Source organism: Macaca fascicularis, chromosome 12 (genome assembly GCF_037993035.2).
Source record: "Macaca fascicularis isolate 582-1 chromosome 12, T2T-MFA8v1.1".
Classification (NCBI taxonomy): Eukaryota; Metazoa; Chordata; class Mammalia; order Primates; family Cercopithecidae; genus Macaca; species Macaca fascicularis.
The window spans coordinates 77,438,007-77,510,095 of record NC_088386.1 but is presented as its reverse complement, the minus strand read 5'-3'; the positions used below and the strand labels follow the sequence as shown (position 1 = coordinate 77,510,095).

The following is a 72,089-nucleotide window of genomic DNA, read 5'->3' as shown; positions in this document are numbered from 1 at the left end:
AATTTATAATCCTTTGGGTATATACCCAGTAATGGGATGGCTGGGTCATATGGTACATCTAGTTCTAGATCCTTGAGGAATCGCCATACTGTTTTCCATAATGGTTGAACTAGTTTACAATCCCACCAACAGTGTAAAAGTGTTCCTATTTCTCCACATCCTCTCCAGCACCTGTTGTTTCCTGACTTTTTAATGATTGCCATTCTAACTGGTGTGAGATGGTATCTCATTGTGGTTTTGATTTGCATTTCTCTGATGGCCAGTGATGATGAGCATTTTTTCATGTGTCTGTTGGCTGTATCAATGTCTTCTTTTGAGAAGTGTCTGTTCATGTCCTTTGCCCACTTTTTGATGGGGTTGTTTGTTTTTTTCTTGTAAATTTGTTTGAGTTCTTTGTAGGTTCTGGATATTAGCCCTTTGTCAGATGAGTAGATTGCAAAAATTTTTTCCCATTCTGTAGGTTGCCTGTTCACTCTGATGGTAGTGTCTTTTGCTGTGCAGAAGCTCTTTAGTTTAATGAGATCCCATTTGTCAATTTTGGCTTTTGCTGCCGTTGCTTTTGGTGTTTTAGACATGAAATCTTTGCCCATGCCTATGTCCTGAATGGTACTACCTAGGTTTTCCTCTAGGATTTTTATGGTATTAGGTCTAACATTTAAGTCTCTAATCCATCTTGAATTAATTTTCGTATAAGGAGTAAGGAAAGGATCCAGTTTCAGCTTTCTACTTATGGCTAGCCAATTTTCCCAGCACCATTTATTAAATAGGGAATCCTTTCCCCATTTCTTGTTTCTCTCAGGTTTGTCAAAGATCAAATGGCTGTAGATGTGTGGTATTATTTCTGAGGACTCTGTTCTGTTCCATTGGTCTATATCTCTGTTTTGGTACCAGTACCATGCTGTTTTGGTTACTGTAGCCTTGTAGTATAGTTTGAAGTCAGGTAGCATGATGCCTCCAGCTTTGTTCTTTTGAGTTAGGATTGTCTTGGAGATGCGGGCTCTTTTTTGGTTCCATATGAACTTTAAAGCAGTTTTTTCCAATTCTGTGAAGAAACTCATTGGTAGCTTGATGGGGATGGCATTGAATCTATAAATAACCTTGGGCAGTATGGCCATTTTCACGATATTGATTCTTCCTATCCATGAGCATGGTATGTTCTTCCATTTGTTTGTGTCCTCTTTTATTTCACTGAGCAGTGGTTTGTAGTTCTCCTTGAAGAGGTCCTTTACATCCCTTGTCAGTTGGATTCCTAGGTATTTTATTCTCTTTGAAGCAATTGTGAATGGAAGTTCATTCCTGATTTGGCTCTCTGTTTGTCTGTTACTGGTGTATAAGAATGCTTGTGATTTTTGCACATTAATTTTGTATCCTGAGACTTTGCTGAAGTTGCTTATCAGCTTAAGGAGATTTTGGGCTGAGACAATGGGGTTTTCTAAATATACAATCATGTCATCTGCAAACAGGGACAATTTAACTTCTTCTTTTCCTAACTGAATACCCTTGATTTCTTTCTCTTGCCTGATTGCCCTAGCCAGAACTTCCAACACTATGTTGAATAGGAGTGGTGAGAGAGGGCATCCCTGTCTTGTGCCAGTTTTCAAAGGGAATTTTTCCAGTTTTTGCCCATTCAGTATGATATTGGCTGTGGGTTTGTCATAAATAGCTCTTATTATTTTGAGGTACGTTCCATCAATACCGAATTTATTGAGCGTTTTTAGCATGAAGGGCTGTTGAATTTTGTCAAACGCCTTTTCTGCATCAATTGAGATAATCATGTGGTTCTTGTCTTTGGTTCTGTTTATATGCTGGATTATGTTTATTGATTTGCGAATGTTGAACCAGCCTTGCATCCCAGGGATGAAGCCCACTTGATCATGGTGGATAAGCTTTTTGATGTGTCGCTGAATCCGGTTTGCCAGTATTTTATTGAGGATTTTTGCATCGATGTTCATCAGGGATATTGGTCTAAAATTCTCTTTTTTTGTTGTGTCTCTGCCAGGCTTTGGTATCAGGATGATGTTGGCCTCATAAAATGAGTTAGGGAGGATTCCCTCTTTTTCTATTGCTTGGAATAGTTTCAGAAGGAATGGTACCAACTCCTCCTTGTACCTCTGGTAGAATTCAGCTGTGAATCCATCTGGTCCTGGACTTTTTTTGGTTGGTAGGCTATTAATTGTTGCCTCAATTTCAGAGCCTGCTATTGGTCTATTCAGGGATTCAACTTCTTCCTGGTTTAGTCTTGGAAGAGTGTAAGTGTCCAGGAAATTATCCATTTCTTCTAGATTTTCCAGTTTATTTGCATAGAGGTGTTTATAGTATTCTCTGATGGTAGTTTGTATTTCTGTGGGGTCGGTGGTGATATCCCCTTGATCATTTTTAATTGCGTCGATTTGATTCTTCTCTCTTTTCTTCTTTATTAGTCTGGCTAGTGGTCTGTCAATTTTGTTGATCTTTTCAAAAAACCAACTCCTGGATTCATTGATTTTTTGGAGGGTTTTTTGTGTCTCTATCTCCTTCAGTTCTGCTCTGATCTTAGTTATTTCTTGCCTTCTGCTAGCTTTCGAATGTGTTTGCTCTTGCTTCTCTAGTTCTTTTAATTGCGATGTTAGAGTGTCAATTTTACACCTTTCCTGCTTTCTCTTGTGGGCATTTAGTGCTATAAATTTCCCTCTACACACTGCTTTAAATGTGTCCCAGAGATTCTGGTATGTTGTATCTTTGTTCTCATTGGTTTCAAAGAACATCTTTATTTCTGCCTTCATTTCGTTATGTACCCAGTAGTCATTCAGGAGCAGGTTGTTCAGTTTCCATGTAGTTGAGCGGTTTTGAGTGAGTTTCTTAGTCCTGAGTTCTAGTTTGATTGCACTGTGGTCTGAGAGACAGTTTGTTATAATTTCTGTTCTTGTACATTTGCTGAGGAGTGCTTTACTTCCAATTACGTGGTCAATTTTGGAGTAAGTATGATGTGGTGCTGAGAAGAATGTATATTCTGTTGATTTGGGGTGGAGAGTTCTATAGATGTCTATTAGGTCTGCTTGCTGCAGAGATGAGTTCAATTCCTGGATATCCTTGTTAACTTTCTGTCTCGTTGATCTGTCTAATGTTGACAGTGGAGTGTTGAAGTCTCCCATTATTATTGTATGGGAGTCTAAGTCTCTTTGTAAGTCTCTAAGGACTTGCTTGATGAATCTGGGTGCTCCTGTATTGGGTGCATATATATTTAGGATAGTTAGCTCTTCCTGTTGAATTGATCCCTTTACCATTATGTAATGGCCTTCTTTGTCTCTTTTGATCTTTGATGGTTTAAAGTCTGTTTTATCAGAGACTAGTATTGCAACCCCTGCTTTTTTTTGTTCTCCATTTGCTTGGTAAATCTTCCTCCATCCCTTTATTTTGAGCCTATGTATGTCTCTGCGTGTGAGATGGGTCTCCTGAATACAGCAGACTGATGGGTCTTGACTCTTTATCCAGTTTGCCAGTCTGTGTCTTTTAATTGGAGCATTTAGTCCATTTACATTTAAGGTTAATATTGTTATGTGTGAACTTGATCCTGCCATTATGATATTAACTGGTTATTTTGCTCATTAGTTGATGCAGTTTCTTCCTAGCCTCAATGGTCTTTACATTTTGGCATGTTTTTGCCATGGCTGGTACCGGTTGTTCCTTTCCATGTTGAGTGCTTCCTTCAGGGTCTCTTGTAAGGCAGGCCTAGTGGTGACAAAATCTCTAAGCATTTGCTTATCTGTAAAGGATTTTATTACTCCTTCACTTATGAAACTTAGTTTGGCTGGATATGAAATTCTGGGTTTAAAATTCTTTTCTTTAAGAATGTTGAATATTGGCCCCCACTCTCTTCTGGCTTGTAGAGTTTCTGCTGAGAGATCTGCTGTTAGTCTGATGGGCTTCCCTTTGTGGGTAACCCGACCTTTCTCTCTGGCTGCCCTTAAGATTTTTTCCTTCATTTCAACTTTGGTGAATCTGGCAATTATGTGTCTTGGAGTTGCTCTTCTCGAGGAGTATCTTTGTGGCGTTCTCTGTATTTCCTGGATTTGAATGTTGGCCTGCCCTACTAGGTTGGGGAAGTTCTCCTGGATGATATCCTGAAGAGTGTTTTCCAACTTGGTTCCATTTTCCCCCTCACTTTCAGGCACCCCAATCAGACGTAGATTTGGTCTTTTTACATAATCCCATACTTCTTGCAGGCTTTGTTCATTTCTTTTTCTTCTTTTTTCTTTTGGTTTCTCTTCTCGCTTCATTTCATTCATTTGATCCTCAATCGCTGATACTCTTTCTTCCAGTTGATCGAGTCGGTTACTGAAGCTTGTGCATTTGTCACGTATTTCTCGTGTCATGGTTTTCATCTCTTTCATTTCGTTTAGGACCTTCTCTGCATTAATTACTCTAGCCATCAATTCTTCCACTTTTTTTTCAAGATTTTTAGTTTCTTTGCGCTGGGTACGTAATTCCTCCTTTAGCTCTGAGAAATTTGATGGACTGAAACCTTCTTCTCTCATCTCGTCAAAGTCATTCTCCGTCCAGCTTTGATCCGTTGCTGGCGATGAGCTGCGCTCCTTTGCCGGGGGAGATGCGCTCTTATTTTTTGAATTTCCAGTTTTTCTGCCCTGCTTTTTCCCCATCTTTGTGGTTTTATCTGCCTCTGGTCTTTGATGATGGTGATGTACTGATGGGGTTTTGGTGTAGTAGGTGTCCTTCCTGTTTGATAGTTTTCCTTCTAACAGTCAGGACCCTCAGCTGTAGGTCTGTTGGAGATTGCTTGAGGTCCACTCCAGACCCTGTTTGCCTGGGTATCAGCAGCAGAGGCTGCAGAAGATAGAATATTTCTGAACAGCGAGTGTACCTGTCTGATTCTTGCTTTGGAAGCTTCCTCTCAGGGGTGTACTCCTCCCTGTGAGGTGTGGGGTGTCAGACTGCCCCTAGTGGGGGATGTCTCCCAGTTAGGCTACTCAGGGGTCAGGGACCCGCTTGAGCAGGGAGTCTGTCCCTTCTCAGATCTCAACCTCCGTGTTGGGAGATCCACTGCTCTCTTCAAAGCTGTCAGACAGAGTCGTTTGCGTCTGTGCAGAGGTGTCTGTGTGTCTTAGTTTACTGTGCCCTGTCCACAGAGGTGGAGTCTACAGAGACAGGCAGGTTTCCTTGAGCTGCTGTGCGCTCCACCCAGTTCGAGCTTCCCAGCAGCTTTGTTTACCTACTTAAGCCTCAGCAATGGCGGGCGCCCCTCCCCCAGCCTCGCTGCTGCCTTGCCGGTAGATCACAGACTGCTGCGCTAGCAACCAGGGAGGCTCCGTGGGTGTGGGACCCTCCCGGCCAGGTGTGGGATATGATCTCCTGGTGTGCCTGTTTCCTAAAGCGCAGTATTGGGGTGGGAGTTACCCGATTTTCCAGGTGTTGTGTGTCTCAGTTCCCCTGGCTAGGAAAAGGGACTCCCTTCCCCCTTGCGCTTCCCAGGTGAGGCAATGCCTCGCCCTGCTTCAGCTCTCGCTGGTCGGGCTGCAGCAGCTGACCAGCTCCGATCGTCCGGCACTCCCCAGTGAGATGAACCCAGTACCTCAGTTGAAAATGCAGAAATCACCGGTCTTCTGTGTCGCTCGCGCTGGGAGTTGGAGACTGGAGCTGCTCCTATTCGGCCATCTTGCTCCGCTATCCCTTTAGTTTCATTAACAATTTTATTTTAAGACTTCTGAATGCACTTAAAATTTTTTAAAATCAATACTTGTTCACAGTTTTGCACGAAATAAATGCCAAAATAATTGATATTACAATGTACCGCCTCATTGGAATCATAAATCAGAAGAAACTACCCTGTACTTCCCAGTTTGAGAGAAAATATAATTAATTACATCAGCACATTAAAAGGGAAAATCCCAAAGTTGAAAACAGACAACAGGTTGATTCTTCAAGAGCATATAGCTTTGTTTCAACTTACTGTTTTCTGTTAATTAAAGTATATTACAATTCTAAAAAAGGAAATGTTAATTTGTAGAAAGCTGACAGAAATTCAAATAATTTTTGTTCAATAACATTTCAAATTAATTTTGCTCTGTAGAGATATAAGTAAGTTCTTTCTGATAGAAAAGAGTAAAACCCAAAATTTTAAATTTTAAGGTAATGATCTTATTTCAGTATTTTTTCCGAGTACTATAATATTTCTGCTTGACCTGTGCATTTTGCGATTAGCTTTATTATCCCTCTAGTTTCCTTGGTTATTAATTCAGTCTTCTACATTTGTTGATTTTATATTTGAGTCATGTTTTTAATTTTTTGAAATTTATACTTTGATAAGCACCAAATACAAATGGACATGATAAGCAAGTTCAGTTTAAGGGAAATAAAAAAATTCCATTTCTGCATATTCAATTCACATTGAATGAATTAAATACCCATCTCATTTGTGTTGTAGGATCAGTCAAACAGCATAGGATCAACAGATTTTCACCAGATGAGAGTCCCTCTTTGTGTACTATTCCTTGGGCTTTTCCCCAAAGAGTGTCTAAACACTGGGCACAGTTTCACTACCTGATCCCCGAGAAAAGTACTGTAGCCCACCCCTGACCTCTCATCCATGATTTTGTTTTTTGCAATTTGAGTTACCTGTGGTAAATGGTGATTCACAACTATTAAATGGAAAATTCCAGAAATAATTAATGGTGATTCACAACTATTAAATGGAAAATTCCAGAAATAATTAACAAGTTTTAAATTGTGTGCCATTCTGAGGAGCATGGGGAAATCTCAACATGTCTCTCTCTGTCCTGCCCGCCATGTGAACCACCCCTTTGCACAGAGTATCCACGCTGTACATGCTGCCTGCCCGTTAGTCATTGACATTATCTGCTCCTGACATCCAACCATCAACATTGTCATGGCTCCATGATGCAAGATCACCCAAAAGCAGATGATCCAAATATAGCCTACCTCTACGTCAGAGTGCCTACATCATTCATCTCATTTCATCTCATCATGTAGCCATTTGTCATCTCACGTCATCACAAGAATGGTGAGTACAGTAAGATATTTGGGAGAGAGATCCTATTCACATAATTTTTACTGCAGTGTATTGGTACAATTGTTCTATTTTATTATTGGTTATCATTGTTAACCTCTTCCTTACCTAATTTGTAAACTAAACTTTAACATAGGTATCTAAGTACAGGAAAAAGCATAGCACATAGGGGGTTCAGTACTATCTGGGATTTCAGGCATCTTCAAAACCTCTTGGATCATATGCCCCATGCATAAAGGGGAGGATGCTGTGCACAGATCTTTTTCAATGTATGTTTATCACTAATGATCATTTTAGGAAAGCAGATGGACATTAAAAACCAAACAATCATGGAAAAACTACACATTTAAGAAATCCCCTAAATTCTTTTGGCCCTTGTCTTTTGTCTAAAGTCCCTAACTTCCTTCTAATCCAGTGACAGGAAGTTCTATTAGATTGTTTACTTTTAAATGAACTTTGAGGTTCACAAAAGTTCGTCCCTTCATCTCCCTGAGAACTATCTTATACAAAGGGTGTGTGGTCTTCTCTCTACAGGAAGTTCTTTTTCTCTAAGAGTAATCTGAGTTGAACAGCGAGTGTCTCATCTGAGAATACCCAGCCTGTACCATACTTGGTTCTCCAGGGACCCTGCCATATAAAGGTTGTTGTTGCTGCCTGGTGGTGCTGGTGGCGGTGGTTTTTCTCAACTAACAGTCAAAAGACAAAGGTCAGAGTGGAGTACTGTGGAGCGCCTAGTTTAGAACAGCAGCCTATTTTCCTTTGGTATTAGAAAATCAGTCCTGCATCACAACCCTGAGGCAAGCAATTTTAAGGCTTGGCCTTTGTATTCTAAATAGAGTGAGCAAAATACTAGGAAAACAAACATAAATTAATATGAAAAAAGTCATCCTGCTATAGTAAATCAGAAATGAAGACCTGATGTTCACTCTGTTATTCGGTACAAAAATTGACTAATTAAATGATAAGGAACTAAAAAGTTAGATTCCACCATCAATCAACATTAGGTCTTTAGTTAATAATTGGAGCAAATTGGGTTTGTTTCTTTGTAAGTAAATAACTTTGAATCCAGCAAAACGGACTGGTTGTTCAAACAGTAGAAAGCCACTTGTATAGAACATCCATAGAATTGTTAACTCACAGTGACAAATTCCATGTATGTCCCTATGAAGCTTGGGAAACACAAACAAGGAAAGCTCATTCACATTTTTAGGTTTTCATAAACAAAGATGACAAAGAAAAAGATGGGCTGCTGATGTTTTTCCATTTCATCTTGTGAACACTTCACTCTGGAAATTATCAGCAGGGCTAAGGTCTTTGGGTTTGCCATAATAAGATTGTTTCATGAGGAATGTAGTTCAACTGGTACTTAGTTACTCTTGACACTGCAAATGCATACTGAACAGGGAGAGACATACTTCACACAAGGTCCGAAACAATTCCAAATATGTACCTGCTGCAACACCATCTTCCAGTCCCCAAATGTCAAATGCAAAAGGAAATGTTCCAGATGTATTTAGGCTCCACTTCACCTCCTCAAACTCAACATCATTGAAGTGAATAATAGAAAACACAGAATAATCCTTCATCACTATTCAAACAGGATTCTGCCAATATTTACTGTTTCTACCAACCACATTTGGTAAGATATGTGCTTCCTACTTTATTTGCCATAATCTTTGAACTGTTCCTAATCTAAGCAGTTAAAACGGTTACCTCCTTGTTCTGAGATTTATGGCCAAAGATACTTATGTAATCTTCCAACTATACCATATTTAGCAAAACAATATAATCTATATATAAACAATATAGTTTTCATGATCATCAAAAAGAGTACTACTGTGGTAAAGAAACATAATATTGTTCTTTTCTGGCAAAAGCAGCATACATCTGTTCTGAGGCATTAGATGTAGTCCTGGCCGATGCATTTTAAGAAATACAAAATAAAGCCAGAAAATAGATACAAGGGAATCATAAACTGTAAAGGGGTTGGAAGAGACCTCATTCTGAAAGAAAAACAAAGTCTAGTGTTTTTCAATCTGAGTCAGAGTGACAGTTTATTTGAAGCCCTTAAAACCTACTAAAGTGATGGATTGGAAACAACATCTTGTTCTTCAAATCCCAGTCATATTAGAAATAAGAAATGCCCTTTGAAGACAGAAACATGAAGATTTAAGACACATAGAGGAGAATGATTTACCTCAGCATGGCAATGCATAATCTGATGCTACAAAACAGTAGTGTGAGATGGCCTGCTTCCAAACTCTAAACATTTGAAGATCCAAAGCCCTCTTTGTTTTATATTGTTTCCTCTACCTTTAGCTCAAGTTAATAAATTCTTTAAAAATCCTTGTAGATTTCTGTGTATTAATTGATAATCAACTCCATTAGACAAAAACCAAATTTGCAAAGCTCTTCAAGATAAGCCCTTATCTATTTGTGGTTTTCTTGAGACTGTTATGGGAATATATCCTTAGGAGTCTGGCGCTCTTGAGCACCCAGTTATTTAACAGAGAAGAGGTGGCCAGACAGGCCTTAAGATCCATAAAAGTACCTTTTTCTGTTTGAAATGTTTTGTGAGCCACTCTCTTAAATCTTTCTTAAGTATTGACAAAGAATCTTATGGATCCACACTTGATTTTATCTTTTCCAGAGCCATTTTTAATTTGGTAATTGTTTTTAGAGGATCTGGGTATAAAACACAATTTTATTTCAAACCTGGCAAATTCTGACTCTTTTACATTTAAAAGCTATTTTTAGCTCATCTCTCTTGTCTCACATTTTATCATAGGTGATTAAAAAAAATCAGGTGGCATTTTGAATATTCTGCCTGGAAATCTTAACTAGATAATTGAGTTTACAGGTTTATTTCCTCTTTGACACATTACCACAGATGATTATGTTGGCAAACTCTGTGCCATCACCCAACAAGGATTCCCATTCTTTTACCTCCCAATACCATTGTCCTCACTTTCCTTTAAACCTTCACTGAGAACCTCCTCAAGGTCTTTCAGGTTTCCACTAACACTCTACTTGAAAGCCTTTGGTTTTCACTAGGCATCTCTTCAAAGCCCTTCCAGTTGCTTCCCACAGTCCAGGCCCAAAGCCAATGCCAAATATAGGGTTTTGTTATGGCAGCATCCTACTTCTAGATACTAAAATTTGTAACAGATATCTCTGGGGACATAAAGTATCCTGAAAGTTTAGTGTCTTGAAGCAACAGCAATCATTCATTTTGTTCATGAATCCACAATTCAGGCAGGGCTTAACAATGAAAACTTGTTTCAACTCAACATGATATCACCTGGGGTGGCTTGATTAGGGCTGGAGAATCCACGTTCATCATAACTTTCTCAAGTGATTGGCGATTTGGTGCTGTCTGTTGGCTGGGAGTTCCCCCAGGGCCAAAGGCCAGAAGCTTCTGTCTGCCTCCATTTAGGCCTCTTCCCAAGCTTCTTGGTCTTCCTGACAGTATGGTTGCTGGGTTACAAGAGCAAGAATTCAGAGAATCAGATAAAAGTGCATGGCATTTTTCATGTTCTAACCTTGAAAGTCACAGGTCATTACCTTCACCACACTCTATTTTTCATATTGTTCAAAAGCAGTCACAGAGACCAACCAGTTGCAAGAGGAGGAAAACATATAGACTACAGTTCTTAATGAGGAAATTGCAAAGTTTAGAAGAGTATTTGGGATAGGAGATATTTTTGGACCTATCTTTAAAAAATATAATCTGCCACATTGAGTAAACAAAGACTTGCATAGAGACATTAATAATTCAGAGGATATATTTTTTATCACTGATGTCAAAATTATGGAAAAGAATTAAACACTCCATAATATAGCTCTTCTTCTTCTCTGACAGTAAACAAAATATATCTAAATGGATTATAGGTCTGACTGAGTTTGGAAATCCTTATGTTCATAAAGTGAACATATTCTTGTAAACCATTATCATACTAAAATTTAAATAATTATATATCTCAATCAAAATAATCTGTTGTTTTTAATAATGGGGCAAAAGTCAATATTTTCCATCTAGTTCAACTCCATTTAACAAATATTTATAGAACACTTACTACATGCCAAACTCTGGGCTGGGTATATGATAGTAAGTAAGACATGTTTCTCTCTTATTATAATTGGGAAAACTAAATGATGAATTGCAATATAGTATAATAAATGAAAAAAATTAAAAGACATGTACATGAAATAAAATAGAATTTTATTTCTATTGAAAATATTGAAAACATTCTATTGAAATTATTTCACATGAAAATAAATAGAATTGGACCACTAACTGACACCATGTACAAAAAGTAACTCAAAAGGAATAAAATACATATATTTAAGAGCTAAAATTACAAAATTCTTAGACAATAACTAAGAGTAAATCTTTATGACCTGGGCTAATCAATGGTTTCTCAGATATGACACCAAAATGCAGATGCAACAAAAGACAGAAATAGATCAATTAAATTTTATCCAAACTAAAAACTTTCAAGCTTCAAAGCACACCATCAAGAAGGTGAAAAGACAACCCACAAAATAAGAGAAAAATGTTGCAAATCCTATATCTAAGGAACTTGCACCTAGGAAACTTAAAGATTTCACATAACTCAATAATAGGAAGACAAATAACTCACTTTATAAACAATGGTTAAAGGATGTAAGCAGACATTTCTCCAAAGAAGATATATAAATGCCCAATAAGTACACAAAAAGATGCTCAACATCATTCAGGGAAATGCACATGAAAATCACAGCGAGCTACCACTTCACACCTACTAGGATGTCTAGAATAAAAAAAGACTGATCATTACAAGTTTAGTAAGGATGTGGGAAAAATTGCAACCCCCATACACTACTGGTGGATGTAGAGTTGTTCAGTCACCTTAGAAGACAATCCTCAGCCGGGTGCGGTGGCTCATACCTGTAATCCCAGCATTTTGGGAGGCCAAGGCGGGTGGATCATGAGGTCAGGAGATCAAGACCATCCTGGCCAAGATGGTGAAATCACATCTCTACTGAAAATACAAAAATTAGCTGGGCTTGGTGGCATGTGCCTATAGTCCTAGCTACTTGGGAGGCTGAGGCAGAAGAATCACTTGAACCCGGGAGATGGAGATTGCAGTGAGCCAATATTGTGCCACTGTACTCCAGCCTGGGTGACAGAGCAAGACTCCATTTCAAAAAAAAAAAAGACAATCCTCAAAATGTTAAACATAGAGTCATCATATGACTCAGCGAATCCACTCCTAGCTGTCTACACAAAAGGAATGAAAACACATGTCCTTAGAAAAATTGCACATAAATGTTCAAAGCATCATTATTTATAATAAACGAAGAATGGAAAGGACCCAAATGTTTATCAGCTGATAAATAGGTAAACAAACCGAGGGCATATCCATATAATGTGGGCATATCCATATAAGGGAATCTTATTTGGCAACAAAAAAGAACAAAGTACTGAGGTATGCTACAACATGATAAACCTTGCAAACATTATTCTAAGTGAGGAAGCCAGCCAGAAAAAGTCACACATGGTATGATTTCGTTTCTATGAAATGTCCAGAATAGGCAAGTCTATAGAGACACAAAGCAGATTAGTAGCTACCTAGAGCTATGGTGGGTGTAGGTTGAGGAGAAATCAGGAGTGATTGCTAGTGGGTACTGAGAGTTTTAGGGGGTAATGAAAATGGTTTAAAATTAATTGTGATGATGGTTGCAGAACTCTGTAAACATACTAAAGACCATTGATTTGTATGTATTATTAAATGAGTGAATTTTGTGAATATTTCAATAAAGCTAATATGCATCTTCACACACACGTATGTTCACACACACATTTAAATGTATGTTCTAGGTACATTGGAAACACATAAAAAGTGGTGATTTCTGTTTGGTGGGTCACAAAGGGCTTCATGGAGAAATAGATGTTTGACGCATGGGTGGCATTGGAGAAAAAGGAAAGGACTTCCAAGCAGAGAGGGCAAAACTTGCAAATACACGGAAGCATGGAGCAGCATGGTTACTCAACCGTGCTTCAAGTATGACTGAAGCACAGTTGCATATTGAGGGCTTTGAGAAATGAGGATTGGAGAAAGGACAGGATGCATTTGGTTGGGCACGGTGGCTCACACCTGTAATCCCAGCGCTTTGGGAGGCCGAGACGGGCAGATTGCTTGAGCCCAGGAGCTTGAGATCAGCCTGGGCAACATAGTAAGACCCTATCTCAACAAAATTACAAAAATTAGCTGGGTGTGTTGACATGTGCCTGTAGTCTCAGCTACCTGGGAGGCTGAGATGGATGGATCATCTGAGTCTGGGAGCTTGAGGCTTCAGTGAGCTGTGATTGCACCACTGCACTCCAGCCTGGAAACAGTGAGGCCCCATCTCAAAAAGAAAAAGAAAGGGATGCATTTGGACTTCAACTCAAAACAATGAGACATCCATGGATAACTCTTAGCAATAGGAGTGAGGAGGTGACAGGATCATATTTGCATTTAGAACAATCACTCTAACAAAATTGAAAAACATGGACTACAGGCAAACTCTGGTAGGCAGAAAGGCCCAGGTGGGAAATAGTGCCATAATTCAAGAAGTAAGAGGGTGGAAAGTAAGACATTAACAGTCGGGACAATTGGATATGAAGGAGTTATTATATAATCTCAGAGCTTGGTGAAAAGAAGCCAATTACCTGGCGTACAATAGATGAAATATATTTGCTAAGTGTAATTGGACCTTAGTGGAACTTTTACTTAGCTATTTCAACAAGGGGAAAATGTAAAAAGTAATCTAAAATGGCTAATGCTTCAGATGGCATGATCTTTGTATATAATATCCCCTTGACGGGAAAGACATTATGTACAGTATAATCTATAAATGTACTTTTATAAAGCCAAATATACAGTTTAGTAACAAAATAACCACGAAACCAGGGGCTTTTTACAGATGTTGTGAAGCTCTCTTTATAGTTGTGTTTATAGATCAGCACCATCAATTAAAAGCCTCTTAACTTTTAGGGAGATAGCTATGAAGTTTCTCACCAGCAACCATAAAAATAGATGGGCTGAGAAGAAGCACTTGCTGCATACAGAATGTTTTTCTAGCATTGTACCAGAATATTTTGGAGATGCCTAAATGTTCCTTGTTTGAATAAGAAACAAAAAGTTGGCAGCGGCCGTCACTTCCCCTAAGTGCCTCTGCTTTTTCTTGCTTGTAATGAAACGACAAGGTCACAAAATACTGATGTCCACACTTCCTGATTCTCGGTCTCTTAAGATACACAAGTCATAGTGAAGTAAGTGTTCCTCTCTCAGCAACCAGCTGACCCAGAGCTGTACGTTCTTCCCTCTAGCAGGAAGATGCTGCCTGTTCCACAGTAGTGTTTTAAAAATTGTTGTCCAATTTTTCTGCAATATCTAGCCATTGAATATTTATTCAACTTTAGATTGTATGTCTTTCAGAATTAAATCAAGTTGAAAATCACTTGGCTATCAAACATCCATTAGAATTCTAATATTCTGAAGAGCAGAATTTTTCAAAAGTAAATATTACAATGAACTCTGGATAGAGTATATTTTATTTGTGATGTTTCTATGTTGATAACAAATCAAACCATTTAATTCTGAGTGCTAGCAAGTATAAATGGCTTAATTTGTTAGAAAGTTTGTTCTCAACTTTTAAAAAACCCATATTCACCAGCTCAGGAAATTTTAAAAGGCTCTTTTCTATAGTTTGTATTTCAAAAGAATATTTTCCAAACAAAAAAATCACAAAACTGAATAAAAATGACATGCCTGTACATATGTGTGTACATTCACACATGCAAATATACACACACAACACATACTCTGATAACTACCGTTGCCCTGCTGAGAATCACTATGCTGGAAGGCTTTTAAAAGCTCTGTTCAGTTGTTCATCAATTAAAAAAATTAAAAATAGAGAAGAGAAACAGGATAATCGTAAGAGAATATTAGTATCAAGGAATTCTTATAAAAAAAAATACTAAAGGGCTACAAATAACCATACTAAAAATGCCAGTTTTCTGAGGCCCCAAATCTAAGTAAATGATACAGGATGATGCATTTTATCATTGGCAACTATCTAATTAGTGATCCCAATTAATGGTGCCAATTATGTGGATTCTTCAAAATAGTTGGAGAGACTTCTGAAAAATGTACCCCACATTGAACTTTCCCTGAATTAAATAAAGATTAGGCAGGACAAATTACATAATTTTTACATTTAATGGTTTAACATAAAGTTGAAATAAAATCAACTGTATTTTCTCTCATGTTTGACTCAGATAACCAATGCAGTGTATCATCTTGATATTTTAATATACTGCTATATATTTTTCTTCTACTGTTATCACCTCTTGCTAATAGCTAATATTTATGGAGCTCTTACCACATACTAGGCAGCTAACTAAATATCCTTGTGCTATTACACTTGTTAATCTCCCCAGTAAACCAAAGAGATAGGTACAATTGTTACTTCTCATTTTACAGGAAGGTGAGACTTAGGTATGAAAGTGGCAATGCTAGGTCTGGGATTGAGGTCTATCTGCCTCTAAATTGGACTCCTCGATGTTTACATTTTTCTACTCCCTTCAGTTATGTATATTTTCAGCACTATTTGCTTTGAAAAAGAAGTGAATACAGATGTCTTTGGTGTTTAGCAGGCTCCGTACACAGACTCAAACCTACAGGTCTGATCCCATCAAGAACTAACTTATTTTACACAACCTGAAATCTCAAGGGAATTTTTTGAAGGGCAAGAAGAAAAGAGCAGAACGGTAATGCTGAAATTGAGAACACATTATTTAAAAAATACATATTGCTCTGAGAGTACCAGTGGTTAGAATTTTTTCATCGTAGAAGAATTTTTCTCATGAAAAGGTCTAAATTTAGTCTATTAGTAATTCTCCCAACTGCCTCTTCCTCTTTTCCCTTTCCTTTTGTTATTAACTGGAAAGTATAAAGTATTTTAGAGAAACTTGTTTTGCAGCCAGCTTTGCCATGATGCAGCTAATCCATTAACCAAGAAATAATATAAATGGACTGTTAGACACAAATTCAAAACCTGTGGGAGGTTAACCCTGTTTGGGAAAAATGGTCCTAAAATCCTGAGTAATGATTACAACTGTACACTATAATCCATGTACATGTCTGATGATGAGTTAAGTTTCCTTCAATGTTTCTATGCCCCTCTAAAAATAATTTCTGCCATAATATGTATCCAGAATCCAGAGAATCATGGGCCATTTCATTCATTTCTCTTTCCCATTATAGAGCAGAATGGACCAACCAAAGACTTCTAGAGAATTAATAATCTACTCTAAAAAATGGTTTAGGAATATACCTGATGAAATCATGATGTTATTTGCATTCTGCTTTCAGCTTTTTCATGCAACAATTAAAAAATGAATAAGTTGTATCAAAATAAAAATTCACTTTTGTGAATTTTGAAAGACTTGACTCAAATGCTAGTAAAATTAGTAAATTAGTAAATGGTATAATCAGGTCATTAAAAATTGTTGTTAGCTCCTTATACTCAATAGTTGTTTATTAATGTTGGTCGAATGAAACTAATTGTGGTAAGATTTCAGAATAGAAAAATTAGAATATGAATGCTCAATATTTTTCATTAAAATGCATGTCTGGTTCTGAAAGTAGGAGGGGACAGTTTGGTCCCACACTGTGTTCCTACTATGATTCAGCCAAGGTAAATTTGAATGAGTTGATTTAAATGGGGGCATTTTAGCAGAGAGCAAGAGAACTTTCTAGTGTTAGAGGAGAAAAGAGGATAGGAAGGATAGCAAAATGTCTGCCTTAAGTTCTTTTACCCATGGCCAAGTCCCATAGAGATGTGTCTGAAAGCAGAAATGATCAAAGATTCTTTCACAAGGGATTCATGTGAGAAAGCTGGGTTATAAGCAATGCTGCTATGCTGCCAAGGTAGTAAGAGATAATTCAGCAAGAGAAGCACTCCCTCCACTTCCATACAGTATGTTATCATCATAACCTTTGCCAATTGAGGTCCCCAGCAGAAGGGCAGGGGAGCACTGGATCCCTCAACAGAGAGAGCAAGAGAAGAGGAAAGCACTTAGAATTGGCCTATTAGGACTGTCATAAAGATGTATGAATAACTCTCAGGGAGCCCCAATATTAATGGATGAGATTTAGGAGAGGAACATATCTTTCAATACATGATGGAAAAAGAGAAAAATATATCTGTCATCATTAATGCATTTCCATTTGTCATCACAGACTAAAGAAGACTGGGTAAACACATCATTTTGTTGAAATGTCTATATTGTACAGATATGAATAGGTTAGGGGAACATCACACACTGGGGCCTGTCGTGGGGTGGGAGGAGGGGGGAGGGAAAGCATTAGGAGATATACCTAATGTAAATGGTGAGTTAATGGGTGCAGCACAGCAACATGGCATATGTATACATATGTAACAAACCTGCACGGTGTGCACATGTACCCTATAACTTAAAGTATAATAATAATAATAATAATAATAAAATAATAACAATGCAAGTCCTTTTTGACTAAACATAAATCAAGACATTCACAACTGAGATTTAACTGATGACCCTGGTGATTCTATCAAGAGCAGTCTCTGCCCAGGCACAGAGTTCTAATAGATATTTGTGAATCTACTCCTCAGATATCTGCTTTATAATACTTCAGGGGCTTTTTTTTCTTTTTTATCTTGGACTGCTGAAATAATAAAATTATTTGAGATGTACTGAAACAAAACCATGAATCATCAGTACATGGATTTACTAAACAACTCAGGAACACGAATAACAAATTAGTGTGCTCTGCAGAGGTGAACTATCATGAATCTCTCTGAAAGGAATGATAAGCTCCTTCAAACTCCAATGGCTATAATAAATGGCTATAAATAAATTCCATATCCCAGATCCGATCTCTTTCTGCAACATCTCTAGACTAAGTCTTTATTGGGTCTCATTCTGGTTCTTGACTGGTTGACTCTAGAAGCACTCAGAGGGTCTTTGCATTTTCTCAACATCCAGTCTACACAATATAAGGACTTACTACTCATTGCCATCAATAGCAATTGGCAATTTTTTTTTTTTTTTTTTTTTTTTTTTACTGTGATCATTGCTGTCACACAGCCTTCCTTGGCCATTGTACAATTCCACAATGCCTTGGGTGGGCCCTCCTGTGGTCTCCTTTCTATGTGTTTTGCTTACATTTGTTTTTCATTTTGAACTTTGGCTATAATGAAAAGTTTCTTGAAGGAGCCTCTAAGATGACGTCCCCTTGGAGATTAAAATCCTTTTCCTACTTAACAAATTCCTTCCTTTGAAGCATCTAGCAGACAGGTAGTGAAGACCGACTATCCTAAGTCCTTGCTACTAAAGTGCAGTTCATGGCAGCACCATCAACCTCACCTGGGAGCTTTTTGAAATGCAGAAATTCAATCCCAGAAGGTAGGACCCAGACCTCAATCAGAATTTTCATTTTTACAAATTCTCAGGTAATTTGATTTGTATGAATAAAGTTTGAGAAGCACTGTCCTAAATGGTATTCCATGACCAGCTTTTTGGTTTCAAAGAACAAAATTTCTTGAAAATTTAAAATCAGTAATTAATGTTCGCCCTTTATATCACAGAAGCATCAGCAGTCTGTTACCAGTCCCTAGTTCAATTACTTGAAAGAACACAACAAAGTTGAAAAGGTCAGTCCTAGATCTGTAAGTTCATATTCTGTCCTTCCCATTTAATGCTTCGACTTGCTAAAATCTTTTACCTGTCAACTATCTTTATCCATCTTTACTATCACCATAACAGTTAACTTACTGAGCTGTGCCAAACGCTGTGCTAAGTTCCTTTACATTCTTCTCTAACAACTGTGAAATAGGCACTAATACTACCATCATGGAGTGAGCAAATAAGCTCGTTATTCACAAAAATTTAAGTCTTTCTCCTTTGGGTGTGCAAAAAGACCCTTGTGAGAAAAATGGACTCTGATATTTGTCTGATATGCATTATCTTTTAATGTATTTGTAACTCCCTGCTGAGCACTGACATTCTGTATGCAAGTTATTACTTATGATTTGTGACAGTATTATTTATTATACTGACACTGTATGTAAACTGTTATTTACTCAATATGAGTAATAGAACATCAGTTGTGGAAATAAGAACAAAAACTAAAAGGCCTCATGCAATAGCAATAAGTAGAAGAAACTGAAACTGTATAGGATAGGAACTGTTCATTAGATACGACATTTTAACTTTATACATTTAGAATGCAATTAGAATAAGTGCTAATTAAATGTTTTCAATATTCACAAGTAACTCTAAGTCATGCTTAAAAGCGTAGAACCTCAGCTTCAGTTAAAAGGTGATAGGATGTTTCCTCTTCCTACTTCCTAGAAGTGCTATAATTTCCTTCTTTCCAAGAGAGGAAAAATTCTAGAAGAACATACACTTCATTTTGCTTAATTCCTTCCCTAAGACCACACTCCCATTTGTACAGGTGAAGAACATGGGCAACAGAGCATTTCTCCAGAAACTGCCCAGACTTACTTTCTCTTTACATTCTTTTATATACACTTTACTGCATTCTCATTTTCCTCCGAAAAGGTTGAAGATGGCCAGCTGAGCAAATATTCTACTTTTAAATGTATGAAATTCAACTGAATATATTTAGAGGAAAGAAGTATACTTCAAATCTGAGAATTTTTCAAATGTACTTCAAATCTGAAATGTACTTCAAAATCTGCCTGTTTTTCTCATGGTGTATCATTCACAGCAACTCCAAACATCAAAATCACCATTTGAAGATTCTTCCTCTTCTATGCTTTGTGCAAGTTCTTAGCACAATACGCACAAACTATGAACTTGGCATTTTAAAAAAAATTGCTTTCATCATCATGTACATGGTATTTCAAACTCAATCTATGTATTCTTGGTAATTTTTGCTAATGTTCTTGATTACTTTAAGACTTTACTCAAATCGCATCTCGTTGGTAGGCTTCTCTGACCACCCCAGGCTATAGTCTCTCAAATTATTTTAGTTATTTGTTGACACTTCTAAATGTATCCATAAATTAAAAGATGCCTGGACTTTTTCTTTTTTTCAGGCCCTTTCATTTTTCATTTCCACATAACAGCTAGCACGGTGGCTTGAACATGATAGCTTTCAAATGTTTAGTACACAATAAAATGGAGAGAAGGAACATAAAACTCTGATAGTTGTGAGACTCCTCTTATTTCATTCATACTATGTAGGTAATTTGCTCATTGTCTCAGCCTATTATTGCAACTGTTATATTTCTAATTTTGATTATCAAAATCTGGGTATCTTGTATTGTCAAAAATTAACTAAAAGGGACTTCAAAACGAAATAGTTAAAATTGATTACTATACTTCTATTAATATGGGGCATTTGGTTGATAGGTGTTATTACTGCTGTTATTGAACAAAGAGTTAAATAGTATTTTAATATCTACTCTTTGTAGTTTAATAGCATAGTTTTAAAAAGTTTTATGTGTCCTCGGATGGTAATTACTATGACCACAGAACTAGATGAGCCAAAGAGGCCTCAATCATGCCCTCTCTCCAGGGTGGTCTAGTGTTAAACAGCATTTTTTAAAGCATTGTCTTCTTAGAGCATCACAGACACTTCCCTAGGAAAAGAGAGTATCACCCTATTGGGTTACATGCTGCAATTCTTTTGGACCTCATTTGTTACCTATCAAATCTAATTCAAAATCTTCATGGTGCAGTTTAAGAAACCACTAAAAACATTTTAGGCAAAATAAATACTTTATTGTTTTAATATACATATTTTTTAGAAATCAGCCTTTGTGTGATATTTCAAACATTTATAAGCCTTTCAGAAATTCTTTCAAAGAACACTGTTAACAACTCAACCACTTTTGATTAAAATATCACACACAAAGAAACACAATAGGAGTTGAAAAAAGTATAAATGCTAGAAGAATAATTCTAATAACATTTGGTGGTTACTTTACACATTTATTTAACACATATAAAACCAAATAGGAAACCGTTTTCCTTTTTTTCATAAAAACAAAGTTTTCACTGGTTAAAACTGAACTAAAATCATTTTATGTATGAGGAGAACAAATCTAAATTACTTCCATTTTGAAAAAACACCAGCTTATTCATTTCTATTCATTCAAGTCATAGGCCCCATTATTTGGATGATACTCTATTTAGTTTAAAAGACAGAAAAAGAAACATCTTCATCTAATAAAGAAGTCTGGACAATGCAGAAAGTAAAAGTACATAGTGTTTAACATAAGGCACATTTCCAAAAGAAAACTACTACATAAGCAATGATAAAATTACATTTGTCTTGGGTAAAGCAACAAGGCTTACAGTGTAAGAACATTAAGTAGTTGTAGGTAACCTCATATAATTCTATCCTACTGCTATTAGTAACCTCTCAAGAATTAAGAGCAACTATATTTTTTACAACAGAACAGTTTTTCTTCTTGGAAGTGACATTAATTAACAGCAGTGGAGGGAAAAATCATTGGTTGCTTCAAGCTCTCAAAAAATGAATCAGTTATTATTGCACAGTAAATACCTCATAGAGGTCAGTGTTTTAAGAAGCTAGTCTGAAGAAATATGTTATTTATAAGTTGGATAAGTCTGGAAGTTTTCAAGTTTTATAATTAATTCTAATAGGGAATCAAATGAAAAATATTGACATACAAATAAATATTAGGCTTTTCAAACTGCTAGAGTTTTTGATAGTTTAGAAAAGAAATAGCAAAGTGCCTAAGATTCTATGTACGTTTTTAAAAAAAATATACGGCTGAAGAAATACACATTGTACACTGTATACAGTAGCCCAGCTCAGCAGCAAGTATCTTCTAAAGCACAAGTAACACCTCCACCAGTGCATATCATTGATAATTCCAGTATTACACAGCTAATAGGATCCATGCCAACCTTAAAAAAGAAAGAGAAGTCAGTTTTAAACCTCTTTCAAATACTATTATTAAAAGCTTCTTTAAAGGGGGATGAGAATTTTATGCAAATATATATACCTAGAAACATGATTATCCTGTAATCACTATACATCTTCCTGAGAGTTAATTCTTTTATCCGTGGCTTTAAAAAGATAATTCCTATTAATTGCTTTGTGACATAATTTATTAAAATATTTTCCAATTTCCTACATCTGAAATTGTATATTATACTTTCAAATTACATTTGTTTCTCATGTTTTATTCAATGAATATTTTTAGTTCTATTCTATTCAACTGTATAATTTCCTTTTGCATTCACCAAAAAGTATTATTAATATATATTATATAAAATGAAATTAGGGCTAAAGCAGGACGATCGCTTGAGACGAGGAGTTTAAGACTAGCATGGGCATGGGCAACACAGCAAGACCCCATCTCTACAAAAAATTTTTTTAATGTAATTAGAGCTATGAGATAAAGTGAAAGTAATTCGTTTTACTGAGACAGACACATACAACAGTTTTTTTAAATAAATTATGATTAGAAATGAATCTACAGGATATGTTTCTTTAAAAGATAAAAATAATTAGGAAAGATACTTAGAAGTCGTGATTAATTCACAAAATCTTGTTCTTTAAAAATATACATCTGAAATACCATTATAATCAAAGTAAGATTCAGGTTTGAAGGTCCAATTCCAGGATTTATTACTATAATGAAATTTCAGTAAAATGACCCAATAGAAGTAATTCCTTGGAGATTCATATTATGGGATTTGACTTACGCTTCAAATAGGCTTGTGTGAAATTTTCACACTGTAAAATAACATATTACATACATACATACATTCTAAAACTCAAAATTTAACTAGAGGACCAACTGTGTACCAACCTGTGTACTAACAAAACAAAGAATAAAACGCCAATTACTATTTACATTTAGCTCAACAAAGAAATTCAGAAAAATTTACCTATAATTTCCGTTTAATGATTATCTTGCTTAGAATTAGATGCTTTACTTGAAGATACTGCTGCCAAAAGTCCACTTACAATTTCCCGTCTGATTTCCCCAACAATAGACTCTTTAATCTACATTGGAAAAACAGTAAAACAAAAATTTACCAATATGAATGTAATCTATTTTTTTCCTGTTTTGGGGAAAAAAAAAACAAATAGAGATTCAATTTCTTAATTTCACCTTCATGTGAATCCCCCCTGCAATAGAGAGGGAGTGGGGAATCGAGTCCATCTATCATCCAACCCAGATCAGACTCCGAGGACTGGTCTAGAATCATTCAGCTAACTAGATTACAAATATCACAATTCATAAAGTGAGGACATTAGAAAATGTTATTTCATAAATTAAAAAACTTCTAGTAAATACTTCACCTCAGGTCAAAAAAATAATCTGGAAGGACTTCTTAAATGTTTTTAGTATTATCTAACTTTGTAAGGTAATCAGCACAGACATAAGTGCTCTCATTGCTGGAAAAATCCTTTAGAGGCAAAATAATATACAATTATATTGCCTGTTTATGCCAACTGACAGCAAGGTATCTAAAGACATATTGTTCTAACATAACACACACATTTTAAATGGGAAGAAGAAATTATCATTTAGTACAATTTATTTTAAAACATAAAAAACATCCTCAAAACAACCATAAACTCTTAAAAAAAACCTTTTCCTTTAGTTTCATGGTATCATTGCCACCCGTCTAAGCTTTTCTTTCCCATATACATACAGGGTATGAGGATATACATTTCATTTTATTGTTGGAAAAGGCAACTAGACCTGAGGCAATGACAATTCCATCAGGACTTTCTTCTCCAGATGTCCAAACACTTACATTTACCTATCTCCACCTTTTCTCTCTAATGATACAGCATCACTTTTAAATAGCCCTTTATGAAAGCTATAAATGTGTATTTCCTGAAATAAAGTGATAATGTGTTCCCAAATAAGCACTCGAGATACTCTCGACAAGCTTTTAAAAATTCTACGTTTCCAGTTTCCTGTCAGCCAAATTGATTTATTTCCTAAAATGTTCCTAAGTACATCTCAAACACATCTTAACTGTTATCTTTCCAAAAATGGCCCTGTATTAGTCTATCATGCAAAACTGGTACACAATACATAGATTTATACATAGCTATTTAAAGAAACAAAACACTCCTTAGCTACCAACCATCTGTACTGGAATATATTTAAATACAGTAAGCTTTTCACTTTACCTTTTATCAATATTTCTAAACTTTAAACATCATCAAAAGATTCTGAAGCACATAGCACTTCAGATTTACTTTTCAAACAAGTATGTGTTGGATACAAATATTATAAAAACCAGAATCTCTTAGTCACAGTACATAAATAGAAATACAATATACTGAATTACAACCACTGCAAATCTATATTCACAAAACAATGAATATAGTCTTTCCAGTCCTGCTATCAATGCAATATGGCCATTTTATTATATCTCATTATTCTTCATCACTCAAAAAACAAACTAGCCAAACTATATTCTTGACAAACCAGAAATGTGTGTCAAACTTTTTTGGGAGTACAGGCATGACTGGAGTAAAGTATAAAAGAATCTCTACCATCAAGCATGATATAATCTCAATGGACACAAAATGAACACTGTTTCATGAAATATCTTTCTTATTTTTGAGATAGAGTCTTGCTGTGTCACCCAGACCGGAGTGTAGTGGTGCAATCTCGGCTTACTGCAACCTCTGCCTCCCAGGTTCAAGTAATTCTCCTGCCTCAGCCTCCCGAGTAGCTGGGATTACCACCACACCTGGCTAATTTTTGTATTTTTAGTAAAGATGGGGTTTCGTCATGTTGGCCAGGCTGGTCTTGAACTCATGACCTCAGGTGATCCGCTCACCTTGGCCTCCCAAAGTGCTGGGATTACAGGCGTGAGCCACCACACCTGTTCAGTTTCATAAAATACTAAAGGAAAAATAATTTATTAATTCATTAATGACATAACAGAAAAAAATCTGGTAAATGAGAGACTAGTGTGGGCTAGAATTCTCAGAGAATGGCAGCTTTTACATGGTATACCACAACAAAGAAAGAACAATTGCAGATGACAGTGGAGATAGAAAACTCTGTAGCAAGATGGTCTCAAATGAGAGGGGATTATAATGGAGTCTGACTGCCAAGACAGTTCCCTCTAGAGAGCAGAAGGGAATCAGAATAGGAAGGGTGAGGTCAGATGGAAGGTGTACTGTGAGCTCCTTCAGCCAGCAGGTCAGGTCTCATTTATCAGTGTATCTCAGCATACAGTAAGAACTCAGTTAAGTGTCTGAATGAATGAATCAAAGAGAGAGTGAGAAAGCTCAAGGGCAAGAGACAGTATCAGATACAGAAAGGAAGACAAAGCAGAAAAACAAGCAAACTATAAATAAAATGGCCCTGAAAATGACACAATGTCTTTAATAATTTATTGAAGGAATAAATGTATGGACAAATAATTTAGTTCTAAAGTCTCCCATGCTATTAGAGAAGGTTAGAAGGATTAGAATTGAGGAAAATCCCCTGGGATGGATCGTAAAATTACCTTTATGAGCACAATTTCCAAAAAAATGCAGGCTAAATACAGACTACCTGAGATTGAGAAAGGCATGCTTATTGACAATACAAAAAGACTGACTTCAAGTCTTAAGTATGGGGGAATGCATTCACTTATTATGCATCTATTGAGTGCCTACTAAGTCGCAGCTATTACAACAAGTGATCACTAAAAGAAATTTCCATAAGAACACATGAGCAAGCTGTGTATTTATCAAAATACATGGGTAAAACATGTCAGATGTGCTCTAATAAAGATCCCAAAAGGCATGAACCAAGTCTATGAACTCTAATTAACAAAGAACTATCTAAACACAAAGCAATCTATGTTTACTCTTTGACATTTAATTTTGCTGAATTGGCTTCAGTGGGCATGTATTCATTCATCCTATTAAGTAATCTTTTTATTTACACACATTTATACATTTTTAAAGTAACTGCAAACAGTTTCAGGCCACTGATCACATACATCACGGATGACTTGGGCAAATTTTAAGACAGTGTGTACTTTTTTCCTACTATAACGCACATGCAGAAAAGACGTATCTTTAACATGACAAAAGTTTAGCTATGTAATGAGTGTATTAAATATTTGTCTACAAAGACTTTCAATGCTGTCCTTCAAAAAAAAGAATTCTACTGTATTAACACATTATAAATGATGAAAATGCTCTTTTTAAAAACTCACTTAATGGTACAATGAAAGAAACAAAGACCTGACAGATACCATTGTTTTCATGCATCCATGAATGCAGTAAGAAAACTTTCCTGAAAGTGCCTGCCAAACATGCTTAATCCTCACCTGCAAAACTGTTCAAACCAAGATTAAATCTTGCCTTCCTGAATGGTGGCTTTGTTAATGGGATTAGGGGCTCAGATCTGCTAGGAAGACAGAATCTAATTTAATTTTCTTGGTAGCTGTACACCAAGATTAAAAAAAAATTGGAATTTAGTAGAATATTTTTTAGGTAAAAAGTTTACCAATTTGAATGACTGGAATAAAAACCAACCTAAATTTTAAATACTTTATAAACAAACAGAAAACTATTGTAACTAAAAGAATATTAACATAAATTATTTTTTAAATTATAACTGGCATTAAACTAATTTATCTATTAAATGTGCTTTTAAAGTACTTCAAAATAATTTGTTTTCTTAAGTACAACAATACTCCTCTTACACCTTGTTTGATCTATATATATTTTGCTGGGTAGGTCCTTTGTAGGGAGTAAAAGAATAAACGTTAAAACCAACTTCCTCAAGACAATGCCAAATTTAGAACTAAGTAGTTTCTAATTAATGGTTTAAATAAATTCTGAAAAATTCTTTGAACATTTGCCTTGCATGTCAGTTTAAGTGTCTGCAAATTATAAAATCTTCCATATTTAATGAGAGGTTCTTTTAAATGATTAATTCTCTAGGACCAAGGCAGCCTAATGGGAATAACTAAATCTTCTCTATGCTATGTCTTATAAGCCAAAGAATCAATGTTCTAGTCTGAAATGAATACTTTATTCTTAGGAAATCACCTACAGGACGTATCACACCATCAAAATTCTAAAAATGAGGATTCAAGTGTGCATTGAATGGAGTATTTGTGCTAAAAGAGCAATATAAAGTTTTCAAAGAAAACTTTCATACCAAAGCAAGCTAAGGGGAACAAAGACATCACATTTCTAGAAAAAAAAAAGTTACCTTAAAACCCGCTTCCTCAGTTAGCAAATATAGTGTGGAGAAGAATAATTACATAATTTCACTCAAAAACTGATCTTTGATATAAAACATGTAAACAGGAATGGATTATTAATCATAGACACACCTGACTGAGTAGGGTGAATGCTGAGTTTGCTAAACGTTAGGCAGCCACAACCAACTTACAAAAATAATTACATTTGTAGGAAAAATAAATTTATAGAATTAAGACCTTTTAAACATTTAGTTGGTAGAGTCATATCATGAAAATAAATTACAGACATGAAGTCTTCTGCTATAATGCTTGTTTTGAAATGTGATTTGTTTCAACATAAATGAAATATTAGAAAACTGTATATATGGCAAATTTCACATTTGCTTATGTACAATTTAGTCCACAGAATACTACAGGTAAACAGAGATAATTGCATTGAGCTGTTTAAACGATCTATTCTATTCCTTCCTATTACCTGATCTCAGTGCAAAAAACATTTATTTTACTAATTTTCTCAACCTTTGAACTTTGACTACTAATCATACGTAATTTTCTTTTGCAGTTCTTTTGGTCATCCATAACTATGGTAATTCTTCAAGTTCTTAAGCTGCTATCACTTAGGGCAAACCCTCTTCTCTTAATATATTTTGATTTTTGAACAAAAAACACCAAACCAAATCAATCTATTTACACTTACTAAAATCACAAAATCATTTTCTCCTATCAATTGAAATTATAAAATACAGTTTCTTTTTTTTTTTTTTTAAAACATGGAGTCTCGCTCTGTTGCCCAGGCTGGAGTGCAATGGCATGATCTTGGCTCACTGCAGCCTCCACCTCCCAGGTTCAAGAGATTCTCCTGCCCTAGACTCCCAAGTAGCTGGGACTACAGGCACATGCCACCATGCCCGGCTATAAAATGCAGCTTTTAATCTTCGAAGAGATCTAAACTGTAATTCCTCATTTTGTAGATGTGGAAACAAGAGGTCCAAAGAGTATGTTGTATGTTTGAGTCCTTCACACATCTTTTTCACCAAAGTGAACACGGAGAACTGTCATTATTTCACATCACAGTACGAAATTTGCAGAAATGCCATTACAAATATATCTTAATTGACATAAACTTGATCAATAGGACAGCTAATTTAAAAGCTCTGTGAAAATTATTGAATACAGTGAATCAAAAGAACATCCTGTAAATAATTAATATTCAAACAAAATCTCCTCTAACACATACCTCCAAATAAATGAATTAAACACAGATTTTACCCACCTCCCGTATGACTTGCTGCAACTCATCTTGCTCCACATTTTTATGCATTTCCTCAGCAGCTGGCATTAATGGGAGTTTTCCATGCCTTTCTTCCACTTCAGATTTAGGTCCTACAACTTCTGGGGCTTCTTCAGCTGCATCAACTTCCTCAGAACTTTCCAAATCTGGAGGTGTCTGCACAGAGCCTGTTCTAGAAGGAGCTGTTGGCGTTAGGGCCACCGATGCTCGGAATACTTTCTTCCTTGCCACTAATGGGGTTTTGGGTTTGCCCACTGAGGCAGCAGAAGGTACTCCAGTTCTTCTATTAGCATGAGAGGGACCAGAACATACAGAAGATGATTCTGATGTTGCTTGGGAAAAAACAGATTCTGAGCTTTCTCCAGGAGGAATTTCAAATCCCATTTCTCCAAGTCCCAGGCCCAATTCAGACTTCAGGTATGACTGCTCCTGCATCAGTTCAGTGACCTGGAGATCATAAAAAAATGTTATTCTTCTCTCTTGGAATTAAGATTGGTAGCTTAAAAGGTTAAAGTCCTGGTTGTTGTTATTGCCTAAAATCATGTAATTTGTAAAGACATAAATCTATTCCATTAATTTAGTAACTACTCAACTTTATTTGCAAAAATGGTAAGTAAAATGTAAATTCCTATTGAGATGAAGCAACAAAACAGGGAAACAGAATACATAGTGGGATGAAATTTTACTTGTTACCACCAAGGTGTCCAAATCACTTGTATGGTAACTAGTGAAAAATAGTTACTCATAGTGCTTTTGCCCCCAAATGAACCAATCTGTCTAACACAATAAAGTCAGATTTCTGTTAAAAATGTGGTCATGTTACAGCTCTACCTACCTAAAGAACCCAGAATGATACTGTGAAAGCACATTTCTCCTGAAGTGTAAATTAAAAATCAATTTTTTTTTTTTTTTGAGATGAAGTCTCACTGTCACCCAGGTTGGAGTGTAATGGCTTGATCTCAGCTCACTGCAACCTCCACCTCCTAGGTTCAAGCGAGTCTCCTGCCTCAGCCTCCCAAGTAGCTGGGATTACAGATACCTGCCACCATGCCCAGCTAATTGTTGCATTTTTAGTAGAGATGACCACCATGTTGGTCAGGCTGGTCTTAAACTCCTGAACTCAGTTGATCCACCTGCCTCAGCCTCCCAAAGTGCTGGGATTACAGGCATGAGCCACCATACCTGGCCTATTATTTTTTAACGACAGGGTCTTGCTGTGTCACTCAGGCTGGAGTGCAGTGGCACAATCATAGCTCACTGTAGCCTTGAGCTCCTGGCCTCAAGCGATCCTCCCACCTCAGCCTCCTGAGTACCTGGGACTACAGGCACATATCACCATGCCTGGCTAATTTTTAAATTTTCTGTAGAGAAAGGGTCTTATTTTGTTGACTAGGCTGGTCTCAAACTCCTGGCTTGAAGCAATCCTCCCAACTCAGCCACTTAAATAAAGTGCTGGGATTACAGGCATGAGCCACTGTACATATTTTTTATGGTGCATTACCTCCTTTAGTCAGAAAGATAAATCACTATTGCAATTAAGGTGGCTTTCTAGTGGCTTCAGACAGCAATGGACTTTCAAAGGTGAAAGTCACTTCCAATCAACTATAATTTATCAAATTATGTATTTAAAACAAACATATATTTCATCTAAACTAGGGAAACTATGTGTCTGTGAAATGTTATATCATTCCCTTCCCCAGTGATTTAAGAGGAAAGAAGCTTACTGGTTCCATTACATTCAATGGAGAAGGGCATGACAAGTTATCAGCGCTTCTACTGCCACACATTCCCTGAAAAGGTAAGAACAATATATATATATATATATGTGTATGTGTATATATATATACATGCATATATAATTATAATGTACATATATATATTTTCAAATTGCAAGACTTTCAAAATAAAATTAATTGGCTAATTAGTGCCTGGAAGCATCCCTTTATGTCACAAAGGTTACCCTCAAGTGTCACAGATCCCATAAAATGCATTATTGTGAGTTAAAACTGATGCAATATGCAAAGAGGATGTTCTAGTTCTCCCCTGTCACCAACACACACTTCTCAGAATGATAAATCAAAATCATGTTGAAAAGTACATTCATTAGCAATATAGAACATTCTTAGTCTATACTATACATATATGTGAGCTTATACACAAATGTTTATTCTACTTCATTTGTAGTATATACACACATAAGTATATGTGTGTATATTCAGGCCATTTTTTAACAAAATCAAATACATTGTTAAGGTAAAGAATAATAATTCACTACTTCAACATTTCAAAGCAACATATTCTACAACTTCAAAGATATTTGCAAAAATAAGAATACAACTGTTGAAGTTCAAATGTCATGGAAAGAAACATAAGAAGTATGAAAAGTGGTACAAAAAGATACTTCTTTTTATTCTCTTGGATATACATCTATATATTTAGGAAAAAAAATATATATAAAATAAAATATACAGGTACCATTTGATTCCTTTAAAAACAAATGGAAAAGAATCCAAAATAAAGAAAAAGTTTAAAGGGAACGCTTTTTATTCAAAGGCAAGAGAGAAAAAAAAACTGAGCAAAATACATATCTGTGTTCTCCACAGTTACATGCAACAATTAAAATTTACATTAGTCATATGTTAATTCACTATCATTTTTCCTTTAAAAACACTCAACTTTCATATTAACCCTTATTCTTTCCTATTATTAAAATTTATCATTAAAATGTTTCAACATATTTCTAAATATACTATTTATGACAATTATTACAAACTGTACATTCAACTGGTTTGTGGGAAAGCTCCTTAAACAGTATGCATGCTTTTAATACCATTAAAATAAATAACTTGAAATGAAGGCACAAGTCCTAAATTATTAGAACATTATAAATAAATCTTTGGTGAAAACTCCAACCACCCTCCAGGTAGCATACCATGAGTGCAGAAGAGCGGAAGGGTGAAGGCATGCGCACAGCACGAAGCTGCTCCTCCAGGCCCAGGAGGCGCTCCTCTAGCTGCAGTTCCAGGTCCTGAAGTTCCATTCGGACTGAATTTCTCAAACTCTGGAGCTGATCAACTTCAAACCTATTGGTATGGTGAAGGGCACAAAGTTTGAAAAATGCAGTTTGGAGATTCCTAATCACAAATCTTTCAACAACTATTATATGCTAACAGAAGGTACAGAAATCTCAGGTTCTATAATAATTAGTACAATATCAACTACAATAGGTATATCCACAAGGATATTGGTCTTTCTTCCCCCATCCTCTCACAAATATCTCAAACACTGGAAAACTGGTTACAACCACCCTTAGGATACTGAAGGCACACTAGTTTACTTAGTAAAACACTATCTATGACTATTTTATCTACACTGGTTCACAAAACGGATATAAGGTACATAGCAGTAAAATCAAAACCTAATTTTTAAAAATATAAGTTGAAAAGACTTTGAATGAAAAGCTTTTTCAGGAGTGCTAAGACAAAATGAACTTTTACCTTTCCTCCTCAGTCATATGATGATAAACCATGGTTTGCTGACGCAGCATTGCCAATTCTAAATCCATCATTTGTGTTCTAAACAAATTCAGGCTCCGCCTCATTACCTGGAGCTCCTGAAAAGTATTCTAGAATGCAATAAAACAAAATTACACTTCTAAATTCTACAAATTATTTTGAAACACAAAGATGTAAGTAAGAACTTACTTCATAAAGAGGTAGAACAGATGATTTCTGAGTACTATATGGAGCAGCAGCAAGATCAGGTCCTCTCATCATAGGGTACTTCAAAAAGTAAAAGTAGGATTAAAATCAATGTTAAAGTGAATACTTCCAAATCACTTAAAGGGTTAAAAGGCAGAATGTGGGGCCTACATATTTTTCTCGTTAAGACAAAAGGATCTAAAAAACCTTCATATTGTAAGCAGGAAAAAAGAAATCAGTTCCCAATGACATCTATTACTGCTAGCTGTTCCGGGTATAAGTCAATCTATGAAGGAGGAGGAGGCGAAGGAACATACATAGTTCACATCTATTTCTTTTTTTTTTTGAGACGGAGTCTCACGCTGTTGCCCAGGCTGGAGTGTAGTGGCACGATCTCGGCTCACTGCAAGCTCCGCCTCCTGGGTTCACGCCATTCTCCTGCCTCAGCCTCCTGAGTAGCTGGGACTACAGGCGCCCGCCACCGCGCCCGGCTAATTTTTTGTATTTTTAGTAGAGATGGGGTTTCACTGTGGTCTCGATCTCCTGACCTTGTGATCCGCCCACCTCGGCCTCCCAAAGTGCTGGGATTACACATCTATTTCTTTCAGGACTTTCCTCTGGCCTTGCAAAAGTGAAAAAAAAAAAAAAAAAACAAAATCAAAATGCAAAAATGTAGAAGTCATTGCAAATATCATCATGAGAGTATAGCGATTATTACACTCTCTGGAGAGAGTAGCAAGCAATCGTCGTCGTCTTTCTTAGACATCTGAGCATTTCCCATATGCCACTATTTTAGGCAGTGAGATAACATAAAAGGTATTCCCAGCCTTCAGGTGTTCTCACAGTGTAAGGAAAAATAAACAAAATGTTGTAAAAATTATAATACTGTGGAAGGAGTGCTATGATGGACACACAAAAATTCATACTACATGAACTTTCTCAAAAGTGGTGACACTACTTGAACTGAGCCTTAACAGTAAGTAGGGCTTGATTATGCAAAGAAAGGCAAAGGCTGGGTGATCTAGGTTAAAAAAAAAAGTGGCTTGCAGTCCCAGCACTTTGGGAGGCCACAGCAGGAAGATTACTTAAGCCCAGGAGTTCAAGGATGCAGGGAGCCGTGATCACACCACTGTCTCCAGAACTCCATGTGGGCGACAAACAGAAACTTCATCTTTTTATTAAAAAACAAAACAAAAAAAACAAAAAAAACAGCATGTGCAGATATGTAAGAACACACAACTGTTTAGAGCCCTGTGCATAGTCCTCCAGGATGGCTGAAACACACAGCTAAGGAATGAGGCTGGAGAGATAGTCAGAGACCACATCATAGAAAGCATCTGTCCACTAGTTGGGGTGGGGTTGGCATGGGGAGATTTATTAGCTGAGTTATTGCTGGGACATCCAGGAGAGAGAGACCACAGCTGGAGCAGAAGAACAAGGTGGCCTAGAAAGAAAGATGCACCACGGTACTGGTGGACAGGCCCCTGGAAATCCCCAGCTTGACATAATTACAGCTGCAAAGTTAAACATCTCCATCACAGACAGAACTATATTTTGTAAGGAAGAACAAGAAACACCCACATTCTGAAACTGTCCCCATTCAGAAAACAGGGGACAACTGTCATGAGGATAAAACTTAGTTAGGAGAAGGTATATCTTATTATAACTTGAGAAGTTACACTTTTGATTTTTACTTTCCAAGTGGCTCCCTGTCTATTATGTCACGATAAGAGATTTATTAGATTCATTGTAGGCCTCCTGACTCCTTGTTGAATGCTCTCATGACTATATTACATTGTCATTTTCTTCAATTCTTCAATTGTCTAAACATGATTTGTTCAGAATGTTCACGAAAACGTAAAAGGCAAAACTGAAGACAACTTACTTATTTTCAAAGCTTTTTTGGGAAAATTATTTCCAGTCCACTAACAAATCTGAGAATGACTTTAAAAGTAATAAGACGGCTGGGCGCAGTGGCTCACACCTGTAATCCCAGCACTTTGGGAGGCCGAGATGGGTGGATCACGAGCTCAGGAGATCGAGACCACCCTGGCTAACACAGTGAAACCCCGTCTCTACTGAAAATACAAAAATTAGCCGGGCGTGGTGGTGGGCACCTGTAGTCCCAGCTACATGGGAGGCTGAGGCAGGAGAATGGCGTAAACCCGGGAGGCGGAGCTTGCAGTGAGTGGAGATCACACCACTGCACTCCAGCCTGGGCGACAAAGTGAGACTCCGTCTCCAAAAAAAAAAAAAAAAAAGTGACAAGACATACAGAGCATTTTAAATCAAATTCACACTTTACCTGATTTGTTATTTTCTGGTCTGGAGTAGTTCCAGTCTCTGAGTCCAGTGGAAGTAGACTAACTCTGTGCACAGCATCGAGGGTCAGGAGGTGAAGGGGAAAGCTTAGTCAGAGAGCTACGAGCAGAACCAGGAGAACGTGGTGCCACAGAAGCCAACAGGGAGAAAACTTGGAAAAGGAAAAGGTAGTCAACATGTTCAAATGGCAGAGAAAAGGAGAGAAAGAACTTTGAGAGGGAAGATTTTTTAATAATAGAAATGGCTTGACAAAGATTCTAGCCTAAAACAAAGACAATGGATGGTAGACTAAAAATGGGAGGATACTTCATGAGCAAAATCTCTCCTCTCAGAAAGGAGACAGAATTATGAGCAGAGAAATCGACTTTGATCAGGATTAGTTACAGCTTCTCCCTTGAAACAGGAGGGAAGATAGAAAAGGAAGGCAGATGCAGATAAGTTTAGACATGTTAGAAAATAAAGCAGAGGTAGTTCATATTTGATGTGTCTTAGCTTCTCTGTGAATTAAAAAGTGCTCAGAGCAGTAAAAGAAAAAAGCTAATAAAGATAACTTTTTCTCATACCTGTGAAAGATTCTGCAGTGAGTTTCTAATATCGTGTAATACTCTTCGCAACTGCATTTCTATGGCTGAAGGAGGATTCACAGAGCACGCTCGGTAAGGGTAGGTGGCATGTCTATGTGAGTAAGGACACCCGAAAGGGGAAGCAAAAGCGCTACAGGTAGCCCCTGATATGTTGGGAACACTGTGAGTGCTCAGAGTTCTTGTGTGCTCACACAGGGGCCTTTCTTGCCACTCAGAGTGGACGGAGTGAAGGGAGCAGGTAGACTGAGACATTGGTGGTGGAGCAAGCCGGGAACAGGTAGGAGTCCTTCCATGGTGGCACTCCTCCACCCGCGGCGCCTCACTCGGGGGGGCTTCTTCTTTCTTCACAGATGATGGAGAAATGAAAATGGTCGATTTCACTAAAGACTGACCATCATGTTCCATCACCCCCTTTTCCAATTCCTGCTCCTCTTCGGGTGTGTACTTATAGGTGAAGGAAGGTGGGCTGCATCTGGTCTCTTTTCCTGGAGATAGTCGAACATTGACAGAGGACACAACCCTTACTGGGCTCAGTAAGGTGGTTGGTAAAGACTGAGACCTTCTTAGAGGATAGCCAGCTTTTGCAAATAAGTACCTTTGTTTTAACAAATCTTTTGATTTTAGCAGGCTACGCCCTATCCTTTGATTAGACAGAGTGCAAACCTTCATTTGAGCTCTTTGCAAAGCTGTATTAACTCTGTCCACGGAAGAGGGAGGCCCAGCTGTATTTTCAGAGCTCGTATCACTGCATTTAGCTTCAATAGAAGCCAATGATTTCAGAATATGGTGTGTGGTATACTGAGTAAATTCACATTCACTGCTTTTATCCACATCACTATCACCACTTGCTTCCCTCAGTAGCTCTACCGTCTCTGCTGGAAACAAATCCTCTTCCACTTCAGTAACTTCAGTAACATGATCCCCTGAACTACAGGTGGACTGTTTAGTTCCTGGATTCTCAATGGTCTTGCACTGAGGGAAATCCTGGCTACCTGATTTTCTTTTGTCTGCAACTGCTGCTGCTTTCTCTAGTCCCTTCTGAAGAGGGATGAGAGACTCCTCCTCTGATTCATTAAAATAAGGCTGGTCTTGTGCTGTTGGTGTGGCAAGGTCTTCACCAAGTGACGTAACTGTTGTCTCACTGTCACAACTATCAGCACTACTCCCCATAGCCTGCAAGGACTCCTGAACCTGTGAAAAGAAAACAGGTGGAAAGATGAAGAATATATGTAAGAAGAGTCATTAACAAAATACCAAACCAACACAGTGCTTCTAAAATTTCACTGTCTCCACTGCAGTTATGGCCCTGCTGTTGCTCAAAATTGTTTTATTGCCCCTGAGCAGCAACCACATCCCTCCTTCCTTTCACTTTCTCACAAAGACTATTTCAGAACTTCACTGTTTTCCTAAAACTCCCTTTCCAACAACCTCCCCCTTTCCTTTCAATACCACACACTGACTCATAGAGAAAATGGACAAACATTTCCTAATGTTCTTCCCCAACATCTATAAACTTCCTTGTATCTTTCCCCATCATTCCCTCCTTCTCTCCTTTCTGAAAGGAAACTCAAAGCGAATCCCTCCAATCTGGGTTCCTGATCAATATCCTCTCCAAGAGCAGGGTATCTCTCCACTTTCATCTCGGATTTTTCTGAATCAATTCTTCTCTTACAGTTCTTTCCCTAAGCTGAATACCTTCCCCAAGTCATTCCCTGTTATTATAAAAAGACAAAAAGACCCCTCACTCTTAAGCTATCATTCATATTTGAAAAACAGTCAACATTCCTATCTTTTCTTCCATACCTTCTGAAAGTTTCTCCTCCATCTCCCAGTGTTTCTGTTCACTTATTCTTTCTCAGTGACCTTAGATATGCCTCTTGTCTGTTTACCCCTTAAATGCTATGCTATGTTCCTAAAAGCTCTTTGGGAGTTTTCTCATCCCGATTTTCTTTAGCATTTGCTTAAAAATGTTTCAAATGCTTCTTGCGTGCATTCTGTGTACTCTACACATAGACTATACGTTTCTTGAGGATAAAGATGTGCCTGTTCTCTGGGTTATCTCACACAGCCTAGTGTAAAAATCAGTATAACACTCAGCAAGCTATAGGTTCACAATTAATGTCAGTTATTAAATAGGCAAAACAATTACTGTAAAATACTGAAATACAATGATGGTTAAAAAAATAAGAAAAACAACAGACAAAACAAATTAATGATCACAATAATCTCTGTTTACTGGTGGTCCAAAAATTAAGGGTAAGATAGATATTTTAAAAAAATATTCAGAGAGAAGAATTAATGAAATCTAAAATTTATAGTCAAATGCTTAGATAACATCTCCATGCCAGGAGTTTTGTTCTGTCACTTGAAAAATAAAGATGACACAGACTCAATATTAAAATATATAGTAACAGAAAAATTACCTTAAAATGAGGAAGTTAATCATAGTGCCTATTAGAACAGAAAATTTTACCTGAAGATGATTAAGGGATAGGCAGTCTGTAGAATCTTCAGCAAAACCACTGCTATCGGAATGCTGACTTGCAGTACGTAATAGATGATCTATGAATAAAAAAAGTGGCTATAAAAAAACTGCCAAATAAGACTTTACAGAGAGCAATATTACTACAGATATGATTCCCAGCAGATATAAGACACACAATATTTGAATGCTTCTTAGAAAAGTATGCATTACTTATGCAAAATTATGGCTTCAAAGTATAGGAGGTAACTCAAATTCAAACAAAAATTGTATCAGATCTTCTATCAGAATCTCTCAGTATTCGCTCATTATTTAAGCTCTAATTATAATCTATTTTGGTAAATCCAATCAATGTCTTATCCTTGAAGGAAAACTGGATGAAGTAAAAGATGGCTCTAATAAAAACAGAAGTCCCAAAGTAAATTATTTCCATTATGTAAATATGTAAAGATATTTAGGAGGTAAATTTAGAAGTTCAAATAGAGAGTATAGTGTGTAAAGATTTCTATTATCTTCTCTATTTAAAAAATACAATTAGGGCTGGGCATGGTGGCTCACGCCTGTAAGCCCAGCACTTTGCCAGGCCGAGGCGGATGGATCACGCTCAGGAGATCGAGACCATCCTGGCTAACATAGTGAAACCCCATCTCTACTAAAAACACAAAAAATTAGCCAGGCATGGTGGCGGGCGCCTGTAGTCTCAGCTACTCGGGAGGCTGAGGCAGGAGAAGGGTGTGAACCTGGGAGGCGGAGCTTGCAGTCAGCCAAGATTGCGCCACTGTACTCCGGCCTGTACGACAGAGCAAGACTCCGTCTCACAAAAAAAAAAAAAAAAAAAAAAAACCACAATAAAGGCTAGTACATTAAATAATCTGAAATGCAAGCACGCTTAAATGTCTCTGGTGTTTTATGATGTTTTAAATGATGCAAATGTGTAAGGTATGAAACAATTATTTCATAACAATTACATAAAACTCAACCAAATAGGTTCAACTACAACACAATATTGTTAACCTTATAAAATCTTTCTGCTTATTTTTCTGCCTCGAAATTCTAATTCCTGGTTGGTGTGACCTATAAATAATGTTTTACACACGTAAAAAGGCCAACTAAGCATAGTAAGTATGTTCACATTCCACCCACACTACAACTACCACAATGGGAGAGACTGTACAGTTCTTCATTCATCAAGGCAGAAGCTTCAAGAGACAGCAAAGTTCTGCAGAACTTCAAAAGCAAAGGGCTAAAGTGTATTTGCCAAAACCATATTAATTTAAGATATGAATCACATAGAAAAAGAGCCAGATAATATCATTAAATAAAATTTAAAATCTATTAAAGTCAACTTGGTTTGAAAAACACCCCACTGTAGACTCAGTTTCCATGGAATAATATTTTCTCATTAAAAATTTAGAATAATTCTGTAATATCATTTTGATAGTAACAAGACTGCAAAATGAAATATAAAGAATTATTCCATATCCTTGATAAGCCTAGGTAATTGGAATACTTGTGAAACTAAACTGCAATAAGCTGTTACCGCCAGTACTGATAAGGCAATATATTACTTGGTAAAATGATTAACATCTTATGCTATAGCAGTTATCACTATAATTATGTATTTTCATGTCTTTAGATTGTGGGCCTTCTGAAGGCAGAAACTATTCTTCTTTGTATCCCAGTACCTAGAATAAGCTGACAATAAATGTTTGCTGAGTCAATCAATGATACCTATTTTCTTAAAGCAACAAAAGAATAATGCAGTCATTTAAATGATTTAGAAGTGAAACTGTCTATCTGGCTGGGCAGGGTCAGGTGTCTGAGAGCACAGGGAAATATTCAGAGAGAAAGCAGCCAGAGTGAGCAGCTCTGACTGGTTCTCTCGGCTAAGGTCTGTTTTATCTGCAAGAGAGTACAGTCTGTGCCAAGTTCACCTCACAGTTGTTAAGCCCTAAGTACACACAGTTTAAGGTCATAAAGTATGTAGACTGCTTAGACTTCAGAGCAGTTTTGGGGCAATGGGTAAAACAAGGAGGCCTGGGTTCAAGTTCTTGCTGTGTTCCTCATCATAAGCAATAGCTTTTCTCCTCTGTAAAATGAGATAATTATAATTCTTCTATCTATCTCACAGGGCTACTTCAGAAACTAAGTAGAATGTAGGGGAAACTATTTTGTAAACCATAAATCACAATCTAGGTTCTTCAGTCAGGCATTTCTGTTTCCAAAAACACAGTTCTTAACAGAAAAAGGTGGAACTAAAAAAAAAAGGATTAGATCTCTGTCCTGAAGATACAATATATGATTTCTAATTAAAAACTAGGAAGTTAGAGGAAACATTAAAGTGAGAAAAAAATCTGGAAACTTTGTCTAGTATCATCATAAAGACACCGAACAACTGTCTATCTACTATCTGCTAGACTAAAGAAAATATTGTATGTCCTCTTTAATAAGAAAAATGGTTGAACTTTTCCCAACCTATCTACCGAATGCTAACTTGTAACGTACATTAAGTCATTAAACCTCTCTGGGCTTCAGTATATAAATCTTGGACTGGATTTGAGATTAAGATAATTTTAATTTCAAAAGTCCTATTACCAAACTGCTATATGCATTTGTACTAAACTTTTGAAGCAAATATATTACCACTGTTTCTAACTCTGCAGTTATGATCTAAGATACTTACATGGGATATAGGCTACTTTTCAAAATGATGAAAACACTATGTTGTTCTCTCTTCTCTCTCACGCACACAAACACACAGAACCATTTTACTGTTAATTTATAAAAATCTGACTGAGAAAAGGAAAAAACCCAGATACGAATATAACCCACATCCAATCATCCCTACCACAGGGATCTTGCTCTTAAAACATCTTAAAGTAATTTTATTGTTTTCTTATCCTCCTTTTAATGCATGGCAAGCTGCTTTTTCCAATGTATCCCCTGTGTACCCATCGAAAGCAAAGACTTCTTGATGACCATGAACTCAGTTCAGAAACACGTACATAAATTTGCGAACTTACAAGGGGAAGAAAATTAAATAGTAAAGTTCATTTTGAGTCTAACCAGATCTGCAGTGACCTAGTGAGAGTGCAGTTCTTGTTTCTTAATACCATATTGCAATAAAAGAAAAAAAAAATTATGCAAATTGTCTCCTGTGAAGTAATTTCAGAGATCAGGAGACAACAAACATGTAATTTCCTATTCTAGGAACATACATACGAATCTTTGTTTAAAAAAAAACAGGGTGGTTCAGCATGTGTAAAGTTTCAAAAATAAACAGTCCTACCTTCAGTAGTCATTTTCACCTCTTCCTCTTTCCCTTTCTCTAAAGCTCAAAAGCTTTGTAAATCCAAAGATCAGACTTTTTTTTTTTTTTTTTTTACTGTTGTTGCAAGTCAGAAGTGAAAGGAACGGATTCAAAGGTTCTTTGGTCAATAATTAATAATTTAAGAGAGGAACAGTATCTACAACCACTCACCTTCAACCCATAGTTTGAATTTAACTAGCTTTAACTATTGCTAAAAAATTGGTGGTTTTTGCTAGAGGAATATTCATGTGTTATACCTAGGAATATATTTATTTATATTTATAAATATGTCACTATATTTATATAGTGAAACGCCAAAGACAGATAATACCAGTATATTTTTCAGTCATAACAATGTAAAAGGTACTCCTAATCCATTGCTCTATCACTTCCCAACTGGCTCTTATGCAAAAGTGTAAAATACTTAGAGCACACAAAATTGTGAAATGAGGTCATTCCAGAATAAGCAAACAAATTAGCAAACTAATTTTTTAAAAGTCTTTAAAAAAACACAGAAAAAGTTCTACAACCAAAGAGTAATGAATCATGCCTACCTGTGTTCTTTACCTTTTTACACTCATAAATACTACGGACACTGATACATAAAACCCCTTTTTCCAAATCAACTAATATTTGATAATGTGCTCAGAACTAGTGGGTACTGGTCCACTTACCCCTTTTTGACTTCGTAAGACCTAGCTGGTAAGTGGCTGGAACGTGAGGAGCTTCTCCCTCCGTACTTTGAACCTAAAGAAGAGTTTTAAGTAGTTAAAACCACATGAATCTAAAGCAAACAAGTATAGCTTCTTGAATAACCATCCATTAAACAAATCAACCTAACTCAAGTACACTAAAACATTATGTATATTCAAACTTTAAGAAATCTGACCTCAAAATTATTAGAACGCTCCACAACTAAATTTTCTGATCTATTTTCCAATTAACAATAGCACTCAAGTTTGTAGCAAAGAAAAATAACTGATGGAAATCAGTGCATCAGACGTGCACTAGCTTCCATCATTTTACCCTGTAATAGTTAGTTCTTTTTTTTTTTTTTTTTTTTTTTTTTTTGAGACGGAGTCTCGCTGTGTCGCCCAGGCTGGAGTGCAGTGGCCGGATCTCAGCTCACTGCAAGTTCTGCCTCCCGGGTTTTTACGCCATTCTCCTGCCTCAGCCTCCCGAGTAGCCGGGACTACAGGCGCCCGCCACCTCGCCCGGCTAGTTTTTTGTATTTTTTAGTAGAGACGGGGTTTCACCGTGTTAGCCAGGATGGTCTCGAACTCCTGACCTCGTGATCCGCCCGTCTCGGCCTCCCAAAGTGCTGGGATTACAGGCTTGAGCCACCGAATAGTTAGTTCTTAAATAGTAAAGAACATCCTAGTCAAGTGTGCAAACTAGCCCAACATATGGGTTTTCAACCTTGAATAAATTTTAATAACTACTTCATTCAAAAAAAAAATGTTGCTATTACATGAAAAACAGATCCATAAGGAAAAATTCTCTAAACGTTCAACTTCAAAGTAGGGTAAATCCCAGGAGAAATACTAATACACTCACTACAGCACATCATGACCAACACACAGTTGAGGTAATTATAAGTCTTGCATCTTTGAGAATGGAACACAGTGCTACCACTGCAGAATTTCTAAATTTCCCCAAACTTTCAGATATCAAAAATTGCTCATGTGTAAGACTGCTTTGTCCTGAAATTCTTTCAAGACATAACTTGGGATCTGTACGTGGAAAAGCAGGTTTCATTACAGAACTAAAATAATGAAAGATATTAACCATAAATCTTCCTTGAAAACACTGTTCAAAAGAACGTATCAAACCCAGTTGTCATTTTGTGCTTTATTTTTCTATCTGCACTAATACATACTTTAGAAATTTTCAGATTCCTAAATCACCACCTCCAACCCACAAACACTGTCTATTCTGACATAATTAACTCTTTGTCAACATTAAATACATGGGGAATGGGGAAGATGCACAATCATTTCTGTCACTTTACTCTGTAATGATTTGTTCTTAAATCATAAAGAACATCCTCGTAAAGCGTGGTAACTAGCTGAACATGTGGGTTTTCAACCTTGAAAACAAAAATTAGAGCACTAACAGTTAACACATTTTAGTGAAAACTCTGGTAGTTTTTAGTTATGAAGCTATTCAAGAATAAGAAATATTCCAAAGGAATAAGAGTGAAATAACCAACATTTTTTTAAAGCCCAAAGGTTAAAGATAGTATTACCCAATTTAAAATTTGCTCTAATTTGTGCTATCTTTGCTCTATATAGCTTCATGAATGCAAGTTTATAAATCTTTTGAAACTGAAAGCACACTGCTCATGCAAAACCATCACCTGTAAATCAGATACATAAAATAGATTCTACTATTCTTTATTATTATGTTAAAATTAGAATAATTCTTCAAAGGAGCAGACACATGTTCAACAGGAAAACCATTGTCTTATATGCAAGGGAACAATTGCATTTTCTTTTTATATTCAACAAAAGGTCTATTATTAGCTTCTATTCAGGCTCGATCTACTTCAAGTAACTTTCTGTAAAGTAAATATCAACCAGATCAAAAAATTATAATAGAATTCCAATGCCTCTTCATTTATGTTGTAGGAATACTGGCTTAGGCACGGCATTAATATACCAAATCTCTCACTGTTATTTTTTTAAAAATTTAATCTATTTATTTATTTTGAGACCAGGTTATGAGACTGGATAATCTGTGTATTTTTGGTAGAGCTGGGGTTTCACCATGTTGCCCAGGCTGGGGTCTCAACTCCTGGGCTCAAGTGATCCCAGACTGCACAGACTGCCAAGTGCTGGGATTACAGGCGTGAGCCATGGCACCCGGCTGCTCACCTATAAACACAGAATTATCATGCATTCTATTTCCTTAGACTTATGAAATTAATCACAAAATAACATGACTTTAATAAACACATATCATCAGTGTACTATTCTTCAAGATGCTACTCTATGGCAAAAACAAATCTACTCTCTCCTTTTACTACAAACTCCATAATTAATTGCAAGAAAGGAGCACTTAAAAAAGCTGAGAGGGTCATATTTTACTAATAAAACTACTAAAGTTGGGATTCTTCTGTTTACTCAGCAAAATCAGAGTACTCACTTGCTGAAGAGAGAAATAGACATGTTAGTGATAACCGGTAAATTTCTTATTTTATTATCGGTCACAATTGTGCAAAAGAAGGCAGTCAAATTTGAGATGGGGTATACCACAGAGAATTATGAAGCAAATATAGAACATAGACTTTAGATTTACGTGACAAGATTTTCCCTATTCAATGGTTTCAAATGATCCGTAGAATTCTGGTCATTTGCTATAAGCAGCCTTTCATAATTAACAAGAATAGCCAAATAAAACTGAATTAGAATGATGGATAATGGGTGTTCATGATACTATTTTCTCTAATCTTCAGTTAAGTTTGAAACTTTTCATAATAAAAGTTTCAAAATTAAAAAAACAAAACAAAACACTAAACCAAAGTGATAAAATTGCTTGGTCTCAATGTTTTGGGATTTAAAGATGTATGAAAAACAGTTTCAGAATAACCCACACATTTGGGTTACTTCATTTAAAAAAGTTTTCATGAAACAATGACTGTATCTTTCTTAATCAATGTTCTGCTAAAATGACAGGCACTCACTTTGGTTTCTTTCTCTTTTTTAAAAAATGTACTTTTTGTTTCAGTGAACCACTTTGGCTTCTTTACAGCTGTCATGTTTACCTTGACTAAGAGGGATCTTCTAAGCACAATACTACTGTATTGTATTCCACAGAACAGCAATACATGGATGTTCTAAATCAAATAACCCTTCCTCTAAAGTTTAAAAAGAGACTGTATAGCTGTTGTCATTGTATAAACATTGTATATCAAAATGGTTTTCAAAGAAAATCAAAACTAGAGCTTTAGAAATTACAATTCTAATTTTTAATGACAACTCAAAAAATGTCAGAGGAAATTGTTCTTTTTCTAAAGTAGTAGCATGGTGCTGTGCAGCAGATGATGAGTTCTTGTACAACACCTGACCATACCAACATATCCGACCTTTAGCAAGTTGTATATATAGTCAAAAATAAGTCAAATTCAAGTCTCCTCCTCTACCATCCTCCACTGACACCCGCTGTGTTCCTTCCCCCTGTGAAGCACTGATATCAAAGGGAATATTATAGCCCTCAGAAAGATGGTGAAGAACCACTGCTATAAAACAATATCAAATGAGGGAGGGGATGCTTCCTCATTTGTAAAGGGAAGAAACTAGAAAATGAATTAAAATATCTCTTTCCGTACTAGTTTATGATTCTATAAATTACTCGCAAATGTTTATCTTAAACAAATACTCACAAGTTTTACACATACACACAAAAATATCATTTATTTTTACTGTCAGGTAAATCATTTTTTAATAAAAATTAACTTAGGTCTTTTAGGCAAATACCAAATAACAAAACAGTGGTTGATTGGGCTTTAGAGTAGCAGACATCTGTGCATGTCATGTGTTAGAATTCATATTCTAGGGCGGATTTATCTTCAAAACATATACAGTTAAATTTAAAAGGCCAAAGGAACAATTTAATTATCTGTCAAATATCTGATTGAAGTGGGATTATTTTAACTCAGTCCAATAAACAAAGAAAAATCCTAAAACAGCTAAAAATGAGTAGTGAGGTACATTAGTTAAATCAATAATTAGTATGAAGACAGGATTAGAAACAGTTACTAACACATCAGTAGCTTAAAAAGATTATGTGTATATCCAATAATGGCTATATTTAAATAAAAATTCATTTATAGGCCAAGAAGACCACACAATCAACTGCTTACAGAAACGCTGAGTTAAAAGTTCTCCTTCTTAAGTTTTTCCCTTACACTTAAAAGATGAACATCTGCTTGAGAAGGATCATTTTGGTTTAACATGTGAATCATTCACACTACTAATCTATGGCTTCAGAGAGTTACGACGACGTATTCAAAATAAGCCATTCAAAAAGAACACAAGAATTAATGAAGCAAGTCATCTGGAAGAATTAGAAATTAAACAATAGGGTTTAATAACTTTTTAAAAATAGTTACAGGCTGGGTGTGGTGGCTCACACCTGTAATCCCAGCACTTTGGGAGGCCAAGGTGCTCAGATCACGAGGTCAGGAGTTTGAGACCAGCCTGGCCAACATAGTGAAACTCCGTCTCTACTAAAAACACAAAAAATTAGCTGGGTATGGTGGTGTGTGCCTGTAATCCCAGCTACTCAGGAGGCTGAGGCAGGAGAATCACGTGAACCCAGCCGGCAGAGGTTGCAGTGAGCCAAGATCACGCCACTGCACTCCAGCCTGGGCGACAGAGCAAGACTCCGTCTAAAAAAAAAAAAAAGAAATATCATTCTAAACATTCACAACTATTTTACATAGTCTACAAGACACCTTATAAGGCAAGGTGACTTTTGTAGTCAGAAAGTAGTCTCTGGCCTTTACTTTTTCTAAAAGAAATAGACACTTTCATTGTACCAGGCCAGGATCAGTCTCATCATCTATTTAGCTCTCTTTACATTTAAGTATTTTGTCTCTTTGCTTCTGGTGACTGTGGGATCTTACCTCCTGTCTCAAGATGGATTAGACAGCTTCATGCAGTCAACATGTCAGCAACATTTTCTCCTTCCTAGGTTCCCAAAGCAGCTCATGCTCAGATAATCTTTCTGAGAACTGATTTACTGAGAGAGAGAGAAAGCTCTAACCTACATTTACTCATTGTTTTCACAAGAATAAAATTTCCGTCAAGAATCAAACCTCATGGAAAGAGGTCCAAAAGAAAAATAGTAACAAACTACACTGAATGGGATCTGAAAGTCAGCTTCACTAAGATTGTTCTCTTCATCTGTCAATATGATTCAAATGCTTGGGAGAAGAGGAAATTAAAGTAACACATTATTTCCTTTCTTTATCCATTGTTCTACCAGCTCTCTTTAATGTCCCCTAAGGGATGAAAACACAATTCCAGGAGGTTTTTATCCATATTTTAAATATATCTGAAGATACATTATTTTCTTTAAAATTCCCCATATTTACAATGTAGCTGTGGTCGAGCATACTTTTTTTGAAAAAAAAAAATAATAATCTTCCATATTCTTCCACCAATGCATGTAATCTTGTACTTCAAAAAAATGTTCAAGTCAATGCCACAATACTTTCTTCATTAACCTTTTTTGCCAGTAGAGGGGGCAAAAAACCCCAGACTATCATTAAAGGTTAACTTGTCAAAAAAGTACATCTAGCACTTTCTAAGTGTTTTAAAGACCTTTTGTGTATGGTATCATAAAAAATTTTAAAAACAAACTATAGCTTAGAATTCAGGAATTTTATAAATTAAAAATAAACTTCCTTGACTTCTTTGAAGAGTGACTTACTTGAAAATATGAGTGTTGTTCATTCGGAGTCACCAGCATGAGATTTGCAATTACCTAACATAATTTGTTTAGATCTTTATGCTCTGCTATTGTATTAAACAAGGAAATTAACTGTCATATCTAATTGTCATAGAAGAAGGGCTCTAATGGTAGGCAAAAATTTACACTTTAATTATGAGTGCTGGAACAAGTTTAAGTTTAGACCAAAACAAAGTCAAAAAGGAATCAGAGTGAAATAGAACAAACAGAGATTTTAATGTGTCATCATAGTCATCTTCCACACTCATTATGATGATAAATAAATTATACTAGGAGGTAAGGAGATAGAAGAAATATAAATATATACAAAGAAATAAAAGAAAAACAGCTCAAAAGAAAATGTAAAATATTCCAAGGTGCTGCTCCTACTCCCCTTTTTATTTCACTATTCAGTTGTAATTAAAGTATTAACAGACCACAAAAAAGGCAAAAATCTGTATCAGCAACTGAAATTTCACAATAAATGAAAAATCTTCACTAAAGTGAGGGAAGGAGGGAAGAAGGGAGGGGGAGAGAGAGAAAGAGAGACTCACCTAAGAGGAGATTTATGAGCTGAATCAACTATCTCATTTTCTAATTCCCTAAAATAATGGTGTGTGATGTTAAAACCACTGTGAACTATTACTAAAACTAATCTAATGTAATAAATTACAAAAGACAAATTGTGCATTATATAATTTATAGCCACAACTCTTCATCAGCACACACATGTCTCAGTTTCCTCATGTATAAAATGAGACCACTACTATGTGCCTCATAGACTGCAATGAACAGAGCCAAGAACAGTGACCAGCACAGGGTAGATGTGCTTGGTAAACATCAGTTTTCCTGCCCCAAGCTATATAATTCCAACACAAAAGTATTCAGCTCCTACTATTCAGAAGCAGTTTTAGCTAAACCTCATTCAAAATAAGTATCTTTAACTTTTCCAACTAAAAATTTATGTTAACTAGCAGGTATATTCCTGGACACAAATAAAAAGTAACCAAACATTGGTCTTCTGGGCTTGCAGAAACCCTATTCAGTGGCCTTTCAAACCTTCTTCTTCGAAGGTCCCTATCCTTCCCATGCAGGTACATAGTATCTTCATGTTCTTTCCAGTCATATACCAAGACCTATCCCCAAAGCCTTCTTCACATATCCTTACTGCTGAGATATGTCAAGAAAAGCTTGCCCAAAGGCATACAGTCATTCAGTGGCAGACAGAACTCAAACCCCTGTTTGATTTCAAAGCCTGTGTTTCCAACTATTATGCAATATTGCTTTGAATTTAAATATACTCTCTCAGGGCTTTCTTGAGCATCAAAATCTTACCCTTGAGAGAAAAAACAGGCTTAAGGTTCAGATATCAACAAGTGGATGAACATCTGGAGGAGCTAGTGAACTGTCCCATTACCTCAAAATCACATAATCCTGAGACCAATTCTTGGTTTGTGAAACATAAACCTGGAAAGTCAAAATTAGGATAAATTTTTCTAGTATAAATCTATTAGCTACTTCTCATTTTATAAACATTTTTGGTACTTTTTTTCCTAGTTTGCAACTTGAAACCAGTCTCAGTAATTTTTTACTTACCTCTTCCATTTCGAAGGAGTCTTTCTGCTGTGTCATTATATTTCTTATGGATGGTATTGTCAGTGGTGCACATGGCTCTTTTTCAGGTGTGGATATATGGACACTTTTCAGCTCAGTGCTATTTTCTAGCTCACTGTGGCTGGATATGTTGAAATCACTATCTAATTTGGATTCTATAATACCAGATTCCTCACCCAGTTGACGCTCATGACTTTGAGTTTCTTTACTTTGTTCATTTTTGGTTTCTTGGTTAAAATTACTATTTGCTTCATCAGAAATTCTATCACTATCAGTGTTCTCTGTAACAGTTACTGAACTACCAGACACTTCTTCTTTAACTGTAGCCAACATAGAAGATGACTCTTTCTTCTTTATAATTTTTTGAGACTTTTGATCGTTTTTATTGCCACTTTCTTCCATCACTGAAACATTTAGAATCTTTCCTTTTTCAACTGATGGAGAAGGACTACTACATTCTCCTTTCTCTGTTTTATCGACGCATAAATTCAGTTTTGAGAGTGTTTTCATTAAACGATTTGCAGTGTTACTTCGAGTTAAAGGTGGAGGTGAGTCTGTCTCCTTGTTAGAGGTCACTGAGGACATACTTCCAATTCTCTGCAGGGGAGTCCCAGAGACTTGGGAATATAAAGAAGAAAATGCATTCGCCACAGTAGTAAGCACTTCAATTTGACGAAAACGGCCTACCAAAAGAAAAAATATTAATTATATGTTTATATTTAATATATACACATACACATATATTAAATGTATATTATTGTTTAGAATTCCAAAAACTACCCTTAGATCACAAAGATTATAAAACTCTCTTTTTTTACTTATCTAACACTTAAACCCTCTCTACATTCACTGGGTGGGAAGAAGGAGCAAGATTTTTACTCTAAGCACTAGAATTTGTATTTTTAAAAAATCAGAAATAAACACAAAGCATAATGGCAACACTGAATAAAACAGAAAGAACTAGCTATTGGATCTACAGCTGTGATTCTATTCTTAAGTCTTGAACTCTATTAAGACTCTTTCAAAATTCTTCTAAGAAAATGCATGTAAATATATATTTTATACCTAATTTGCGGGGGGGGGGGATTTATTAATCTCTTAAAACTGATCCATGAACAATGCAGGGAATCCTATTTTTGGAATCTTTGGCTAACAGAAAGAAAATAAGCAAAGATATGAGTGAAACTGATCAAATCAGCCAGACTAGTTCCTGAAATTAACTGACTTCATTTAAGATTAACAAGACTCCTTCCCTACTTCTTTTCTTCTTGAACAAAAGCGATCTGTAGATAAGAATAAGGTTCTGCAAGTAAGTTATGGTAACACTTGAGTCAAGAATTGGGGAGGAGGGAAAAAATAGGCAAATTAACCACTATAAAGAGTAATAAAATAGCTTAATTTTAACATGTAAAAATGGCTTTTGTGTTGATCAATCTCTTTACTTTCCAGTGCTATTCCTGAAAATTATTAAGGCTTTAAAATAAGACCATCTTGCTGTAGATGCTATAATTTAAGAAAATAATATGCCTAACACTTAAAAACCTTACTTGTTAAAGCATAATTTGGGTTTTCTACTTCCATCCGTTGCATCTGAGCACTCAAAAATACTTTAATATCTATCCCTTTGGCAAAGGATGATGAATTAAAAAATCTGGAAGGAATTTTAGAAGCAATATCTGGTTCATCACGTCCAAATCCAAGATTATAAAGAATTTCTTCAGGATCTTCCTCATAAAGTTCCAACAATTCTGAAACACTACAAAAAAAGGGGGTAAAAAAGGAAACATGAAAATATAAAATAAACTGATAGTCCATATCACATTATAAATGAATACATATTATTGATTTCCTGTGATAAAATCTTTTTTCTCAGCTTCTGCTCTGTAAACCATTATTTATTTTACCATGTTTACACCTGTGTACTAAGGAATAAATAGCCCTTATAAAGGGTTCATTGTCTCAGGTTGCTAGAGTTGCAGAAAAGAGCTAACCCCAAAGAACACATTCAGAGATTCCCTACGTGATTCCTCACCTTATTTTTTTTGTCATTTTAAGAGATTCCCTGTAAAGCAGCTAAAACAAGTAGAGGACAGATGACCAAGAATAAGGAATAAACAGATTAAAGAAGAAATGAAAAGGAACTGAGGGAACTGAGGGACATTTTGTGAAACTTGAGCTTTTCTGCTATCCTTGTCCTAGGAGTGGCAACTGTCCTCGGAGAGACAATAAAGATAACAAGCTGATTTCAGAGAATTGAGGGAGGAGCTTACTTTCAACTTCTCTCCAACCACTTCCACTTAGGAAGGAGGAGGAGTAAGGTTCACAGAGTGTGGATTACACAAAGGTAACTACTCTAATTCTATTGGGAATTAAATATTTAGTATCCCTTCTCTCTCATACCAGTGATAATCTAAGCTTTCTAAGAGTCACTGAAGAAAACAGGAAAGTTAGAGAGGGAACTTCAACAGAGAGACATTTCAATTTGTTTCAGAGAAAATGCTCAGATTCTAATATTATAATTTGGGTAATAGTTTAAACTGGATTCCATAGGCACATATACTGATGTATTTTAATATACTCTGGGGGGGGGGGGTTGTTGCTGTTTTTTGTTTTTTTTTTTGAGACAGCATCTCACTCTGTCACCCAAGTTGAAATGGAGTGGCACAATCATAGCTCATGCAGCCTCAACCTCCTGGGTCCCATTTCAGCCTTCCAAGTGGCTGTGACTACAGGTGGCCCCCACCATACCCAGCTAATTTTTGCATTTTTTGTAAAAACAGGGTTTTGCCGTTTCACCATATTGCTCAGGCTGGTCTTGAATTCCTGAGCTCAAGCAATCCACCCACCTTGACATTCCAAAGCACTGGGATTACAGGTGTGAGCCACTGTGCCTGACTATACTATATATTTGAAAGATCTTTGGTTTAATATGTTGAAAAAAAATTATGCTTACATATCAAGCTGTAACTTAGAAAAATTTATTCTGATTTTTGTGTCAGAGTTAACTCAAGTCCTTAACAGAATGAATTTTGGTTCTCCACAATTACAAGTTACTCCATTATGGAGTTCCTCTTTCAGGTTGTTGAGGGGGCTCCAAATACTCATTTATGGATTCCGGCAGCATTATAAACCTACTTGTTGCTTTTTATTTAATCTCAAAATAAAGCAAAACAAAACAAAAGCTCCTATCAGTTGTGCTGGTTCAGGAAACACTCTTTTTGTGTTCTTTCTGATTTCATACTATCAAGGTAAAATTCAAGATTGAAAAAATGATAAGAGTAGGTCATCTATAACACAATGTAATTCCAACACAATTTCAGAATATGTTACCTTGAGACCGTCCCACTACTTTTCCCAGATCCAGTGGAATTCATACTTCTCCCTTTCTGATGAAACTGTAATCTTCTCTCTTTGGCCAAGATATTATTGCTATAAACAAAATCAGATTCTATAAAACTTTATTTTCATTAATGGTCTTCATTTTTTAAAAGAAATAGAGCAAAACAGCTACATACCAGTTTTCAATTTGAGCATCACTTTCATGGAGGTGGTTGGCTATAGGTAAAAACAATAAATGTAGAGCACAATTGTTAGTAGGACTATAACTACTATGATACAATTATCAAGAAATCAAATTACCTACAATATTAGAATTAAATGCCTAATATATTAAACACTTATCTTGGTCCATTAAATCTGCATCATTAAAAGTAATATACAGATAGATAAGAACAGGGCCAGGAGCTTTTAAAGGGTGTTTTTGTGTTCTGGTAACATAAAACTAACTACTCTCATTTGAGTGCTTAAAATAAAAAAAAGTATAGGGAACCAATTAAATTTCTTTAGCAAGTTAGAAATAAGTAATGAGGAAGATATGTACCATATATGTGGTACTAATTATTAAATTTAAAAGCTATTAATGAATAATATCTTAAGAGGAAAATATGATTTAACATGAAGTGTGGCAATAGTATACCTCAATTTCTAATGTAGATTTTTTTAAGGTTATAACTGACTTTTCACACATATAACTTGAAAACTTCTACTTATTTCAACATAAATTTTCTTTTAAAAATTGCCTTTCAACATTATAATACAACTTTAGCTTAAAGTTCTAAACAGATACGTGTTGTTAATGTTTAGAGTTAACTTTTGTTCATTTAACTTTTATAGACAAATATAAAGAATAAAATTAATTATAAACATATCTATTTCAGCACACATGAACTGCTTTTCATTTCTCATCTGCAAAGTCATGACAATTTTGTGTTTCTTTGTACATCCACCAGAAAGGTGCCTAACTCACAGCACTCAGTAATTATTTACTTAATGACTGGAAATAGCCTTGAAATAATTTTCAGTAAAACAACGTAATAGCTTTACTCTTTCATGAGATTCCTTTTTAGGTTCTGGTTTCCAATAAAATCATTCAATATTATCAAACTACCAAGGCAAATATCAAAAGTGCAAAGTGCATTTTAATAAGGGATTGACAACATGTTCAATTGTACTGACTGGGAAGCAGTAAGTTTAAGCTTTTTATAGAGCCTGAAAACATATGAACAGAAATAATAAAAACGAATATATTCACATATTCCAGAGTTTTAAATGTTAGAAGGTTCTAAATAGTAATTTACCTTACAGATGCATTTAAAACAGCAAAAAATCAAGGATATTAAATTAAGTGTATAAATTCACTATTCATCAATTGTAAGCTTTAAAGATTTTTTTTAAATTCTCGTTTTTTTAAAAAAGTACATATTAATAACTGAGCTATACAGCTATGAATAATCTATTCAATATGATCAATGAGCTATAAAATAGCTTTTAAAATACCAGTAAAATAATTTAAAATTCTTAATTTTTTGTGTGAGAAACCTTTATTATAAATCTACTGGAAAACATTACATAACCTGTAAAAATTTTTAAATAGCACAACACATTTTTTAAAATCTAATGCTTTCTGGAATAAACACCAGCATGATTTCTAATAAAATTCTATTAGCTCTGCTATTTTGTCTTTCCCCTTTAATCCTCTAAAAATCAGGAAAACGGGGAAAAGACAGGAGACACTTAAGTACAAAGAGAAAGACAAGCTGCAGCTGTATGACATAAGTCTATTTTGCGCTAAAAATAAGCTTCAATTTCATTTTCCCATGTATAAATATTTAAGCGTCCTTCCTTTTTCAGGACATTTCTTCCCTCAGTTATATTACCACGGTTTGTTACAAAGTGTTCCTTTAAGCATTTAGTACAAGAAAGACAGATGGACACTTCAAATGGTTCTTCAGAGTCATCCCTACATATATCCTACAGACTATGACTAGATTATTAACATAGAAAGGTAATGTGAAATGTACCTGAGCCATTTTCAAGACCCTTAAATTTAGGTTGAGGATCATAAACCTGAGCTTTCTCATTTTTTTTTAATTTGAAAACTAAACAAAAATACAGTTCTTCCAAACAAACATACCTTCAGCTCCCAATGACAAATCATCTTCAAAACTTCCTCCATTTCTCACAAGCACACCTGAAAGAAACATCTGAAAACTCATCCTGGTGTTTTGTTCCTCCCTACCCTCATATAAAATCATTATTTTAGTTAAAATAAATTCACCCAGCAAAATATCTTATACAGTAAAATGTTTCAGACTTGAACGTACTCAGACATTATTCTGATTATGTAACTTCAAGAAGCAGGTATACGCTTTTACTTTAACGTAAAGAAACCACTTTTCCAGCAACATAAAGTTATCAGAAGCCAACCTACAGGCTGTTTTATACTTATATTTTTGAAGATGTTCAATTAGATTACATACCAATAGTTTCATGGAAAACCAGATTCTGGAGCAAATATTCTTCTTATCCATCTCATATTAAGTCAGGAGCTGGATTTTCCTGACACTGTAAATATATTTTTATATGCCTTGCCACTACCTGCACACGCTTGTTGTACTTTGAACTTTAGAATTCTGTCTTGAACAGGTGGTAAAATTTTAGGTGTGGCAATTTCAGTTAATGTAAGCAAAGAAATGCTGCACTAAAGTTGACTCAACTTTTGTTCACTCAAGTATTTTCCTTATATTTGCATAATTTATATTTAATTAGTCTTTATAATATCTAACTGGACAATAAAGATGTAAGTTTCACGCTGTGAAAAGGCTAGGCAATTTGCTTAAACTCCCTACTGTTTTACAGTTTACAACAAAGTTTTTCCATTTTGCTTCTAGCTCAGAACAGCATTATAAACATGAATATCACTTTTATCAGTCACATATACACTTTTACCCAGAGGACAAAGAAGTAGAGCTGTCATAAAGAACAGATTTAGAAAGGCAACCTTCTCTTACCCTTGAGTGTACTACTGCTTTGTTCATCCAGTGAGGCTCCCAAAGGTGTACTGAAACCATATAAACATATTAGCCTTAGTCTTGTGAAAGGCTGTTTGGAAAGTTGTCATTACATGGCCTTACTTAAAGAGTTATAGCTCAATAAGCTTCTAATCACAGTTAAACTCTCCTCCAAAAACACACAAGGAATACAAGTAAATTACATAAGTAATATTCAGTAACTAAGTAAATACCTATCATCAAGTCAGTTCAGCAGGAATGATTTAATCACATCTGATGTGCCAACAATTAGGGGCAAAAATGGCAATGACAAATCATATGAATTGGCATTTTTCTTTGCAAAAAAGAGAGAATGACTGACAATAAGCATTAAGAAAATGTCTGTTCCTCTCAATCCTTCCATCAAAAAAGAAAATTAGAAGAAAACAAATCTTCAGTCATAGGTAACTTAACCTTAATAAAATTAAAAAGTGAAGAGTAGTTGCAAATGAGGCCCAACAGTTTCCTTAAACCTCATCTGTTAATCTATCACTAGCATTTCAAAGCATCACATAGTGTCTCCCCCTTGCCCCAACTTTTTCTTTATTTAAATGTAGAAGCTTGAGATTTGCTTTCTGTTTTTAGCTAAAAAATACATATATTTTTCATTTAACTTGGAAAATTACTAAAAAGTTGACTTGAGAATCAACATTAAGATTAGCCATTGCTCAAATTTTTTCATTCTTGTAGTTCAAATACAGATGAGAGAAATATCTGTTTTTCAAATACAGAAACAAACACTTTTAATTCTCTCAAACCAAGTTATAGTAAGAAACACATTGTTTTATATTGGAGAGTCTGTTTTGTGATACAAACCTTTCTTCAGTAACAATTTATACCTGTTAAAAACTCACATGAGACATGGGATCAATTATGAAAATACCAGTTTCAAGGAAATGCCAATTAAAGGTTAAAACTTTCTACAAGTATACTAACAATGGCAGCTCTTTAAAAAACTAGTACTTTTGAAATGTAAAAGAATCACAAGCAATTACTATAAATATACTCATAAAAGCTTTAATCCATTTTTTGCATATATTTTAATAAAATTCTAATGTATGTCTTTAAAAAGCCATCCTTCCCTGATGGCTACTTTCTTGGATGTAAATACTGCATTACTCTGTCCACAGATGTCTCTACTGGTCTACGCACTAACAGAAAATGGTAGATAAGCAGAATAACAGGAATCCTCCTTCGAAAACAAATATCTTCCTTTTATAGTTGCTCCCTTCCAAATTCTATCAAAATCTCTATCACTTCTTCAATGTTAATTCAAGCAGTTTTTACTTAGTCCCCCCACAAATGGTTATCAAAATAAAGACTCCCTTTAAGGAAAGAAAACACGGTATAATTATTCAGGATATGGACGGCACTAAAAAACAAAGACTATTTGAGAACTTATCAAGTGGGTAAAATGCTGTCTTAAGGTCATTTGTACATAATAAACAACATACAGAATGTCCAACTCTGGGAAGGAACTTGAGTTGTTATTTAAAACAAAAATACAGATGCAACATATCCTAAGTCGAACCTGTGATAATATAGCCAAGATTAAAAGACTACTTGTTCTAGCTTTCCTGGATACAAATGAATGCCATTCTTGCGTAGAATAGGTGCCAACTGTAGGAACAAGAAGGAAATCCATGAGGGAAGGAGCAGCAAACTACAGAATCTTCCCACATAAATCAGTATTGGCAACAAAACTTCTGAAATTGTCAGGGATTGACTGTGTCCTGGTGAATGTCAACATTTGCCTACTGCACTTGTCTCAAAAAAGATGCACTTATTTACTGTCTAATTGATATGATTTCTTATACAATCTTAAATCCTATAGGTCATTAAAACATAGTGTGATTCTTCTCTTGTTCTTAATTTTTTAAATTCTTTTTAATATGCACTTGAACTTAAACAATAAAACATTATAAACGTATTTGTAATGCTAAGCCTATTCTAAAAACCTAAAGTAAGCCACTACTGTACTGAGGACCATAGGTAAATAGTCAGATTGGAGGCTTTAAAAGACCTAAGTAAAAGTAACAAAACAACTGCTCAGATACATTTCTAAGAGGAAACGAAAGATACTAGTTTCATCAGATCTCACCCAAAAGGCCTGAACATGTGTATTCAAAATTTCAAGCTTTTAAATTATAGACTGTTTCGGAATTTAACAATTAAATGAACTAGTAGCACAGTAATACAATTTCTTGATCCATACTTTGAGTGAAGTATCTAATATCTAAGGCTTATCTGAAAACCGGGAGATTGATTTAAAGCTAGATTGTAAATCTGGGGTCCAAGGACTTCAAGCAGTGTAGTTGCCTCTGTGCATCTTTAAAGAGAAGTTATTCCATATATTTCATCATATTTCAGAAGGGTCTACGACACTTCCAATAAAGGATACGAGTTCTGTCATAAAGAGTGCTCAATAATGTTCCAGTCGATTCATCAAAACAGGGCATTAATATCATGGTAGCCAATATTCTGTCTTTAGAGGAGGCAAACTGGCATATGAATCACTTGCCACAACAAAACAAAACAAACTACCCCAACTCTAATATTTGAACGAAATATTAAGAAAGCCTAAATTGAGAAGGCAAAAATATGCTCAAAAGCAAACACCAACAAAAGTTTAAATGCTACATTCTTGATTTTACAACTAGCAATTAAAGTGGAAAAAATAGGAAACAAGCACATTTCGCTGTAGTCAGATTTACTTGCAGTATGATTCATCTCCTCTGTATTTTATCAAACATTTTTGTAACACTTGCCAAAGCATGTAATTAAACAGATTTATGCAGTCTGAATGCTTTTAAAAGTTCTATTCCCTGAGAATTCCAGCGTCATCTGACAATTCCATGTTCAAGAAGTAAACTATAAGTACAAAGTTAGCTAGTTTTAATAGCTCCCCAAACAGAAATAAAATTAAAGCTCATTTAGTGTAGTTAGGTAAATTAAACTCGTCTTAAAACACATTGGAGAGGAAAATGATTCCGTGCCAGTTGTACAGATGCCAAAACTAAAGCAAAATAAAATATCCTATGAAATGTGAGAATTCTTTCAAATAAAAACAGAACAAACATAATACGGCACGATAATCTGTTTTGGATTTCTGATCTCTGATGCTAACACCATGCGCGAGCAGCTGAAGTCCTAACTGTAAAGTCAACACGGTCACCAAATAATCAGCGGTCACAGCACTTCCATTTCTAATCGCTTAGAGGAGGAAGCTATCCGCCGGCTCACTTTCCGGTTTGTAGCTTACAACGGTCGCAGGACCCACAGGGACGCGGCCCGAGTGGCTCTGCTCCAGCGTCCCGTCCGCATGGATCTCCTCCAGGACGCGGGCGGCCCAGGGAGCACTCACCGGCAGTCCTTGAGCCATATCGCGATCTTCTCGTTGGGCACGTTTCCTGGGGGGTAGAGCAAGGGGACAGCGCGTTACCACACAGAAGCACTCCGACAGCAGGGTCACCCAGGATCCTCCCAAGCAGGAAAATCCACCACGGCAAATGCAGCCTAAGCGACACGTCTCAGTGTCCCTTGGCAGGGAAATCGGATGGCACCCAGTAGTCTGTGTTGACGCTGGGGGCGCCTCGTCCAACGCGCGCGTTTGAAGGTCGGAAGTGTCCCCTCTCCCCTCGGCCTACGGTTCCCAAGACTCTACCAGAACTCGTGGCAGGCGCCCAGGGCGCACGAGACTCTCCCCAGCCCGCCAGCCTCCCCCCGCAGCCCAGCCGGGCGCACCGACCTCTTCCCCCCGCTGCCGGCAGCTGCGCGCCAGGGAGGTCCTCCTCCTCGTCCTCCTCCTCGTCCTGCGTCGTCGCTTCTGTGGACAGATCCTCCGTCTCTGAAGCTTGCCAGGAGCTGCGGCACTTGGCCCAGGCCTTCCTCCTGCGACTCGCCACTTGCCACTCCAGTTCCTCCTCCGCCTCCGCCGACGACGCCAAGGGTCGGTCCATGGCCGCACTGGGGGCTCCGTTACCCCAGCCCGACCCTGTGCGAGACACGGCGGCGGCGGGGACCCCCGCCCTCGCTGTCAGCGCCCGGCCGGGCAGGGGGCCCCGGGGAGCTGAAGCGGGCGCCGCAGGAGGAGGAGGAGGAGGGGACAGGGAGGGAGGGAGGGAGGGAGGGAGGGAAGGAAGGGGAGGGAAGGGGCGGAGGGCCGGCGCTTCACATGAAGCCGGCCGGGCGCGGCGCGGGAGCGCTAGTGGCCCGAGGGAGCGCGGCTGGGAGCCGAGCGCCCGCCCGGCCCCTGCTCCCCACCCCCAGCCTGACGCGCCCCAGGCAGGCCGGCCGCTGCGCGTCTGCGCGCCTTCCCTCGGCGGCGGCCCACGCCCCCTTCCGGCCGGGGGCGCGCGGGGCGTGGTGCGGAGCAGGCCAGCCCTCCTCTGCTGCCCGCGGAATGGGCGAGATTAGTTTGCTTGTTAATAATCTTTCCTTCTCTTCTCCTCCTCCTCCCTCGCCCAAAAATAGAAAGAAAGTGGGGAGGCCAAGTCTCACAAATCGCCCCCGCGAGAAAACGAGTGTCTGCTTAGGCACCCTGAAACGTACACTTCAAAGAGTCGCCTGAATGTAGACTATTTAGTGTCCAAGGAATTGGGGTAAGGACGGAAAGAGAGGTGCTTGATTAGTGTAGCCAAAAATGTTAAAACTGCAAAAGACCAAGCTTCCTGGAGTGCTACTTTCATACTTAAAGTTATTTATAGTGGTTATGTTATGAATGAAAATGAATTGTGAAAGGATATTTAATCTGGAAATTTCATATTGAAGTTGGACTTAGGGAAGGGAGAATAGAGCAAACAATAATTGGGACAATGTGGAGATAGTTGCTTGGATTTTGGTGAGACAGCATGCTACAAGAAACAAATGATGTCAGGGTTCAAAACTGTTTCTAAAGCCAGCTTCAGCATTCCCTTTTGTTATGTTTAAATCCTCATTAGCAAAAAGACTCAAATTCTATCCAAAACCAGACACAATGTGACAGACCTATCAAGCAACATTGTTCCCCTAAATGTTACATCTAAACTATACATATAAGTAAGGCTTCCAATATTTTATTGTACTCTACTCTGAAGAACAAGTAAGAACACTTTTTAAAATCTTAACCTGATTGAAAAGAGTATTTTGCATAGAGATAATATTTTAAGGAAGGAATTACTTTTCATTTGAAATTAAAGTCAAGAGCATAGTAAAAGTCCTAATGGAAGCATTCGAATTCCAAGGTAATTAAGTGCATTGTCATTGATAGCTACAGGAAACCATAACTTTTGAAGAATTTGGAATGAAGAATGCTCTGGAGATGAAATAGTGCCTAGTTTTTGTCCAGGCATTTACACGTAAGTCATGGACTACTAAAACAGCACACTGATTTTCCTGCCTTCATTCTTTCCTATCTCCATTCTAGCGCATTGCTCTAGATTTACAATTCTAGGACATCTTCTGATGGTTTACTAATATCCCCAAGATCAAATCCAAAATCCAGGCTATCTTTCCAAAACCATCATAATATTCCCCTCATATATGTACTGCCAAATGTCAGGGGAGTTAGAACCGTGATATTAGTATCTCTATGGCTTGAAATTTCACTACTAGAAAATCTTTTCTTTGAACTTATAAGACTTTCTCAGCCTTCAAGGGTCCTGTAGTAGGATGCAGCTAACAGTTTAATGGCTCTCCAAAACAGGCCAGAGTCTCACTGCCCGTGTGGAAGATGAAAAAGAGAATGAATAAAGAAGGTACCTAAGAAAAGGCATGGAAAGGGCTGGTCAAGTGCCACAAAATATGCTGCCTTCAAAGTTTTATCCAGGGTTCTTATGTATGCCACCCTGTTCCTCTGCTGCTCCCAGCTTCAATTCTATCATATCGAAGTGCTGTTGCCTACTCTGTCTTTGCTTCTTAATTCATTCCTGTTCTTTCTATCCACTATCTTCATGACTTTCAAAATCTAGCTAAACCAGAACTTTTTGACTCCACTATTCCACCACTCCTGATCACACCACTCCCACAGGGATCTGATATACAACAACATGTCTACGTCATTTATTTGGGGACTGAATTGTACAGTAAATAATATGACTGGCCCTGGAAGGTATGTTTGGCTTACTAGCCAGATTGTAAATTGTGAGAGATGATAGAACATTCTTCAGTATTCTTGTACCTCCTACACTTTTAAATGCTGATCCCACAAGGGATAATGCGTCTTCTTGAGGTAGTTTCTTTTTTTGTGTGTTCTTCAAAGAGACACCTAAATTGATTATTTAAAAATTTGCTTCATGTTATTTCTATAATGCTTATATTTTATTTAGGTTTGCAGTTTTTTAAATACGCTTTCAGATGACAACAACAAAGAATTCTTGTGAAAGGCAATAATGAGCCATAGTTTTAAAAAAATCAAACAACCAGAGTCAAGTAATAAGGGGGAAAAAATACCAGCAGGTAACAAAATAGAGTATATACATTTTCAGTTTCCAGTAACACAAATGTATGTTTTCTTCTACATGGCATTTTTTAGTGACATATGTTGAGGGTATAGAAGTAATAGAGAAGAAAACCCTTGAAGTAGTATGCTATTGCCTTGAAATGTAAGGTTTTTTCATTGTATTCTCAACTTTTACAGATGTTTTAAAATGCCCAGAGTATTTCATTTATTCCATAATGAATACTACACATGAAGAAAGTCTACATGTTTGCTTCTTTGAGGATTTTTTCCCAAACAAGTACTATATTGTACACCAACTGCAAGTATACATTGCAAAGCTCTACATAAAGAGTATTATCTGGGCCAGGCATGGTGGCTCACACCTGTAATCCCAGCACTTTGGGAGGCTGAAGCAGGGCGGATCACCTGAGGTCAGGAGTTTGAGACCAGCCTGACCAACAGGGAGAAACCCCGTCTCTACTAAAAATACAAAATTAGCCATGCATGGTGGCAAATGCCTGTAATTCCAGCGATTCGGGAGGCTGAGGCAGGAGAATAGCTTGAACCCGGGAGGCAGAGGTTGTGGTGAGCTGAGATTGTGCCGTTGCACTCCAGCCTGGGCAAAAAGAGTGAAACTATGTGTCAAAACAAAACAAGAGTATTGTCTGAATCAATGATGCTTGCAAGGTGGAAAAAGAAAGAAATGTATATTAAGTGTGGATAATTCCATCCACCATTACATAGTGGAAGCAACTTGGTCTTTGGTGTTAGACTGAAGTTTGAAATGTTTCCCTCTTTTCCTAGCTGTATGGTATAAGGCAAGACAGCTAATATTCCTGGGCCATGACTTTTCTCATCTTTGAAATAGTAATCATGATAACTACCTTCCCAAATTGATGTGACTCTCACATGAAATAATGTAGGGGCTCAGTATAGCTATTAGAATGATTATATTGCAGAAAGCAAAAGTCAGTCAATTTCATATAGGGGAATAATTCTCATATTAGCAAATGGCATCTATCATCATGCTTATGCAGCTGTATTTTAAAACTGGCATAAGTTCAGGCAAGGATAGAGAACATATACTTTGGTTAAATCAGGCAGTTTTATATGGGAAAGTGTAAATCATAAGGGAAACATTGTTCTTGGTTTAATTAAATATTTAAAATTACAAAACAAGATTTACTATTGAGTAGGCTAAGCCATTTTGGTTCTAGTTATAGTATTGTTTCTTTAATAATATTTATATACTCAAAAATTGTATTTTGTGCATCACAATCTTAATTATTTAGAATCTGATTAGAGAGTGGTAGAGTTGCAGTTATTTCTTCAAATTCTCACCGTTCATTAAGACAAAAGGGGGCTGAGAGGTATAAGGTAAGTAGAATATCAGGTTAAATGAACAGAGTAGCATTTTATATTTTGAGAGTATTGCCTGGAGGAAAAAATTCTATATGAAATAAGAATGGAAAACACTGCATATTATATCCCCTCCTCTTCCTCCACCCCAGCACAGTCACAATGAATGTTAAAGACTTGAGAAGTCTTCAAAACTTGTTTTTTAAAACTGTTTAATTTTTTAAACCCAATAGTTCTAAAATTCATTTCAACAGGAAATCTTTTTGGCCCCTCAATGCATCCATTAACATTTCCAGGGATACCAGTGAGATAATTTGCAATAGCATAAAAGAGAATAAAAGAAAAAATATTAACAAATAAGAGTAAACACTTCAAAAATTTTCAGAGATTTATTTACAAATCATGTAATTGAACTATGAGAAATTGAATTTCTGCAACACATATGAGGAACGCTGGTTAGTCTGACTTCAATTGGGTTATTGATACATTCCTCTATTATTGAAACCATTATTAATTATTAAAATATTTCTGATTTTAGTATTTCCAGTTATTGTATATATGTTAAAGCAATAAAATTGCATGTTTAAAGCCTGTAAACCTTTTGATCTTAGAGTTCTTCCACATTAGCAAAAATTCAAGGATTTTTATATTAGTTGCTTTTCCTCATAAGGAAGCATTAATATGTAGAATAGTCCATTATTTTGATTTATCTTATTTTCCCAAGTACAGATAAGAAGGAGAAGCAGGTGTTAATACCACTAGAATTTTGCCTTGCAAATTATACAATCTGGGTAAATTATCAGTTTACATACTTTCTGATTTTGTGCATGTTAAAGACTTGTCAGTTTTATCACTCATTCTCAGATCACAATTTATTCAGTTTGACACATGATGCTAAATTTACTCTTTTCTCAGTGAAACTTTGTGGCCAGTTTGTTTTCTTTTCAGTGGCTCAATCCTCTGGTGTTTCTGAGCAACAGGTAAGAATGGCTCATCTATTCTTAATCAACAATAAAGTGAAGCAAGATTATGTAACAGAATAGACTATTTGGTCTGTTTCACAAATTCATAAAACAACTCAAAGGAGGTTTTGAAATCCTTTTTACTGAACATAGTTACACATGAATTACAAACATTTTTGCTTTCTATCTGTGAAGCCTAATTCTCAAGTTAGGATCAATCCTTTTACTTTTTCTTCTCAGCCCTGCCCTAAAATGTTGCTTTTAAAGGTCTCTGACGTTTTGAATCATAAAACCTTTTAAAAAAGTGTATCTGTCCATATGAAATGCACAGTCTATACCCATGCAAGATGATATTTAAGAATTTTTCTGCAACACATAACCGAACAGGAGGATGTCATTATTGAGTTTCCCAGTGTTGGCACTGTCTTATTATATAGTTAATTTCTCTTCCATATTTAAGATTATATTCTGGCTCTTTTGTTTATGTATATGATTACTTTCTCTTTGGAGCCATTTAGAACTTTAAAAAAATTATAGCTCACTATGCATATATTTGAAATTATATATTTTCATGTAAATTTCTCTGTGTTTTATGAAGAGCAGGAAAAGGAAGGTTCGTGACTAGATGAACCATACATCTCTCTAACACTGCTGTATCTTGAAGAGCTTTAAATGGTACACACCTTATAACGGTTCTTTAGCATACACACACACACACACACACGTCTTTGAAAAAAATAATAAATGTGGTATGTGCCTGAACCTGAATAAATATAAACTGCACTGGCCTCTCCCAGCACGTTTCCCTTCTCTAATCTCCCTTCTGCAGCTCCTTTATGCCCATCTCAGAACAAATACAATCTGCATTCAGAACAGGACCGTTTACAAGTTGAATGGAGTTATTTTGGGTGAGTCATTGAAAACACAGTACAAAACCTTTCCTCACTCACCAGAAATGCATTTTAAAAATAAAGCCAAAGCGAACAAGGCTTGGCAAGTTTGAGGGTGGACAAAATGGGGAGAGAACAGGTTTTCTGCCAGACTCAGACAGGATTCTGGTAAACCAGTTTGGCTATTTCTTTATATTCAACTCCATCGAATCCCATCACCAACTAGAAAGTACTAGGTTGAGCAAGCAGGACTTCAAAACGAAGACACTTCATTTAACACTGTGATGATGAGCAGATATACAAGAGCTTAGCAACAGTTTAAGTCCCCCTTTTTGTCTCTAATTCAGAAGCTATGAAACATACACACTTGGCCGGGCGTGGTGGCTCATGCCTGTAATCCCAGCACTTTGGGAGGCCGAGGCAGGCAGATCACAAGGTCAGGAGATTGAGACCATCCTGGCTAACAAGGTGTAAACCTTGTCTCTACTAAAAATACAAAAAATTAGCTGGGCATGATGGTGGGCACCTGTAGTCCCAGCTACTCGGGAGGCTGAGGCAGGAGAATGGCGTGAACCTGGGAGATGGAGCTTGCAGTGAGCCGAGATCGCGCCATTGCACTCCAACCTGGGTGGCAGAGTGAGACATTGTCTCAGAAAAAAAAAAAAAAAAAAATATATATATATATATATACACACACACACACACACACACACACATTTAATAACGCAATTCTTTTGATTAAATGGGTATTTGACAAATAGTGACTATGGGCAATTAGAAAATGTTATATAAATGCAATATGCAATCCTTTCAAATTGCTTTTAAAAGAAGTCTCATGAGAGTTAATCAAATAATAAAATATTAAAGGAGATAGAGCTATGGAGATTGAAAATAATAAGCTACTTTTTAAGAAACTTTAAAAATTGAATTATTATAATTAAAACAAGTCTATACCATGGCTTTTTCAATTTTAGATATTTAATATGCAAATATTACAGATTTATATATCCATGTAGATTCTTATTGGTCTATGGAACATGAGACTTATCCTGTATCCTGTGCATAACTTTCTCCCAGAAATATAGTGATTACTTTTCCACAACCTGCTACAGATCAGTTGAGGCTCACATCTCATGAATGGAAAGAAACCTGGAATCATTAAGAAGAAATTCTTAAACACATAATGGTAACATAGAACACTTGCCATAAAATTTGAGAGTCCTCAAATAATCTTTAGCACAAGTTGACCCCGCAGATTATTGTGAGCCAATTAACAGGTGCTATAGAGGGTCCTACACTGTAGTGTTGCCTGTTCACAAATGGTCCATCCTCAAGTTGTGGGAACAAGCCAGTTACTACTGATTTAATTATGCAGGTAATCTCCTTGAACTCCCTTGCAAATGATTAGTTTCCACAAGGCAGGCTTTACCTTTGTTGGTAAAGGGAATGAAAACTGTTTAAAAGTTAATGTGACTATGGAAGTACAAGGTCATAATAAACACACAGATATTTCCTGCTATGATTAACAGCAAAGCAAGTATTCTGGTTTCCTACATTTTGGGGACTTTTTTTTCCTTCCCCTTTCTTTTATGGTTAAGTAATTGTTTTAAAATTATAAAATAACATACAGCCTTCAAAAATTCTCTCACCAATCTACGAATGACTTTATCTCATTTATTTTTATTTAAATTTTATCTACATATAATCAAAAACTAAGGAGACTTAATATTTATTGATAGGAACTCAAAATTAAGAGCTTCTCCATAATCTTCTTTCAAAACAAACTGAAAAGTGAGGCGAATTTTCATCAAAATTTCTTTGGGACAAGAAAGTCTATTACAGCTGTTAGGTAGCATATTTGGCTTGGATTACATTTGTATTAAAGAACTAAAGCTGTGTTTATTAATAGACTGTTATTAAATAAAAGAACCACAGGGTAAAGGTCAGCATGCAGGTTGTTTTGCTTAATTGTTAAAGATCCCTTGAGCCCATGTCTTTCCAATTATTTTAAAGCAAGTCAGCCCAAGTTGGCACCTTAAAATCCTTTAAGTACTGTAATTACAATAGTACTGATAATCAGTTTGGAGAAGTACTACTAAAAGAGCTGTTATTTCAGTGGAGCCAAGGAAATAACAGTGTTAAAAATGGATGCTTTTGACTGAGCACTTCTATTGTGTCAGACACAGTATTTTGGGCTGGATTTACACTGTCTCATTTAATACAAAAACTATTAGTGTTTGTATTATTCTCACTTTATAGATAGGGAAACTGAGCCTCTGAAAGGTTAATACTTGTCGCCAGGCTACCTACTAGAAAGTGGCAGAGAAGAACCAGGACTTACTCTACACCTAAAACCCATGCTCTTACCTGCCATATGCGATGGTCTCATAGTATTTCAGCCCCACTGTTAGAGAAACATTAGCAGTCACTTAGTCTCATCATACTGAAAGGATTCTTCACTTATAGCTGATGAGCACAGGGTCAGTGTGACCCTTAAGTGAATGGAATCCTGGGGAGGGAATTGCCTCCTACAGCTCCATTTTACAGGGAAGGAAAACTGAGCTTGAAACTTTTAAGTAGCCTGCCTGAGGTCAGCCAACTAGTTAGTGAGAATTAGTTAGGAGCAAGAATCCATATCATCAGTTCAGTGTGCTTCCCACTCCACCACACAATACTTTCATCAGGAAGGCGTGGGCAGCAATTAGGGTCATATGGCACATAACAACGTTTTGGTCAATGATGGACCACTGAAATATATAATGGTGGTCCCTAATATTATAATACGGAAGTTTCACTGTACCTTTTCAATGTTTACATATACAAATACTTGCTTCTGTGTTACTATTGCCTACAGTATTCAGTAGAGTAACACACTGTACAGGTTTGTAGCCTCAGAGCAATAGATTGTATCATCTACGTATGTATAAGAACCCCCTATGATTTTCACACAAAGACAAAATCGCCTAAGGATCTTCAGAATATATCCTAGTCACTAAGTGATGCATGACTGTATAAGAATGTTAACACTTTAATGTTAACATACTAGTGTATATCATAAACATTTCTCATGTATATACTTTAGAGAAATGATACGAGTGAAGACGTTGCAGATAAAATGAATACATTTTAAAAGCATTAATCAACAAATAAATGATATTATAAACCAAAATCATTTATACTGAGAATATGAAGCACATATTCTCAGCATATTTGCAACAATCACTCAAAAGCCTTTTTGGGAGACTTGGGAACATCTGTTGGATTGTGATCAGGGAAGTTCTGGTTAAACGCAGGCAGGACATGTCTCTACTGCCTCTTTGACAATTTAAAAGAAATTAGGAACCTAGTATACGCATGGGTCCAAATCTAGCTTATGAACTGATGGGATACCATCAGGCACATAGTTCTGCTCACTGGATATATGCCATTTATATTTTTCATTTTTCACTCATTCATTCAACAAATGTTTATTGAATATGCCAGCTACTGTAAAGTCGCTTGTCCTGCCATTCCATCCTATAATGGAAGACTTTCTGGGTGATCATCTCATCCCTCCTCCTCTTCTTCCTCCTCCTCTTCCTTCCTTCTTTTTTCTTTCCTGTTACTTTCTTATTTTGCTTTTCCTCTTCCTAATATGGTACAGCTAGTTCGTGCTTTTTGTATTACCATAAATTATGCTACAGTCTTTACCGTGTGCCTCATAGAGTAGAAGGAAAAAAACTGAGTAAAAATATTCGTTCCAGTCTTATTTATGTAGGAAAATCAAAATAATAAATAATAAGAGAAGGTGTAGTTACATTATGATATAGCTGCTCTATAAAATATTTTATAGCCAATTTGAAATAAATTTTACAGACAATCTAGCAGTATAGTATGATATGTCAACTTTTCAATATCGTTTGAAAGATGCCGTCCTACTGTACTCTTTCCAGGCCCGTGGTAAGGACTGAACTACACTAGTTCAGTCACATGGGATGGCCTTTGGAGCAGCTATGACCAGAGTTTAAACTAGAGGAAACATCATTTTCTGCTAGACCTCACATGGCCATTTTAAAGATGGTAGGGGTGAGGAGTGGCATGGTGTAGCTGTGATTAAGGGAGGAGTGAACTAACTCTGATGTAGCCTATTATGCTGGTGCCCATAGTGGAGATGTGGGTAAAATTTACCGCAGATTTTCCACACAGTAATATGCAATACCACAAGCCTTAATTCATAAGTTGGTTCTTTGATAAATCTTCCACTTCATATAGAGATATCATATTTAATAGTCAAGTAGTCATCCTGTTCCCCCTCTGGGAATCTCTGGAAAGGACTGCACTAGACCTGCACCATTCCTGTCAGATGATTACATCTGCCTTGAGATATGTACAGTGTTGTTTAAATATCTTTAAAATGTCACCATGTATCTGAAGTTATATGCATTTCAGCAGAGAAAATGAATGTGTAAGATAAATCATATCTAGGTTGTAGTCAGAAGGATTTTCTTTTCATATGAACAAGGTATCTGAACAGCCCTAAAAACATAAAGCCAAGTATTTTTAAAACTGTTTTTATCTTAACAAATCTTCTCAAATGCTCAGAAAATGGAAAAATAAAGATTTTAATATCCAGCTTTCTTACCAGCAAACATTATTAACATTCCTCAGTGAAGTTCATAGTTCAGGTCCAAAATTTACAGCTCTAGCCACATTTCTGGAGAAGACTCAAGACTGGCGACAGCAACCTCTATGAACCTGAGTATGTTATTCAACTTATGTTTTAGTCCTCTTAGGATAACATCCTATTCTCCACAAGAGACAAAAGTCTAAGACTGTAACATCTCTGTCCAGCCACATTCTCAGAAGACTTCCTCAAAGGGAACCATGTTCATAATCAGAAAGTGAGGATTTTTGCTTCTCAACCTAAACTCTGGCCTTCCAAGGAAGCATCAACTGTCAGATATAAAACCTAGAGTTTTGAGATTTCATGTAGGAAATATTAAAACCATTTAAAACTGTATCTTAAAGAAAAACAATATTCAGAAAGTTTTTCTAAAGGATAACAATTCAGCTACTACTGTAACTTTAAGAGATGAGTGCCTTAATAATATCAAATGTTTTTCCAAATATCAAATGTTTTTCCAAAAGATGGTTTTTACAAAAATCATTCTGTGATTTGTGCAATGGCACTTGCCTGTTCTGATTATCAACATGAGCAAAGACATGAAATAAGAACATACTATCTCTAAGAAGGAATCTATCTACTTGAATGTTGATAATATGTCTCCCTGTATTCTCTTTAGAAGGATCTCAAGAGAAATTTCTTTTGAAAATATTTGTTCCAAGAATGATCAAAATTACCAGGACATTTTTTTACATCACATGGATACTGGGAATTGGATAACAGACAAATTTCTGTTTTCACATTGACTGCTGGAGAAATTGAGAACCAAATGTGGCGCTCACCTATGAGAGATGAGTAGGTCATCATGGTATACATCTTAAACCTTATTCATAGATCTTTTTTGTCCCCATCCTTATTTTATTCTTTCTTCTTCCATTTTCTCAAAATCATATTTTGTTACTTTTGATGTTCCTTTTTTGCAACATGACCAGGAATAGCCAAATAAAATATATGAGAAAATTATGCAAAAATTTATATTTACTATACAGATGTGTACATCCATAGAGGAATATTAAGAGAGAAATGAGCAAATATGTTCTGTTAAAGTGGCAGCATTATGGCTGGCTTTTTTTCTTTTCCAAACTCTTTGAAATTGTATTTGCAGTTTAGGGACAAAAAAAGTTATTTGAATTTTGAAAGCTCTAGTTACTTATTCCAAAAGCAGGAAGAATGTGCAGAAGTATGTGCATAACCCCATGCAATGTTTGATTATACCAAGACAAAAGGGGAACTGTCATAAATTGTGTGAAAAATCTGTAGTAAATTTTACCCATATCTGCACTGTGGGCACCAGCATAATATGCTACATCAGAGTTAGTGCAGTCTTCCCTTTACTACACCTTGCCACGCCTTTCCCCTACCATCTTTAAAATGGCTACGTGAGGTCTAGCAGAAAGTGATGTTTCCTCTGGTCATAGCTGCTCCAAAAGCTGTCATCACATGTGATTGAACTAGTGTAGTCAGGGGCCTGGAAAGAATACAGTAGAAATGAAGTGAATCGAATAATATTGACAACATGACATATCATACTATATTGCTAGAATGTACAGAAGTGTGAGCATAACTCCATGCAATGTTCGATCATACTAAGACAAGAGGGGAACTGTCAAAAATTGAAGTTGGAATGGTAGGTGAGAACCAGCTTCTAAGGTCTTAGTGCACTATTCTAAGGGATTGTCTTATTGCCGGTAGGAAGCAGAAAGCAGCCTTCAGTTTGTAACTAAAGTGTTTATAGACAGATAACTAGCAACTGAATAACTGAAGGAGTAGGACATAGGAAGTCCTCAATCAAGAGAACTAGTTAGGAAGCTTATTAGGGGGAAGGAGGTAGGTTGATAAAGACTCAGTGGAGACAGAAGTACAGTCAGATTTGACAGATTAGAAATGGGTGAGGAGGAAGAACTACAATGACCCCTAAGATTTGTTTTCTACTTTAGATCAATGGGTAGGTATTCTTGGTCAGCCCTATTCCTATTTTCCAAGTAAGCTATTACAAACCTACTGAGGCAATAATCATCAATGACCTCTAAAACACCAAATCCAGTGGATACTTTTCAGCTCTCATTTTATAGTATTCTCATAGCTTTTTGTAGGATTGACTCCTCATCTACTTCCTTTCTTGACCTTACATTTTCTGGTTCTCCTACTTCTCAGTCTCCTTCATTGGCTTTTATTCTTCTACCAGCTTTACCGTTCTGAGAAGAGCTCTCTCTTAAGTTCATACACTCTTCTAGGTGAGGAGAGTGGTAGGAAGTAAGCAAGGCAGAGGAGAACCACTTGAAAGAACAGAGATTATTTGGGATGTTTAGCAGAGGGATGACATGGGCTGACTTACATTTTAAAAGACTAAATACT

At 36.4% G+C, this 72,089-nt stretch overlaps 1 protein-coding gene across 9 annotated transcripts; it reads right to left on the bottom strand.

The window, feature by feature from the left end:
- Positions 1-20,827: 20,827 nt before the first annotated feature.
- On the bottom strand, positions 20,828-59,651 carry ITPRID2 (ITPR interacting domain containing 2). 9 transcript variants are annotated; one of them, XR_012421297.1, is made up of 19 exons: positions 59,191-59,651; positions 58,807-58,852; positions 55,404-55,453; positions 54,527-54,583; positions 52,569-52,608; positions 52,384-52,482; positions 50,601-50,809; positions 49,036-49,736; positions 41,658-41,730; positions 37,665-37,753; positions 35,171-36,382; positions 34,591-34,654; positions 32,289-32,366; positions 32,082-32,209; positions 31,517-31,667; positions 30,309-30,374; positions 28,567-29,031; positions 22,995-23,112; positions 20,828-22,004 (listed from the first exon to the last, which is right to left on the bottom strand). XR_012421297.1 is itself a non-coding variant. In XM_005573628.4 (18 exons), exons 1-17 carry the CDS (start codon positions 59,399-59,401, stop codon positions 23,008-23,010), a joined length of 3,780 nt encoding a protein of 1,259 aa, XP_005573685.3. In that variant the 5' UTR covers positions 59,402-59,651; the 3' UTR covers positions 20,828-22,004; positions 22,995-23,007. The 9 variants fall into 9 exon arrangements, 7 of the variants coding, with proteins under 7 accessions (XP_005573685.3, XP_005573687.3, XP_005573686.3 ...); XR_012421298.1 differs by lacking the exon at positions 30,309-30,374; XM_005573628.4 differs by lacking the exon at positions 34,591-34,654.
- Positions 59,652-72,089: the final 12,438 nt, after the last annotated feature.

Bases quoted from the DNA above. Each gene is read 5' to 3' on its own strand.
- ITPRID2 (XM_005573628.4), bottom strand. From the start codon at position 59,401: ATGGACCGACCCTTGGCGTCGTCGGCGGAGGCGGAGGAGGAACTGGAG. The intron at 54,584-55,403 runs GTAAGAGAAGGT...TGTTTCTTTCAG, and splicing joins AAGCAGTAGTACACTCAAGG to GTGTGCTTGTGAGAAATGGA. The intron at 41,731-49,035 runs GTAAGTAAAAAA...ACTCTTCTTTAG, and splicing joins ACTCCTTCGAAATGGAAGAG to GTTCAAAGTACGGAGGGAGA.